At 50.4% G+C, this 70269-nt stretch overlaps 1 protein-coding gene and 1 long non-coding RNA gene across 3 annotated transcripts; one reads left to right on the top strand and one right to left on the bottom strand.

Annotated features, from left to right (window-relative positions):
• Positions 1–13381: 13381 nt before the first annotated feature.
• On the bottom strand, positions 13382–35145 carry LOC104972567 (uncharacterized). Its single transcript, XR_003034852.2, has 2 exons — positions 15699–35145; positions 13382–14900 (listed from the first exon to the last, which is right to left on the bottom strand). It is a non-coding gene; the product is annotated as an uncharacterized lncRNA (long non-coding RNA).
• Positions 35146–39631: 4486 nt separating this feature from the next.
• Positions 39632–62806, top strand: CCND2 (cyclin D2). Of its 2 annotated transcripts, none has more exons than XM_024992177.2 (5): positions 39632–40121; positions 41847–42062; positions 44641–44800; positions 52981–53129; positions 53461–59029. In XM_024992177.2, the coding sequence occupies exons 1-5, from the start codon at positions 39927–39929 to the stop codon at positions 53584–53586; spliced, it is 846 nt and encodes a 281-aa protein (XP_024847945.1). In that variant the 5' UTR covers positions 39632–39926; the 3' UTR covers positions 53587–59029. The 2 variants fall into 2 exon arrangements, with proteins under 2 accessions (XP_024847945.1, NP_001069840.1); NM_001076372.1 differs by lacking the exon at positions 53461–59029 and adding an exon at positions 62546–62806 and having other exon boundaries at positions 39920–40121.
• The last annotated feature ends 7463 nt before the right edge of the window (positions 62807–70269 follow it).

Here is a 70269-nt window from a genome sequence, read left to right as displayed (position 1 = left end):
CCATGAATCAAGGCAAATTGGAAGTGGTCAAACAAGAGATGGCAAGAGTGAATGTTGACATTCTAGGAATCAGCGAACTGAAATGGACTAGAATGGGTGAATTTAACTCAGATGACCATTATATCTACTACTGCGGGCAGGAATCCCTTAGAAGAAATGGAGTGGCCATCATGGTCAACGAAAGAGTCCGAAATGCAGTACTTGGATGCAATTTCAAAAGCGACAGAATGATCTCTGTTCGTTTCCAAGGCAAACCATGCAATATCACAGTAATCCAAGTCTATGCCCCAACCAGTAATGCTGAAGAAGCTGAAGTTGAACAGTTCTATGAAGACCTACAAGACCTTTTAGAACTAACACCCAAAAAAGATGTCCTTTTCATTATAGGGGACTGGAATGCAAAAGTAGGAAGTCAAGAAACACCTGGAGTAACAGGCAAATTTGGCCTTGGAATATGGAATGAAGCAGGGCAAAGACTAATAGAGTTTTGCCAAGAAAATGCACTGGTCATAACAAACACCTTCTTCCAACAACACAAGAGAAGACTCTATACATGGACATCACCAGATGGTCAACACCGAAATCAGATTGATTATATTCTTTGCAGCCAAAGATGGAGAGCTCTATACAGTCAGCAAAAACAAGACCAGGAGCTGACTGTGGCTCAGACCATGAGCTCCTTATTGCCAAATTCAGACTTAAATTGAAGAAAGTAGGGAAAACCACTAGACCATTCAGGTATGACCTAAATCAAATCCCTTATGATTATACAGTGGAAGTGAGAAATAGATTTAAGGGCCTAGATCTGATAGATAGAGTGCCTGATGAACTATGGAATGAGGTTCGTGACATTGTACAGGAGACAGGGATCAAGACCATTCCCATAGAAAAGAAATGCAAAAAAGCAAAATGGCTGTCTGGGGAGGCCTTACAAATAGCTGTGAAAAGAAGAGAAGCGAAAAGCAAAGGAGAAAAGGAAAGATATAAACATCTGAATGCAGAGTTCCAAAGAATAGCAAGAAGAGATATGAAAGCCTTCTTCAGCGATCAGTGCAAAGAAATAGAGGAAAACAACAGAATGGGAAAGACTAGGGATCTCTTCAAGAAAATCAGAGATACCAAAGGAACATTTCATGCAAAGATGAGCTCGATAAAGGACAGAAATGGTATGGACCTAACAGAAGCAGAAGATATTAAGAAGAGATGGCAAGAATACACAGAAGAACTGTACAAAAAAGATCTTCATGACCCAGATAATCACAACGGTGTGATCACTGACCTAGGGCCAGACATCCTGGAGTGTGAAGTCAAGTGGACCTTAGAAAGCATCACTACGAACAAAGCTAGTGGAGGTGATGGAATTCCAGTTGAGCTATTCCAAATCCTGAAAGATGATGCTGTGAAAGTGCTGCACTCAATATGCCAGCAAATTTGGAAACCTCAGCAGTGGCCACAGGACTGGAAAAGGTCAGTTTTCATTCCAATCCCAAAGAAGGGCAATGCCAAAGAATGCTCAAACTACCGCACAATTGCACTCATCTCACACGCTAGTAAAGTAATGCTCAAAATTCTCCAAGCCAGGCTTCAGCAATATGTGAACCATGAACTTCCTGATGTTCAAGCTGGTTTTAGAAAAGGCAGAGGAACCAGAGATCAAATTGCCAACATCCGCTGGATCATAGAAAAAGCAAGAGAGTTCCAGAAAAACATCTATTTCTGCTTTATTGACTATGCCAAAACCTTTGACTGTGTGGATCACAATAAACTGTGGAAAATTCTTCAAGAGATGGGAATACCAGACCACCTGATCTGCCTCTTGAGAAATTTGTATGCAGGTCAGGAAGCAACAGTTAGAACTGGACATGGAACAACAGACTGGTTCCAAATAGGAAAAGGAGTTCGTCAAGGCTGTATATTGTCACCCTGCTTATTTAACTTCTATGCAGAGTACATCATGAGAAACGCTGGACTGGAAGAAACACAAGCTGGAATCAAGGTTGCCGGGAGAAATATCAATAACCTCAGATATGCAGATGACACCACCCTTATGGCAGAAAGTGAAGAGGAACTCAAAAACCTCTTGATGAAAGTGAAAGCGGAGAGTGAAAAAGTTGGCTTAAAGCTCAACATTCAGAAAACGAAGATCATGGCATCCGGTCCCACCACTTCATGGGAAATAGATGGGGAAACAGTGGAAACAGTGTCAGACTTTATTTTTCTGGGCTCCAAAATCACTACAGGTGGTGACTGCAGCCATGAAATTAAAAGATGCTTACTCCTTGGAAGGAAAGTTATGACCAACCTAGATAGCATATTCAAAAGCAGAGACATTACTTTGCCAACAAAGGTTCGTCTAGTCAAGGCTATGGTTTTTCCTGTGGTCATGTATGGATGTGAGAGTTGGACTGTGAAGAAGGCTGAGCGCCGAAGAATTGATGCTTTTGAACTGTGGTGTTGGAGAAGACTCTTGAGAGTCCCTTGGACTGCAAGGAGATCCAACCAGTCCATTCTGAAGGAGATCAGTCCTGGGATTTCTTTGGAAGGAATGATGCTAAAGCTGAAATTCCAGTACTTTGGCCACCTCATGCGAAGAGTTGACTCATTGGAAAAGACTCTGATGCTGGGAGGGATTGGGGGCAGGAGGAGAAGGGGACGACAGAGGATGAGATGGCTGGATGGCATCGCTGACTCGATGGACGTGAGTGTGAGTGAACTCCGGGAGTTGGTGATGGACAGGGAGGCCTGGCGTGCTGCGATTCATGGGGTCGCAAAGAGTCGGACACAACTGAGCGACTGATCTGATCTGAGCGATTAAACAACAACATTTCCCTTGTTATGAATATCTTCCATAGTAGTGGAGTTCATAAACTAATACTGATTTCGTTATGATTATTTTAAAGCCCCTGCTTTATTGTGTTTGTTTTGTTGGGTTTTTTTGGTCACATCATGTGTGGCATACAGCAACTTAGTTCCCTGACCAGGAATTGAACTCACACCCCATGCAGTGGAAGTTCAGAGTCCTAACCACTGGACTGCCACAGACCACAATGATATTTTTTGAAATAAATAGAAGTTTATTATTTTTCTTCCTAACCCCCTGCCTCTGGCATACCCCCGTGTCTGGTAGCCCCCGTGGTGACTATTGGTTTAGGAGGTCCCCTTGCTTATCAGATAGCTCAGAAATGAGGCCCAGAGGGGACATCAGGTGAAGGGAGGTCAAGAGTGTGAATGCTGAGCAGGTATGCGGAGATGGAGTGCCTGGCAGCACCAAGGATCACTTGGAAAGGATCAGTCCAGAAAGCATCTTGGAAGCTGGGTTTAGCTGGGGAGGTCAGAGCCTGCTAGAGAGAAGGGTGTGGCATTTCCAGGGTGGAGAGCAGCCCCGGTGCAGACACCAGGGGAGGCAGGAGCAGAGGCCGAGCGGGTGGCAGTGAGGTAGAATCTGGTTCGCATGAGGAGCGCGGCCTGGCAAGTGACACAGAGCTGGTCTGAGTCAGGGCAGTGGGTGGTGGACTCCAGGCCTGGGTCTTGGGTACTTTCCTTCTCTAAGAGCCTGTCTGCACATTTCTGAGCCCAAGGTTCTGTCTCTTCTGCTGAACTCTGTGTGTCCCGTGCTGTGTTGTGCTGTGCTTAGTCGCTTCAGTTATGTCTAACTCTTTGTGACCCCACGGGCTCTAGCCACCCCCCTACCCCAGGCTCCTCTGTTCCTGGGATTTCCCAGGCAAGTTGTTATGGAGTGGGTTGCCATTTCCTCCTCTGGGGATCTTCCCAACCCAGGGATCGAACCAGCATCTCTTGCATTGGCAGGCAGTTCTTTACCACTGCACCATGTGGGAAGCCCCTGTGTATACTGGTTTCCAGTTAAAACAGTGGGGTTTTCCTTGACCCTTGGGAGTCCATGTATTGGGTTGGCCAAAATGTTCTCGTTTCCTATCACAGCTTACAGAAGAACTTGAACAAATGTTTTGACTAGCCCAATATCTGGAGGACAGCCACGATCTTGGAGAAGAAAATTGCAGCACGACCCCCTACTCCTCTCTTCAGTCCATGAGATAAGAGCTGTCTGGGGAAATCAAGTCCTTTCTGGCACGTATACACAGAATGCACCCACGATGTACGGTACTCACCCCCTCACTGCTGGCTTCTCTCCACATTCTGATTCCCAGGCTTTCCGTGACTTTAGATTGGGGGAGGTCCGGAAGCAGAGCTCTTGGGGTCCCCTCCATCTGGACAAACACGAGCCCATGGACTTGTGCCCAGTGGCCCAGCGCCCTGGCCATCACATAGGCCTGGGGTGTAGAAATGGGTACAAACCAAGATCACAGATAGGTAGGAACGTAAGGATGACCGATGTGGTGCCGAAACAACTTCATCATCTGTGCGCATCCCTGGAGGTGGGACTGGCTCCCTTCCCTCTGCATTTCCATGTCCAGCTCAGGGCCTGGTGTGCAGTCCGTGTGTCAGATAATTGGTCCATCCACACGTGCTTACCTCATTCACTATAGAACCAGGAAAGGCCTGGGGACCCTGAGCCTTGGGTCCTGCTATTCCTTTCATGGTACCAAGCTACCAAATTGCTTCTGGACCTTGATGTGGCTGAATTTTGGTTCTGCCAGCCACCTTGCTCCTCCACCCCAAGTACACCCACACCCGTTCCTCTGCTGCTTCACCCAGGCTAAAGAGCAGATGTGGCTCACAGAGACAGCTGTGGCCACAGGGCCATTGAACACCCAGGCTGGTTAGCTGCAGCCAGGCTCAGCCCTGGCTCTCTTGGAGAAGGGAAGGTGCACGTGGGGACAGACAGTGGTGCTCAAACCCTTAACACTCAGCAGGGCCACAGTGCCTGGAGGATAAAGATCCAAAGTCCTTAGGGTCAAGTTAGTCCTCCATCATTTTTCTGGAGCCTTCTGTCTCTCCGTTACCAACTTCTGCACTCTCACTCAAATCCTGACTCTACTCACCCAGCTCCCCAGACATCCATGGCTCAGTCACATTTAATATCTGCCATTCCTTATAGGGGGCTTCCCTGGTTGGCTCAGATAGTAAAGAATCTGGCTGTAATGCAGGAGACGCAGGTTCGATCCCTGGGTCAGGAAGATCCCCTGGAGAAAGAAATGGACACCCACTCCAGTATTCTTGCCTGGAGAATTCCAAACGGACAGAAGGGCCTGGCAGGCTACAGTACGGGGTTGCAAAGAGTCGGGCATGACTGAGTGACTAACACTTTCATTCCTTATAGGTATCGTTTGTCCACCGGCACAGAGGATATGTCCAATGAATGTTTAAAACTGCTTCTTCTGTGGAAGGGTCTCCCTGCAGCAGGCCAGGAGGATTCTGGTTTTGAGAGCTGTTCTGTCAGACAGGGCTTGGGGCACCACCTCCCCACTGTCTACCTCATCCCTCCTCAGAATTTCTCCAGAGAAGCACCCAGTGGACCCCAGAAAGTCACGGAGCCCAGAGGCTCAGCACAGCTGGTCCCCAGCAGCAACCTTTCCCAGTATCTATCCTTCATACCACCCCTCCCCCATTTCTTCTCTGCCTCCGCCAACCACACACGCCGCTGGGATCCTCAGATGGAAGGTCCTCGGCAGCTCCAAGGGCTCCCCAGGCTGCTGCCCCTCCTCTGGACTCCTGAGTGTTGGCGACCTTCCGCCCAGTGCAGCCATGACCCTTGGGCTTGGAACCAGAATCATCCAATTCATCTTCCTCTTATCCTTCAAAGGTCAGTGGGACACGTGGGCTTCTGGGACCCCCCCGACTCCCAGCATCCCCTGCGACACTCAGCCAAGAGCAAGGAAGTAGCGTGGGATTAAGTGCTCCCTGCTGTCCTGAGAAGGGCCAGGCTCATGCCCGTGGACCACACAGCTTTCCGCCCATCACCCCTCATCAAAGTCCTGCAGCATCTCCACCGTCCTAAGGAAGAATGGCTCCAGTGACATAAAATCATGAAGGATCTCAAGCTTCTCCAAGGCTCAGTGGGAAAGAATCCACTTGCCAAGCAGGAAACGTGGGTTTGATCCCTGAGTTGGGAAGACTCCCTGGAGAAGGAAGTGGCAACCCACTCCAGTATACTTGCCTGGGAAATCCCATGAACACATGAGCCTGGGGCAGGGCTACGGTCCATGGGGTTGCAGAGTTGGACACGACTGAGCACAGCACACACATGAGGGACCTCAGACCCATTCTGTCTGGTTTGGGAGCACTGGTGGTTCTTTTCCTGCAGCTGACTTTCCCGAATCTATTGAATATTAAAATCCATGCACCGCCTGGACAGGGCTGGAGGGAAACTGGCTCCTCATGGAAAGCTGGCCACGAGCAAGTCTGAGCGGTTGTTCTCCAAGAAAGAAATCTTAAAAGATTTATTAAAAGAAATCTTTTAAAAATCACAGGAATTGCCGGAGAGTCTGAGTGCTGTGTGTGTGCATTATCTTCTCCGCTTTGAAAACCAACCCAGAGTCATAAATTAGCAACACTGGGAGGGGTCTTGAGACCACTGCGTGAGTCCCCGCTCTGTGTGAGGAAGCCGGAACCCACAGGGAGGCAGGGCCCGCCTAGCGGGACAGCCCGTCTCCTCCTCCTTCTCTTTAAAACTTTGACTCATACGCCCTTTTACCCAGAAACCAACCCACTTGCCCAGCTCCCCCAACAGCAGCTTTGCTCCACACTCTGATTTCTGCTCAGCTGCTGTTTTTATGCACCTGCTGGGTGTGGCCTTTGTGTATGCATCATTATGTACATTTTAATGACTTATTTCTCCTATTAACCTACAAGCTAGAAACCTACTGATTCATTTGGGTTTCTTCTTGTAAACTACATGCTAACACCTCATTACCTAGTGACACCCGACTAACGGCCCCCAGCACCCATCTTGAGGGTCTCTGGCTCCCACCAGATCCTGACTCTGCTACTTTCCAGCCGCAGGACTCAGTCCGTCTAGAGGTGGCACCAAGGGAAGGCTTTAGTCCTCACAATTGTCGTGGCTGTTTGTGTGCTCAGTCGCTAAGTCATGTCCGATTATTTTGCAACCCCGTGGACTGTAGCTCGCCAGGCTCCTCCGTCCATGGGATTTCCCAGGCAGGAGTACTGGAGTGGCTTGCCTTTTTCTCCTCCAGGGAATCTTCCCCACCCAGGAATCGAACCTGCATCTCTTATGTGTCCTGCGTTGTCAGGCAGATTCTTTATCACACACCCAAACACACGAGGTATAAAGTGAAAACAACGCATTTTGAAACCCAGCTTCAGACTAGTCTCCCAGTACCCCTGCATCCATAAATTAAAATGATTAAACTTCAGCAGCTACTGCAGCTCCCTCATTCTCAATTTCCATCATCTGTAAAAGGGAGGAAACGATATCCACTAAGGTCATTGGGTAAGTTCAGTAAGATAATCCATGTAAAGCACTCAGCACTTGGGAAACTTTAGTACATGTGCGCGCACGTACTCACTGGGATTAGGGGTCCAATGACCCGCAAAACCTGGTCCCCATCCTCAAATGCTCACAGAGGCAGAGAGGAGGCAGACAGGAGATTCAGTGATGACTGTGTGGGACTTCCCTGGGGGTCCAGTGGTTAGGACTCCTCGCTTCCAATGTAGAGCTCGTGGTTCGGCCCCTGGTCAAGGAACTAAGATCTCACATGCCACGTGGGGCAGCCAAAAATTTTAAAATGATGACTGTGTGATGAAATGGATGGAATAACAGAGGGGTGAAAGGAACAGTGTTAATCGCGGGCAAGGGGATAATACCTCCAACTGTGGAAGGTGGTCTGGAGAGATTTCGCAAAGGAGAAGAGAAAATGCCTGAGCAAGAACGTGGCACATGAATAGGAGTTTCCTGGGAAGACAGGCGTCTCGCTGGCCCCAAGGAACATCTTGTAAGAAACCAGAGGCTATAAATATCACAGCGCCCCCAAGGTGCATGAGTGACCAACTGGGGGCAGGGAGGGGCAGTGAGCAAGACGTCGGCAAGACGTGCCTTCCGCCCACGTCTCCATCCGTGACCAGCTGCACAAGCAAGAGCCTTCACCTTTCTGAGCCTTAGTTTCCTCATCTGTAGAAAGGCAGGAGAACAGGACAACCACCCCCAATAATTATCACCCATCGTTTGGCAGTGGCACCTACTCAGTAGCCTGGGCACAGGGCAGCTGCAGAGTTTTGGGCTGTATGTCCTTTGTATCACACAAAGGAGGAGAAAAGGGCCTCAGAAAGAAGTATGTGGGTGAAGGTCCCCACGGTGGAGATGAGAATCCTCCAGGAAAACACCAGAAGGGCTGAACCGCTAATGGCAGGGGTTGCTGCTGTTCAGTCGCTCAGTCGTGTCCGACTCTTTGCTCTCCCATGGACTGCAGCATGCCAGGCTTCCCTGTCCTCCGCTGTCTCCTGGAGTTTGTTCCAACTCATGTCCATTGAGTCGGTGATGCCATCCAACCATCTCATCCTCTGTGGGTGAGGCAGGGGGCAGGGATGCCAATGAAAGGCGCAAGTCAACAGATGAGAGGGGCTTGGAGGAGAAATGGACAGTTTGTGAAACTTAAGATGAGTGATGGGCAAGAGGCATTTAAGATGAAGACTTTACCGACAAGAATTGTATGTGTGAGTATGTATGTGTGTATTAAAGGGAAGAAATGCAGGGTACATAGCAAGCACAATGGACCTAGCATCATTATTCCTCTTGTCATGGAAAACCAGCCCATTTCCCTCTTTTCCAGATGAATAACCTGAGGCCCAGAGAAGCAAAGCCATCCTCCCCGCCATGACCCTGAGTGGGGCTGGGGTGGGAATGCCCAGTGGAGGGATTGAAACAAGTACTGGGGACTCCTTGGGCCCGTGAAGACAATGACCTTGGTTCAGTGGCTCCAAGTAGATGCTACCATCTATCTGGGTTTTTAAAACTGTCTTGTTTTCTGAAAATAGTTGCTCAGTCCTGTCTGATTCTTTGTGACCCCATGGACTGTAGCCCACCAGGTCCTCTGTCCATGGGATTCTCCAGGCAAGAATACTGGAGTGGGTTGCCATTCCTTTCTCCAGGGGATCTTCCCTACCCAGGGATCAAACCCGATTCTGCACCATTTGAGCCACCAGGAAGCCCTAAAAACCATGGTATGTGTCATTTAAATTATGAGAGGCCAGTTGATGTCAGGAGCCAGGATCTAAACGCTGCTCCCCAGTGTCTAGGAGGATAAAGTTGTGTCTGGACGGCTGCCATGGAAGCCCAGAGTCCTGAGTTGCGGTGGTCACACCTCGGGCAGACATTTCTGTGGCCTCCACGTCACTGCCCTGCCCTGTGACATGTGTCATTGGGACACAGGGAGGTTCCTGCTTGGCTGGGGGGTCAGGCAGGGGTGTGGAGGGGAGAGAGAGAGAGAGATCATGCTTGTGTCCATGGGGCAAACTGGAAAGTCCTCTCCACTGTGTGACCCCCAGACAGTAGAGCCGTGGGGGAATGTGCACAGGGAAGGCAGGAGTGGGAGTGTGGGGGGATGTGTCTGGAGGTGGGGGCGTCTTTAGACACTAGGAGCAGCAGGCGAGTCCACGGTCTTTCTTGGGATTCTAGCCAAGCGAGAAGCATCTTCCACTGGAGGAAGAAGTCACCAGGACAGGCAGGCTGGACTCCCCGCTCTTTTGGTCTCTGCAGGCAGTGCACACCTGGGAAGTCCCCATATCGCTCTGACATCCCCTACTCAGGCTCCCAGAGCCCCACCCTGCCCCCACCTGGGGTCCCTCTACCCACGTGGGTTGTGCTGAGAGCAGGCGGCAGTGCCCAGGCCTGGTAGGGCTGGCAGGGGAAGGGCTCCAGCCCGCCCCCACGCCCCCACACAGCTCTCTACCCTCCAGCTGTCGCTCCCCCTCCAAGCCCACCATTTGGCAGAGCGCAGCCCCACCCCCAGCCCAGTCTGGTCCAGCAGGCACGGCTTAAGTTGCCACAGAAACTCTGACTTTCCTGGGGTTTGGAGCAGCCCAGGCAAGGAGGGAGGTGGGCGGTGTCTGCGGCCGCGGTTCCAAAGGCTGCTGGCTTCGGGACCCCTTTCCTCCCACGACTTCTGGCGGGCACGGTCACTGCCTGGACCAAGGCCTGGCAGATCCTGGCCCGAGGGGTGCGTGGCCTACTGCTGGTTCCTATTCCTCCCCCCACCCTGAAATCCCGAATAGCAAACATCACTCTTAAAGGGTCCACTTCCACATTTCAAAGAACTTTCTAAAATTTTATTCCACATGGTCCCCATTGGTTCCCAGAATAATTAAGACTAATCCTGTTTGGTCAGAGGAGAAACTGAGGCCAAAGAGGGTGAAATGACTTGTCCAAGGTCCCACGTTAGGGTCGCTGGCAGGGAACCCCCGAGTCCTCCGCAAGCCATGTCCTTAGCCCCATACCCTCTCTGGGTGATACAGCGTACTCCCAGAAGTCACAGCAAAAATGTCTTTGCACTTTTCACAGCTTCCCTTTTTCAGAAAAGACCCTGGAGGTGCCCCATGTAGGGAGCTGGTGGGGCAGCGGGGAGACAGTAATTCACTTCCTCTTGGGCAACCTCACCACGTCTGGGCACCAAGATCCACCCTTGCCTCCCCACTTGCTGGAAACATGTGCTCTGTGTCCTGGGCAAATCTCTTGATTGATGTGATAAACCCCCAAAGAAAGATGCTTTGTCTGTGTTTTTCCATAGAAGGAATGGGAAGCTTCAGAGGGTAAAGAAAATTAAGAGAACTGGGGGAGGAAGAGGGCAGAAGAGGAAGACATGTGCCCTTGTGGGCCTGGAGACAACAGTTGCAGGGACTTGCTCCTGCGACGTGTCCACCTCTTGGCAGTTTCTCGCATGTACTTGTTAACTTGACCCCAACTGGCTTGAGAAGAGACCCCTCCAAGGCAGCAGGCTCATTCCTGAATCCACAGAACCGAAGTCACCAGGTCCAACACAGTCCTAAATTCTGCCAGTGGTGAATCTACACCCTGGTCTTACACGTTTCCAGAGAAGGGAGTGCCTTGATCAATTCTCGGGTCTCAGGTTCTACTTAGAGTCTAGCCTAAATCCTTCCTGCTGCACTTTTAAAAGACCTTTGAATCTCAGTGGAAGAGAGAGCAGGCGGGATGCCAACAGGTAGGAAATGAAATCAGGAGGCTGATGGTTTCCCTCTTTTCTTTCTTCTCCCCTCTCCTCCTCCTAGTCCATCACCTCGCTGGCCCCCACCCGTGGGGCCACTTATCAGATGCCCCCACTGTGATGAGCAGCACCTATGTGGACGGTGCCCTTACGAGTTACAGATTTTTGCTGTGAGCCTTCAGGCTTCTCCTTGCAGCCCGGACAAGGGAAATCCCATAATGAAGGATTTCATGGGGCTCAGAGGCTGGGAGCGGCTTTTCTTTCCATCTGTCATTTTACTTCATGCCTTGACCTTTCTGTTCCCACGTGGGGTGGTACCAGGAAGAAGCCTGGGCTGGGGAGTGAATGTCTGGGGTGGGCCATGGACTAGGGGACAAATTAACCTAGACAAGTAGACTGGGGTCAGATAACCTTGAAAGGGTGCATTAAGGACCAGAATACATCCTTCAGGGCTGTGGATGGAGGCAGGTGGGGTGAAGAGAAAGGTTTAAAGAGAGGAGAGGGGCTTCCCTGATGGTCCAGCGGTTAAGAATCCGCCTGCTACTGCAGGGGACGTGGGTTCGATCCCTGGGCCAGAAGATCCCATGTGCCACAGGAGCCTGTGCACCACAACTGCTGAAGCCCATGTACCCTGAGCCCTGCTCTGCAACAGGAGAAGCCACTTCAATGAGAAGCCTGCAATGAGGAAAGGCACTTGCTTGCCACAACTAGAGAAAAACCTGTGCAAAGCAGCAAGGACTCAGTACAGCCAAAAATTTCCTTGACAAATTAAATTTAAAAGAAAGAAAGGAGAGGATCCAGTGAGAAGGAGTCCTCTGTGGAAGTGGGACCACAGAACAGCGTAGGAACCCCTCCCTGTCTAGCCGCCCTGGCCAGACACCCAGCGATGCCACTTTTATCAAAGAAGCCAAGGCTCTTTTGTTGCTGTTCAGTCCCTAGGTCATGTCTGATTTTTTGCGATCCCATGGACTGCACACGCTAGGCTTCCCTGTCCTTCCTGGGATCCCCCAACTGTATGTTTAAAAGCTGTCTTGACCCCTTGCTTGCTAGGACCTTGGGTCAATCCCTTAACTTCCCCAAGCTTCACTTTCCACGTTGGAAAGCCAAGGGCGGGGACTCAGATGTCACCAGCTGCTCTACTGATGGAACAGGCCACCGCCCAGGGCTCAGCCTGGTACCTACAGGTGGGCAGCGGGTAACCAACGATGCTGGGTGCACTTCGGGGCAGGAAAAGACCCCAACACCCCCACCTGGCAGATCTCAGAAACCAGAAAGCCCAGCCGTGGCCTTGGTGCTCACAGAATACCTGGAACCTGCCCCGCTCCACACCCAGTAGGGCCTCAGCCCCGGACAAGCGGCGGTGAGAAAGCAGCCAGGGGCTTTGATGCCAGTGAAAAGGCCACCTTCTGAGCAACTTTCCCATGTCGGGTCCAGACGGGGCTGAAAAAAACTCCCAGTCTCCAAGGCTCCACCACCAAATGCCCGGCTGGCCCTCAGCTTTGCAGAGGCCAGAGCCTCCGAGATGCACAAGGATTGTAATTGTTCGCAACGCTGGTAACATTTCATCTTCCCAAGGACCTTGTTCATTTATCAGGGTTCTTAAAACCCTTTTGTTCCTAGGCGCGCGGTGAGCACAGAAAACATTCTATCTAATATCAGAGCACAGCTGTTCCCTGACAGACAGACTTGGGGAGAAAGCCCTTAAAAAAGGGGGAAGGGGAGGAGGGGTCTATCCTACCAGGGACAGAAACACGGGAGAAGCAGTCAGGGCAGCTGCCTGATCAGAATAAGCTGTGTGGGGGCCCTGGGAGAAAGTCACCCCAGCAACAGTGGGCCCCCAGGCGCTGAGTCCCGAGACAGAGGCTAGGCCCCAAGTCGGGGCTCCACCCCCTGTAGGGTTCCTGGCAGTCGCACCCGAAGCCCCAGCCAAGGCCCCTAAAAATGTTTGAAGTAGGTGTGGAGTCTTGAGTAACATCTTCTTAAGGGCCAGTGTGGCTGGAAAAAAAAAAAAAGGCCTAGTGGAAAACTCTGTCCATCCAAGGCCACAGACGACCAGGAAATATTTTCTAAAAAGGGCTTTGATTGCTCCTGAAGGCCCAGGACAGAGTAATCGGGGCCTGGCCATGGCGGGAACTCTGTGACGTTACCCATGGCTGCAGAAGGTGGGGGCAGACAGGTCCCCAGTCTAGGATTTATTTTCAGCTCTTGATGATTGAGTCAGGAGTCGTGTAAAACTTGGATAAAGGAAAAATCACATCTGCGTTGATGAAATGTCCGAACAGTCGACATCACTTTAAACGGCACTTTATTTCATAAATCAAAGCCACATTCTAATGGGGAAAAAGGGATTTTCCTGGTGGTCCAGTGGTTAAGACTCCGCCTCACAATGCAGAGGACACGGGTTCAATCCCTGGACTGGGAACTAAGACCCCACGTGCCGTGGGGCAACTGGGCCTGCAGGCTACAACTACTGGGCCTACGTGCCACAAAGAAAGATCTTCAAGATGCAACGCAGATCTCAACACAGCCAATCAATATTTTTTTATTTTTTAAAAAATAAAAGGGAAAAATGATAAAGTTCATTGAATCGCCTTTTCAACACTGAAAATTACAGTTGCCTTGTAATCAACTGAAAATAAAGTGTTAGTCGCTCAGTTGTGTCTGACTCTTTGTGACTCCATGGACTGTCCATGCAATTCTCTAGGCAAGAATACTGGAGTGAGTAGTGATTCCTTCCTCCAGGAGATCTTCCCGATTCAGGGATCATATCTGAGTCTCCTGCAGTTGCAGGCAGATTCTTTACCATCTGAGCCACCAGGGAAGCTCATACTAATGACAGAGGTAGGTTTAAGTGGTGGTGCTGTGTGACCTTGAGGAAATGTCTCAACCTCTCTGTGCCTGGGATGCTCCAGCAGAGTAAGAATGAAGGCCCTTACATCACAGGGTTGCTGTGAAGGTTTCAGGAGCTTCTCCATAAAATGTGTTTCAAAGAGGGTGAGAATCTCTTGAGCCTCCCCCTTTAAAAGTAGAGGCTCAAATTTTAATGAGATGGAGGTGATCACAAGGCTTTGTTGTCATCAGGAAACAGGTAGTCTAAGCTTGATCACTAATTGGATCCTGAAGCATCTCCAGGCCTTGGTTATCTCTGCAGGAGGCAAATGACACCCATCTATTCCATCTGACCCGAAGGTCAGGGGTCTTCTGCTTAGGAAATGTAAAGGCGTAGCTAACTGTGATCTATCATTATGACAAAGTATCTTTATTAAGGGCTTCCCAGGTGGTGATAGTGGTAAAGAACCCGCCTGCCAATGAAGGAGATGTAAGAGAAGTGGGTTTGATCCCTAGGATGGGGAGATCCCCTGCAGGAGGGCATAGCAACCCACTCAGTATTCTTGCCTGGAGAATCCCACAAACAGAGGAACCTGGAGGGCTACAGTCTACAGGGTCGCACAGAGTCAGACATGACTAAAGCGATTTAGGACACAGTGCACATCTTTATCATGTAATTTATTTCCTCTCGTTCAACAAACAACCTCATGCAAGAACTTTGAATGAGTACTGGGGCCCAAATTTCCACTGCATCCTTATTCTAACAGATCAATCGCTAAAGAGCGACAGGCAAACAGTGGGGAAAATTGGATATTGAGTTACTGTTCATTTTATTAGTTATAATCATTGTACTGCAGATATGTAGGTATGTACCCATGAGAGATTTCTTCCATGGGTGCACGTGGAGTGTTTACAGATGATATCACTTGATGTTTGGATTTGCTTTCAAAATCTTCATTGCAGGAGTGGAATCCGGAGCTGGGTATAGATAAAAGAAGGTTGACCATATGTTAATAATTGTAGAAGCTGGGTGAAGGCACATGGGAGTTATTTATATTGTATTCTCTACCTTTATGTCTGAAAACTTTCCATAAAAACAATACCAAAAGAAAAAATCCAGAAGGGGATCAACGATTAAGCATCCATGAGGGCATCTGAGGACCATGTAGAGAGTCCTCACGGAACAGTCAGGTAGCTGGGATGCAAAGAAGGTGCCCAGTTTCGGGGGGATGCCGGAAACTGGACGGCCTGCAGAGGACAAAGCTTTGTGCAGCCACCATCACTTCATATCTCGGGTTGCTGTGTCATTTCTCCTGTAAAGGAGGGGCAGGAAGCTGAAATGCTCCTTTCAGCTTGAACATGCTATGATCTTCGAGGATTTCAAAATCAATTACACTTCACCAGGTTCTCTGAATGGAACACACAAATCTCACTTTCAAGTGAACGAAGCCGTTTACAATGTATCCGCAATGCTCTCAATTTAAAGAATCACCACGGGAAAGTGTCTGGGTCAGTATAACAAATGTTTTGGTGAAGGGTGTGCCTTCTGCCTCAATTTCTTCCTGGCTTTTCGATCTCTTTGTTAAGCTCCACTGACCAACACCTACAGAGTCTGGAGAAGTTCTTCCAAACTTCATTTCTAAGAGCTTAAGGATAATCTGAAAAAAAAAAAATCCTTTAGGTTTCAAATCTCATTACAAAAAAAAAAAAAAAAAAACCACTCAAAGCCAGGTGTCTGCTTTCCTAGCTTAACCACCACGCAGGAACAAATACTACCTTCTTGGTGAGCTTGGCGAGAGGTTTCTTCTGATTTCAGGTCACCGCCGAGCATCAGGTCTGACTGCCCCGGACTGGAAATGTAGGCAGAGTAGGTAGAGATCAAGTCCAGTCTGCTGGGCATCTTCTGGAAGGTAAATGAAGTTCAACATCAATCCTCATGGGAGCCAGTTTCATCATATATCCTCCTACAAGTGGAGGACAGGAGAGCAGTTAACACAATGTTCTGGTTTGGCTGAGTCTATCAATCAACTGACGTGGGCTGTCTTCCCATTTTTCTCTGCCACGATGGACTGTGTTCACTCACTGTACTTGTGACCCCAAGTATGCAGGCTTTATCCCCACGCCAACCAACTTCCCTGAAGCCAAGTGGGGGTCCGAAAAGTCAGTTCAGTTCTGACAGTGACCACAGGGTTTTAGCACAGACCCTGAAGTGAAGAGCTCAGCCAACAAGACTTGCCCGGCTCAGATGGGGTGCCATCTGGACTCCTGACCAACTGGCCATAAATTCAGGGGTTCCCACAGCCTCCTCCTGGGGTTTGATCATTGCTAGAACAGCTCACAGAACTCAGGAGCAATTTACACACTATTACTGGTTTATTAATGAACCATACTAGGCTTCCCAGGTGGCGCTAGTGGTAAAGAACCCAACTGCCAATGCAGGAGACTTAAGAGGTTTGGGTTTGATCCCTGAGTGGGGAAGATCTCCTGCAGGAGGGCATAGCAACCCACTCCAGAATTCCTGGGTGGAGAACCCCATGGACAGAGGAGCCATGGGGTCACAAAGAGTCAGACACCACCGAAGCGACTTAGCACGTACATAAAAGATATGATAAAGGATCCAAACAGACAACCAGATGAAGATGTATAGAGGGTGTGGTCTGGAAGGGTCCCAAGCATGGAACCTTCTGTCCCCATGGAGCTGGGTTGCATTGCCTTCCCAGGCGTGGTTGATTAAGTCATCGGCCATGGGTGATGAACTCAATCCCCAGCCTCCTCCCCCATCAGGAGGAGGGGAGATGGGACCCAAAGTTCCAACCCTCTAACCTTGGTCTCTTTGGTGACTAGCCCCATCCTGAAGTTCTCTAGGGGACCCCCTCCCCCCCGCCCACCGGGAGTGGCCTCATGATAACAAAAGACACACCTATCGCTTGGGAAATTCCAAGGAAGTAAGAAGCTATGGGTTGGGAACTGGGGACAAAGACCAAATACATACATACATATATATACATAAATATACAGTGTGTGTGTGTGTCACAGTTACCCTGAAGACTTGGAATAAAATGCATGGAAGTCTCTCACTTCTCCCAAGGAGTACCTGGCTTTTGTCCAGCAAGGACTCAATACTATTTTGTCCTCTCAAAAGCATCTGAACTCAGGAATTTCCTCGTGGTCCAGTGGTTAGGACTCCAGGCTATATTGCTAAGAGTGAGCACAAACCGCACAGCATGGCCAAAAAAGAAAAAGCACCCAAACTCACAGATCACTGGAAAAGCAGACTAGAAGAGTCTTTGAACAATCAGTAAGCCCATATGTCTTTAGCAACTACTCTGCAGGGACATTTGCTAAGGGCTACAGGAGGTACAAAGGAACAAGAACGTCCTTGACAATGTCTTGTTGAGAACAAGACAGAGACAAATCCCAGACTCTGACACCTACCCGGGGTTTCAATGCTGTGGTCCATCCAGTACCAGTTGGGTCCTTAGCTGCGGAGGACTGGGGCCTCCAGTCCCTACTCTGTAACGTGGCAGTAATGGTAACACGGACTTGAAGGGCTGTTGGGAGGATTAAACCAGCTAATCCCTGGAAACGGTGCCTGGTACATGCCAAGTGTCCCGTAAGCATCTTGTGAACATCTGAGAGGTGCATTAGTGCAAGAAGCTGCTATGGCCAGGAGGCATCGCACCAGCAAGACCTCCAATGCCCAAGGCCAGATGGACACTAGGGAAGGTATGTTTGCCATAAGAATGGGGTTAATGGGGAGACAGGTCCCTGGACTGACTGGGCTGGCTTCCAGAGTGTCTGAGGCTTTTATCACCCGGTCTGAACCTTGACCCTCTGGGGACCCCTGCCCTCAAGGAGTGTGGACTGGCCTGGACCTCAGAGAACCCAGGCTTTGTACCCTCAGAACAGAACTGTGATTCTATGGGTGTGCGGGTACTGGTCAGTCAGGAAGGGCTCCACGGAGGAGGTGGCAATGGAACCAAGACCTTAAAGAATGGATGGGGTTTCAGAAGGTTAGGGGCAGAGACAACAAAGAGGCCAGCTTTGGGGTGGCCCATCTCCTCTATCTAGAGGCCACTTTGCTAGGCGAGGTCCCACAGCCACCCTCTGTCATGGTCAGGCATTGTAAACCATCGGGGATGTCTCTCTTTCTCCCTGAAATCCCACTGCTGCTGCCCAAACACAAACCTACTTTTTCTTGCCTGGCTCTCAGGAGAGCCGCTTCCTACATCCCCTCATCCACAGAACAGCCCTTCTCAGATCTGAAGGCTGAGGTCATGCCAGCCCACCCCCGCCGGCTTTCTCGTCTCCCGAGGACCATGTTCGTCTGGTCCCCTTGAAGCCACACTTGGCGCTCGGCCCAGCTCGGGGGTGCCAACCCACCAGTGGGCTCTGAGGCCTTCCCTGGCCCAACCCCAGGCTTGCGGCTGCTGTCTCATCACCCTCCCCTCCGCCCTCCCCATCTCCGGAGCTGCAGATATGCGGCTGTCCCTGGCATCCCATCCCAGCTCAGCTCAGAGACTATTCTCAGAACCCTGGCATCCTACCCTGGGCCTTCCCTCGCAGGAGATTTCCAGGGAGAAACAAAACCCAAAGGGAGGAACGTCTTCCTATTGCATCACAAGACGTCAGAAGTGAAACACACACCCCACCACTCACCAGCAGGGTGAGCCCCGGCGAGTGACATGTGCATTCCGAGCCTCCGTTTCCCCATCTGTTAAAAGGGGGTAACAGTGCCCCTACACGGGCTGTAGTGAGAGCTGGATGAGTCACTATAAAAGAAGCATGGAATGACGCCTTGTGCAGAGTGAGCGCCCTGTTAGTGTAGGGTCTGGTTGGGATGGTGGTTAACAGGGTGGGAGACTGCATCAGGCATCCTGGAGACATCATTTAACCTCTCTGAGCCCCAGTTTCTTCATCTTCTTACAGTAGGAATATCATAGCACCTACTTCCCTAAAGTGTTGGACGACCATAGGAGATGCTGCCTGCTAATGGGTCTGTGTTAGGTAGCACCGTAATTGACATGTAGTAAGTCACATTAAAGTTTATAGCATTAAAAAAAAAAAGAACCTTTTTCCTTTAGTATTTCTTATATGGACCATTTCTAAAGTCTTTGTTGAATGTGTTACAATATTGCTTCTGTCTTATGTTTTGGTTTTTTGGCCCCGAGGCACGTGGGATCTTAGCCCCTCGACCAGGGATCAAACTCGCAGCCCTGCATTGGGTAGTGAAGTCTTAACCACTGGACCGCCAGGGAAGTCCCAAGAGAAAGAATCTTGAAAGGAAGAAAAAACGAAAGGCTGATCAAGTCTGGATAGAAGAGTGATGACCAAACTCAAGAGAGATGTAAAATGTCTGTAACTCACCCCTCACCCAAGAAGGGGCCCCCTCCACGGCACCCCTTGCCAGGCTGAGCCAGGGGTCCTGAAATAAACCAGGGTTCAAGCAATAGCATATTTAAGCATGCCTGCTTGAGCCCCCAGGAAACCAGGGGAGGAAAAAAATCCCTTGAAGGACTTTTCTCACCCGATAAATACACAGACCTCCTCCATCGGGGAGGGTGGCTGTCATGGGTGCCACAGAATGTGTGGACTTGCCACGTGCCTTTGAGTTCCAGGGTCAGAAGCTTGGGCTTTGCTTTTGAAAGACTGGTTCAAGTCCACAACTCTGCCAGTTACTGGTTATGGAATTTGGGTAGATTTCTTACTCCTTCCTAGCCTCAGTTCCCGCCTTCCTAAAGTAGGAATTATGCAAAGTACCTCACCATAGGCTTTCCTGGTGGCTCAAGATGGTAAGGAATCTGCCTGCAACGCAGGAGACCAGGGTTCGATCCCTGGGTAGGGAAGATCCTGTGGAGAAGGGCATGGCAACGCACTCCAGTATTTTCGCCTGGAGAATCTGATGACCAGAAGAACATGGGAGGCAACAGTCCATGGGGTTGCAAAGAGCTGGACACAGCACACACACACACACACACACACACGCACCTCACCACTGAGTGCATGCTCAGTCGTTCAGTTGTATCAGAGTCTTTGTGACCACATGGACTGTAGCCTGCCAGGCTCCTCTGTCCATGGGATTTTCCAGGCAAGAATACTGGCGTGAGTTGTCATTTTCTCCTCCAGGGGACCTTTCCAACCCAGGGATCGAACCTGTCTCTTGTATCTCCTGCATTGCAGGCAGACTCTACCAACCACAGAGTAAGAAGCAAATGAATTATTTGTTAAATGCCCAACACGCTGTCTGGTAGATGTAAGTGCTGAATGAATTTGGGTCATTGTTATCCATTCTGGATTTCTCAAACTCCTGAAGAGAGAAGGGCATTCTAGGCAGGAAGTATTTTTAGGGCATATCTGCTGTCTTCTTAATTGTTCTGGTTGGGGATCAGAAGGAGGATGGGGCCATGACCTGAGCCCCGGAATGCTTCTGCCTCGTGCCAGCACCACTGACGTGTGTGTCCATCCAGCTTCGGGGTCACAGTCCCCCTCTGGCTGCAATTGTCAATCTCGTCACCATCAACACCGCTCCTTCTGCAGAGATGTGAACACGCTGGCATTGTTTCCTCCAGCCAATGGCTTCTCTCTGGCCTGTGATTGGTACCCCCGAGATTCCACTGCGGTCCAGGCATGTCAGCTATGTCAGCGTGACTCCGGTTGTGTGCGTCTGACATCCACACGGCCCCGTAGAAGGCAGGCTGCAGCAAAAGGTTATTTGGAATGCTGCTGAATGTTTGATGGCTGTCTGGTTATCTTTTTGGGGTTAGGCCATTAAAGTCGCATCTCGTGTTTTTACGTAACAAAAGAGATAAACTACATGTTGAAATTCATGGAGCATGGAGGGAACTTTTAAGGATACAGACCCGCAGCAGCTAAAAGTTGGTGGGTTTTTTTTTCCCCCCTAAAACTTTGTAGTTTGTCTTCCACATGGCGATTTCACTTGAATTCAAAGCAGAGACACAGTGAAGCAGAGAGGCGTCACAGTAACAGACTCAGGAAACCTTGGGGCTCGGGGTTACGTATAAAGAACGTTGACCCATCTGTCTGGCTCCCATGGTCTCATCAGAGAGCTATCTGCTCTGTCCTTACTCTTTCTGCCTGACCTGCAGCATACATATTAAAGAAAAATCATTTTCCAGACAAATCAAAATGCCTCCTGGGTGTCTCTTAGTCAACTCCTCCACCCCGTCCCCCACAACAGCCTTCTATCCCCGTGCTGTTCAGAGGTGGCCTGTGCTTAGTGCTCTGACCACAGCAGCCAGTTCTTGGCCCTCTGAGAGACGGGACACTTCGTCACTTTAGATCCAGGGCTATGTCTCCTTTGCTCAAAGCATCCTCCCCATCCATCTTCACCATTAGTCATCCAACCAAATGGCCTAAAAAAGAATCCAACTAAATGACAGACACATTGCCAGGCCACGATAGGAAGATGGGCAGACCAAGCATCAGAGCCTTCCCATCCTTCGCAACTGTACTCAAGTGCCACCTCCTCCATGCAGCCTTCCTGGCTATCCACTCAACAGAGCCCCTCAGTCTCCTTCTTCCTGTACTCCTGTAACATTGAAGGGGATCCCTATATCCCTTCAGTCAGTCAGTCTGTTCAGTCTCTCAGTTGTGTCCGACTCTTTGCGACCCCATGATTTGCAGCACGCCAGGCTTCCCTGTCCATCACCAACTCCTGGAGTTTACCCAAACTCATGTCCATCAAGTCAGTGATGCCATCCAGCCATCTCATCCTCTGTCGTCCCCTTCTCCTCTTGCCCCCAATCCCTCCCAGCATCAGGGTCTTTTCCAATGAGGGTGGCCAAAGTATTTCCCTTGTGCTTATATTAAAGGGAAAGTCATGTGTGAACACATTTGCTCTCTACAGACCGTGAAGTTGTTGAAGATAGGGACCTCAAGGTGTTCGTTTTCTATCTTAGACCACTTTTGAGGTTGCAGCATTAAGGTCTCAAGACTGTTCTCCTCCCAGGGACACTTAAATGCACAAAGAAACAGAGCACGATGATGGCACATCGTTTATAAAAGCAAAAAAAAAAAAAGCGGTGCGGGAATTCACCCATATGTCCATTAATTGTAGGAAGCGGTTGAATTATGATACATTCTCACTGTGAATGCAGGAGACGCTGGTTTGATCCCTGAGTTGGGAAGATCCCCTGCAGATGGGAATGGCACCCCATTCCAGTACTCTTGCCTGGAAAATCCCATGGACAGAGGAGCCTGGAGGGCTTCAGCCCATGGTGTTGCAAAGAGTTGGACGTGACCAAGCGACTATTAAAAAACCTTCTGCACTTACAATGAATGAAGCAGATCTATACCAACTGTTCACTGAAAAAAAATACAGCAGCGGGAGAGTATGTTGGTGTGATCCTAGTTAGGGTTTTCACAATCCCAATGCTTGGAGAAAGAAAAAAGAAAAATCTCTCTGCTGTGATTGGGAAGGTGTTGGGTTATCTAAAAATGTCAGGGAAATGAGATATCATTTTTAAATGAATTATACATACCTAAACATTTATTTTGGGGAAACAGTGTCAGACTTTTTTTTTTTGGGCTCCAAAATCACTGCAGAAGGTGATTGCAGCCATGAAATTAAAAGACACTTACTCCTTGGAAGGAAAGTTATGACCAACCTAGATAGCATATTCAAAAGCAGAGACATTACTTTGCCAACAAAGGTCCGTCTAGTCAAGGCTATGGTTTTTCCGGTGGTCATGTATGGATGTGAGAGTTGGACTGTAAAGAAAGCTGAGCGCCGAAGAATTGATGCTTTTGAACTGTGGTGTTGGAGAAGACTCTTGAGAGTCCCTTGGACTGCAAGGAGATCCAACCAGTCCATCCTAAAGGAGATCAGTCCTGGGTGTTCATTGGAAGGACTGATGCTAAAGCTGAAACTCCAATACTTTGGCTACCTGATGGGAAGAGTTGAGACTGATGCTGGGAGGGATTGGGGGCAGGAGGAGAAGGGGACGACAGAGGACGAGATGGCTGGATGGCATCACCAACTCGATGCACATGAGTTTGGGTGAACTCCGGGAGCTGGTGATGGACAGGGAAGCCTGGCGTGCTGCAATTCATGGGGTTGCAAAGAGTCGGACACAACTGAGCGACTGAACTGAACTGAAACATTTGTTTGAAGTGGATGTACCTTTATTTATTAATCTTTTTAAAGTTTTTAGTGGTTTTGCTTGTTGTTGCTTTGTTTTGATTTTTACTTTTTGGGTGTGCCATGTGGCATGTGGGATCTTCCGCAACCAGGGAGCAAGCCCACGTATCCACATTGGAAGCATGGAGTCTTAACCACTGGACCACCAGGGAAGTGCCTATTTACTAAACTCTTGATGTCAATCCAACGCCGATTTTTTAGCATGGGTCCCTCATCTTTCCTGGTAAGCCACACCCATAAAGCACTGTCTGTGACTGCTAGTTTCATTTTCTGTGAAGTAGAGGGAGAACTTAGAGACAAGAATGCAGTCATTTGGGTGTGGGTCCCTAAATTATGGTATGTAGAAGCTGCGTGTCCAATACAAGTTGAATAAACTCTGTAAGCCTCTTTTTCTCATCTGTACAAAATAGGGCATGGTAATAGTAACCATCAGTAACCGAGAAAAAAAAAAAGATGATACTCTGTTCAGTGTCTTGTTCTCAATAAGGTTTAGCTGATCTATGAGGTATTTTACTTTCCTGTTATCTTAGCACAATAAGATGATGAAGAACCAGCAGGGGACCATCCTACCTGAGACTCTGGCCATCTTCTCTCTCTGCCTCAAAGATATTCAAAGTCCAGAGGTACCCAGGGGCAGTGAGGACTGTGGCATGAAGCACAGGTGGTGTGTGCCAGGGGGTGCGGCAGCAGAGAGCTGAGCAAGTTAGTCTCTGCTCCAAGGGACATCTCAATTTAATAACAAAACATCGTATACACATGGGAAGGCAATAATAATGAGGATGAGACTGTTAGCATAACTGACTCAGTGGACATGAGTGTCCGGGAGACAGTGGAGGACAGAGGAGCCTGGGGTGGTGCAGTCCGTGGGGTCACAAAGAGTCGGACACGACTTAGCGACTCAACAACAACAAATAAGTATGGATTAGGTATTTTCAGTCGCAGTGGAAAATTCAGGAGGCTGGAGGGACTTCAGGAGATGCTTGATCAGACGTCTAGCTCTCTCTCTTTGGTTTTTCTCACTTCTGCCCTACTCCCTGTGTCCCTTTTGTTCTCAGGCTGGCTTCCTGCTAGTTTAAAAAAAAATCAAAACTGACTCTAGCAATTCTAGACCTCACATCTGAGACCATGTTATCAAACTTCAGTCCCGAAGGTTGTGCTGGCCTAGTCAAGTTCACGTACCCAAGGCCAACTCAATCCCTCCAGCAAGAAGGATGGGATTATGTCAACTGGCTTGGGCCAATCAGGGATTACCCCTAGATCGGGTGATGGAATGGATTCACATTTATCTTCACGACAACCCTAGGAGGTAAGTACCAGTAGCCTCTCTGGTTTGTAGTGGCAGAAACCCAGCCCAGAGAGGTTAAGTAATTTTCTCAAGGTTGCACAGCTCAGAAGCAGTAGTGCCAGGATTCCTACTTTGGCTTTCTGACTCCAGGCCCCACATTCACAACCACTAAGCCCTAGAGTCTCCCAAGACACAAGCCCCAGTGTGGTGCCTGATGGGCACTGCAGACAACACTTGTTGGGTAAACTGAGAGGAATGACTGCTGGCTAGGCTCAGTTGGTAGAGAAGGCAGGGCTTGAGCTAGGTCTTAAGCAAGGGCAGGAAAATCAGATCCAGTGAACTTTCAGAGATAAGAATCCTGTTATACCAGGAATAACAGAGGCAGTTGGGTCAGACAGCTGCCGTCTGCCATCTATATACAAGCTGAGTGAACTTTTTAAAATTATTTGACTCCTCTGAAGATCCCCTGGAGAAGGGAATGACAACCCGCTCCAGTATTCTTGCCTGGAGAATCCCAAGGGCAGAGGAGCCTGGCGGGCTACAGTCCATGAGGTTGCAAAGAGTCGGAGGTGACTGAGCGCCTAACACTTTGCTTTTGACTCTCTGAGCCTACAGGTGAATCAAAGACCCATGGGGAAAAGCTCAAGAGAGAAGAGGGACGTCCTTGCTGGTCCTGTGGTTAAGAATCCGCCTGCCAGTGCAGGGGACACAGTTTGATCCCTGGTTTGGGAAGATTCCACATGCTGTGAGGCAACTAAGCCAGTGGTTCACAGCTACTGAAGCCCAAGTGCTCTAGAGACCTCTCTGCAACAAGAGAAACCACCGCAGAAGCAGCCCAAGCCCCGCAACTAGAGTAGCCCCTGCTCAGCACAACTAGAGAAAGCCCACACACAGCAACGAAGACCCAGCACAGCCAAAAATAAATACATAAATAAAATTTAAAAAAAAGAAGAGAGTCAAGAATACAGTCCCGGAAACCCTGAAAGGAACCAGTAAGAGTCCAGCCAAATCGTAAAGTGGAAAGTCTCTTGGGAGGGCAAAGTACAATGTCACAACTCATGGGCCTGCTGTAGAGACAAGTCTAAAGCAATTATTCTATAGCAACCCCACCACTGCCAGCTAGGAAATAGGAAAGTGAAAGTGTCAGGCGCTCAGTTTTGTCCAAGTCTTTCAGATCCCATGGACTGTAGCCCATCAGGCTCCTTTCTCCACGGCATTTCCCAGGCAAGAATACTGAAGTGGGTAGCCATTCCCTTCTCCAGGGGATCGTCCCAACCCAGGCTTTGAAGTGAGGTCTTCTCACATTGCAGGCAGATTCTTTACAGTCTGAGCCATCAGGGAAGCAGGAAATAGGAAGGAAGGGAATCAAGATGAACCCTCAGGAGCTATAAGAATATCCTAATAGATAGCTCCTTACAGTCACACAATTCTGGACCTTGATGAGACAACGGACAACATTTGGTACAATCCGATTGTCTTATAGATAAGAAAGAAACACATCTGAACACATATCGAGGCTTGTAGGCAAAGTGCCTAGCACAGTGCCTGGTAAACAGCAGGTGTTCAATAGATATTAATAGTATTTCTCATTATTTTTTGAAGTGACTTATCCGAGGGATCAGAAATCGGTTAGTGACCAAAAAAGATGAGAATCCATATCCCTTAATGCCCAGTGCAGTGCCTTCCATTATTCTTAGCTTTTTTCTTCTACGGCAAATTCAAGATGAAGGATGCCAGGTATCGCTAAAAGTGAGGGGTTAGTCTCTTTCACCCAAAGCCAGCAACCCTCCTTAGTACCCAAAGTGGGGGGGAGCTATCATAGAAAGAAAATGTAGGAACAAGCACCAGACAAGGAGTTTGGAAACCAAGATTATGGATGTTGATTTGCCATTAACTAGCTCAGTGATCTAGCCAGTTGAGCCCCAGTTGACTCATCTATCAAATTGGAGATTTGGGGGGAAAAATAAACTCCATTTCCTTTCAACTCTGAAATGTTATGGAAGTAGGTTCTGTTCTTCACGTTGCAATGGATTTCTTTATACGAGACCATGACTGAGTTCTAGGGGAAAATTGTATAAGGCAAAGGTAACACAAAAATTGAAAGTAAGAAAAGACATGAGAGTTGGCTTCAGATATTTGGAGAACTCTCTAGTCACATAGGGGTTAGACTGACTTTGTGAGGCTCCAGAGGCAGAAATAAGCACGCAGAGTAAAAGCCACAGGGACTGATTCTTGCTCAATACAAAACAAGATTATGTTCATATATCTGCGGGCTCATTTGTTAGGGCCACATAATGTGTATAATTATTAAATCTTTCAGATGAATTAACCTTTTTATCAACTGTTCTTTTTGTCTCTAGTAGCAGCTTTTGTCTTAAAGTCTATTTTGTCTGGTGTTGGTATAGCCACGTTAGCTCTCTTTTGGTTAGTGTTTGCATGATACATATTTTTTCATCTTTTTGCTTTAAATTTATGTCTTTGAATCTAAAGTGTGTCTCTTGCAGATGGCATGTAGTTGGATCATGTTTTCTTTTATTCTGCCAACCACTTCCTTCGACTGAACTGCTTAGTTCATTTACACTTAATGTAATTAAGTTAGAATGGACGTCTGTCATTTTGTTATTTGTCTTCTGTATGTATTATGTCTTTTCTGTTCTTCTATTTTCCATTGATAGATTCTTTTGTCTTGAATAGTACTATTAAGTGTGCCACTTAAATTCTCCTGTTTTATTTCCTTTAAAAAAAATCTTTTTTTCTTGGTAGGTGTCCTGGGGATTACAATTAAAACAATGCATTAATACCAACTTAAGTTCAATAGTTTGCAAAAAAATTTACTCTATTACAACACTATTCCCTCTCACTCCTTTGGGGTATTATTGTCATGCATATTACATCTTTAAGCATTATAAGCCTATCAGCAAATGCCTTGAACCAATGTCCCTTAGCTTTACCAAGAGACCCAGTGTGTGTGTTGGGAGAGTTTGCCTTCAGCAAGGAGGCAGTCTTTAGCTCTTAACTATCACTTTCCATTTGCACAGAGGCTCAAGGTCGGCTGGCGGTGAGTAATCAGGGCTTTCTCAGGTCTTGCCTGTGTACATGAAAAGCCATGCACATGCAGTGCAACTTTCTAGATTCCCCAGAATATGTCAGAACTGTTCAAAGCCCATATGGACAGCACATTTTCCAGCATTTCCTTTTACTTTTCTCAGCCAGCCTCTTGTTAGCTCCAATGGGTAGCACCACCTCAGGTAGCTGAAATGTTAAACAATTACCGTTGATGGTTTCGGGCAAACACCCTGAGGAAAAGCTTGTTCAGAGAGCAAGCTCCTAGTCAGGTCAGATAATGACAAAGCCTGAGAAAGAAGCTGTTCCAGAAAACTGATAGATAAGTCAAATAGTGGCATTTCTCTACCCTTAAAAAAGCAGATAAGTTTGGAAGGGCGACAGGACAAAAGGAAAACCTACTTAGATAGGCAAAAGTAACAGGCAGTAGTGGTCTGGTAAAAAAAAGCAAGGCATCTAGCCCAAAAGTTAAAAGTAGGGAAAATCACTAAAACAGAAATGAACAGTAAGAAGTATCTAAAGCCATTCAGAAACCACAACCCATCTGTGAATCACAATAAAACACTGAGGAAGAAACAAGCAGAATGGGTAAATTGTAACGATATAGTTTAAATGAAAAGATGCCATTCAATGAAAAGTTAATCCAAAGACTTAACTTCTTTAATTTCAGATGTGAGGTGTGCTATTTTAGTCCTAGACTACCACCGACGGGCTGTGAGATTATAGATGTAAGTGAGATGCTGTCCCTCAGTTTTCTAAGGAAGAATTGGAGTGTGTTTCCTAAATTTTAATAATTTGCATATAATTTTCCTGATTTTTAAAAGGTGTATCTATATATCACTGCTTCAACTTAATTTTTTTTTAAATGGATCCTTTTTTAAAACTTAAATACCACTATAGTATTTGTGTAACTATGAGTTCAATATGTTGCATTTTTTTCTGCTACTCATTAAAATAAACCTCGAAGCATTTAAATAGAAAATGCTCCTCCATGTACCAACTACCTCACTTTGGTAAACAGTGGATTTGATATGTAAGGATCTCTCCACTTCTATGATTGTGTAAATGTGTTCTCCTTTGTCCCTTGTACAAGCTGGAAGATTATGAAGGTTGGAGTATTATCTCTGAGTACATGTCTCTCTGAGGATGAAGTAACAGGATGTTTAGAATTGACTTGTTTGAGATTAAACCATGTTGGCAGAAGCCACTGAGGAACTGACCCACAGTGGTGTGAACAGTGGGTAGAGACACCCCACTACATTATGGGGACTAGACCTCACCTCTCATAACCCCAAGTCTAGTGCTTTCTCCATGACACCACACACCATGTTTAAAAAAATTACAGGGGACTTCCCTGGCTGTCCAGTGGTTGAGACTCTGCGATTCCACGGCAGGGGGCATGAGTTTGATCCCTGGTTGGGGAATTAGGATCCTGCATGCTCTGTGGCACAGTTAACCAAAGTAATTAATTAAAAAATAAATCTTAAAATGATACAGAAACGTCCAGAAACTCTCCCAAAGGTAACTGCTTATTGTTCTTGCTCAGTTGCTAAGTCATGTCTGACTCTTTGCAACGCTATGGACTGCAGCACCCAGGCTTCCCTGTCCTTCACTGTCTCCTGGACTTTGTTCATATTCATGTCCATTGAGTCAGTGATGCTTTCTAGCCATCACATCCTTTGCTGCCCTCTTCTCCTTTTGGCTTCAATCTTAGCCAGCATCAGGACCACAAAATTCTTCTTCTCAGCAGCCAGGCTTTTTTTTTTTTTTAAGACTTTTGTTGTTGTGGACCATTTCAGTTAAGACCAAGTCTTAATTGAATTTGTTACAGTATTGTTTCTGTTTTGTGTTTTGGTTTTTTTGGACTCAAGGCACGTGGAATCTTAGCTCTCCAACCAGGGATTGAACCTGCACCCCTGCACTGAAAGACAGTGTCTTAATCACTGGACCGCCAGAGGGAAGTTCCCCAGTACCCACACTTTTAAGAAGGAAATAGTCTAAAAACACATAATTTTATATGGTAAATAATTTACTTAAGTGGATTTTGCTCAATGAATGACATTTCTCACATGTTCAAAGCAATGAAAAGTAGGACAGAGCAGAAAGCTCTCCTTGCTTACTCTTAGCTGTTGGGACGCAAGGAGGAATGTCCAGTCTAAAGACTGCAACGCTGGAAGTCAAAGGAGTCACTTGATGCCCTGGGAGTTCCATCGAGTTCGGAATAAGTTGCTGAAGAGAGTTGCTGAAGAGAGGCCCACAAGGCTCTGAGTGGTCACTTAGTCGGGCTACCTAACGAAGGGTCTGTGAGTGAGGATCCAGTTGAAACTCTATGTCCACACATGCTATGATGGGGCTGTGTCTGGGATGTGGGTGTACGCACTAGGTGAGTTTAAGTTTTGTCCTGGAATTTTCTTAAGCACCAGAACACTCCTATATTCCATATATTTTTACATTCCGTGAAGTTTAAAGGCTACCATCTTCTTCTGCTGACTTGGGACAATGAAAGTAGTCTTTTCATCAGCTGACAACAGATAGCAAATGCTCACCTATGTAACATACTGAATTTGAAAGCTTTCAAGGGACTTCCCTGGAGGTCCAGTGGCTAAGACTCTGCACTCCCAGTGCTAGGGGTCCTGGGTTCAATCCCTGGTCAGGGAACTAGATCCCACATGCAGAAACTAAGGGTTCTCGTGCCAAAACTAAGAGTTCTTGAGCTGCAACGAAGACCCAGAACAGCCCCAATAAATAGAAACAAATATTTCTTTAAGAAATAAAAAGTAAATAAAAGATTTCAACCTATGAGGAGTTAATATCTCCAGATACCTAGGGAGTGAGAATACATCCACCCAAATTCACAATTTAAGATTTTTTAATGTTAAACATAAAATACATAAAAGATGCTGTAAGATATAATTCCCATTTTGATGATGATGATGATAAAGCCACAGGAACTTGAGAAACTTAGGGCTGAAAGGGAACTTCACGATCCTTTACTCCAGCTAGCTAATATTGTAGATGAGAAAGGAACATCAGAAATGGAAGCACTTAAGCTATCCCCAGGTCACGCTGCTAGAACCAGAAAATGAGAATTCTGACTTCTAGGCTGGTGCCATCTCACCAACATGGTGCCAAGGACAGATGTTTCCTTTATGTATTTTAGGAGACATCTGAGCTCATAATAAGAGGTCTATACTCACTCTGCTCTCTCAACATCTGGATGAATCAGGATGAGTATTAATAAATGAGCCACTTTTGACCTCAACTTCCCTAACCAAAGGAGTGAAACGCTAATCAATACTCTGTCTGATTCAGGGAAGGTTCATTCAGATGAGAAACAGATGGTCTGGGAAAAACAGCTACTCCAAGAAACGACTGCTTGCAGACGGATGGACCAAGAAAGGAGTCTGGGTACTTTAAAAGGACTGACCAAACCCCAGACATGTAACCCATATATCCAACCAACAAGTTCCAATAGATTATTATCAAATTAAGAACACAGTTCAAGAATAACTTAAGAAAAATAATTTTAAAACACTATGCAGTCCAAGGAATAACTACTTGTGTAGACTGAATTTTAAAGAAAATATAAATCTCCATGCCCCTGCCTTAAGGTGGGTGGCATAAGGTGGGTAAGACACAGCATCTCACTCTATGCCTTCTGTTCTAGGTTTTATTAACTTTCTTAAAGTTAATTAAGAAAGTTAACACATTAACTTTCTTAAAGCGTTCATGTATGGGATGTTAATTCTTTCCCAGGCTTGATCCCTAGACAATGGGCTTGTTAAGGACAGGGACTATATTATCCAATACTTTTTCCTCCATGCAAACCTTACAAAACGTTCATTTAGTGTCCAGTCTTCATACCCTCCACATCCCTGACTTCTAGCACATTGTTTGACACCTGGTAAGGACTCAGTTTGTATCAAATAAATGAAACAATAAAACAAAAAAAGCCAAAGGCAATTTCCTAAGTATAGAAACCGCTGCATATCTGACTCCTTCATTAAAACCACTTAAATTCTACCTTACAAATCTGAAGCGTGCCCTCCGACATGCTCTGCTGTACTTGTGCACAGACCTGCGATGTTATCAGTTTAACACATATGTGATCGCTCAGCATGAATAACCTTGATGAATACTATATAGAATTTCAACTGCAGACTCCCAGACACAGAAGGCATATTCTATGACTGGCCAAAATGTCATGAGGGTCCATCATCCATTCCCCTGTTTCTAAGCAAGACTACATCTAATCTATAGCAGAGAGCCAGGTTTCTTAAATCTGAAAGAGCTCCACTGAGTGAAACATACAGGCAGCCAAGGTAAAGTCTTAAGTGTCTCAATGGAGGGTCAGACCTCAATTTCTCAAGGTAAAGTATGGTTTTCATCCCAAGTGTAGCAGATTTCACTGGAGTTCGATTACCGACTTAACTTAAATCATTTGCTAGATGACATAAAATTGCTGGTAATCACACTACAAAGAGTAATTATCTGAACTCTTCTTGTATAAAGGCAAGTAAATTGAAGCCCTAGTCTATATTCTGCTAGGGAAATTTATAATTAGGTCTGCTATTTTATTTAAAAGAGAGAGAAACATCACAAGAATATATGTTCAGAAGTAGGGGGTAAAATGAAAAAGGCTATTCACCAGTTTATTGAAATTATACAAAAGGGAATTCATGGGCTGCTATGTGAAACAACTAAATTTCTTGAGTTTAATAGATTTTAGGAAGACCTCACACACAAAATGGCCTGCCCACATGTGATGCGTGATCTAGACTCCCCTCTCTCTCAAAATATTTCTTTAAAATAATATTTCATCATCCTGAAATAATTGGTGCCCATGAGATGCCAGATGTAAGACATTTCATCCGAAACCTGCTGTAAACCATACCATTCACTTTAGAACATCTTCCTTGACACCAGGAAAGACTTTAGGTCCTGAGTTTGCATTTACCTAACGGACTGCCTGGCTGCTCTCAAAAATGGAAACATATGTGGGCACGATGAAGGAAAGGATTTGTAAATTAAGCAAAGGATTTTTCCTGTTCATTTTTAATCCTGTGCCTTTCCCCCTACCTCTTAAGCAACATGACTACTAAATCTTGGTGACTTTTTATTTTCAAAAGCACAAAATCGAGTGCTTTTGCTGTTATTTCCCAGGGAAAAAACCTAACTTTGAGATGCATTTCTTTACAACATGCTCACAATTTTTAAAGAAAAATAAAGTGCAGGCTCACACATATTCACTGGAAGAGAAGGAGATAGGTGGATTATTATTATTTATTATTATCATCATCATTATTAAATAGGGCTTGAAAGAGCATACCTCTGTATGTCACAAAGAAAAAATTATTTGGTTTACAGCTGATGGAATCACAATGAAAGTGTGATTGGAGAGGCTAACAGCAGAAATAAATTAGGACTTTCTGTTCTAATTTCACCTTCCATATGAACCCCTGTCCTCTGAATTTGTGCTTTTCAAAGTTGTTTATATAATGCATAGGCACAGACTTTGTTTTGAGTTCATATGAGAACAAATGCCCTTACTTAAGTAGGAGTGTAAATCCATCCTAGCTGGGATTGTCCAGCATACTTCTGCAAACTGCTTGCTTTCAAGTCAATCCCAAAATAGAAAGAACATCTCTCTCCAGAGGTGCACATTTTGAAGATTATAAAACTTAAAACATGCTCTATTCCACATTTCAAATTAAAAATGCCAACAAAAGACCACCAAGAAAATAATTTTTGAAAAATTTTCAATCTGCCTCCTGAATTTTGCTACCAGGGAAAAAAAAAACCCAAACAAGAACAACAATAAAACCTAAAACCTCAACGAGAAAACTATGTCTCCGGTTTATATTAATTAGTTGTTTGTTTTTTTTTTTAAGTTTGCAGAATGTGAATTCAGGGTGTTTGTACAGCTATGCTATAAAGTAGACTAACAAATGTTTACAATCCTTGTGTTTAAAAATTGAAAAATAAAATATGAAATCAGGACCACTTGTTAGAAATATTTTATATTGCTTCAATTTGGTTGTAGCTAATACATAGCCAAATAAAGCCACAAAATCGAAAGAATATTCAATCATACTAGAAAAGTGGACACTTTCAAGGCAAATGAACGTTTGAACTTGGGCAAAATTGAAGTGTTTATAAAACAAATAAAAATGACCATTGCTCCAAGAAAATTTCTGGTAGGGGTAGTTTTGATATTTCACTAAGGATTTAAATGTACAAAATGCTTACTCTGACCTCCCAGAACTTAAATGTCTAAAGTGAAGCAGGAGTAAAAGTTAAAAGACATTTGTCTCTTTTGGTTTCTTAAACACTTCTTTGGCTCCTTCCCTTTTTTTTTCTTCAATAATTTATTCTATTTTTCTATCTTTGTACATACAAACCAAGTGCCCATCAAATCAGGCACCAAAAAGCAGGAACTCAAATACAGTTCACTCAGACTGACCTTCAACAGCAAGTATTGACATTTTTTATTAATTTTAACTCTGTTTTTCCCCCAGAAGAAACAAAACAAAGTCTCTTGGGTCACAGCAGCAACCATTAAACGAAAAAGAAAGAAATAATGAGTTAAAAATAGAGGGAATGTGTTCAAACGAAGGAAGAAGGTTCATAACCAAAGTCTGACATCTTCAAAAAGAAACAGTTCCACACTTCATATCTGATTCAAACAGAAAGGTTCTCCTTTACATTTGAAACAAATAATTCCACCTCCAATCCACATTTTCTAAGAAGCCCCTAGCTTTCTACATCTGATCCCTGCAACAGTCTCTATACCTCACTGAGGTTAAAAGCTAGTTCACATTTGACTATTTTTCTCCCAAACATTCCCACAAACTCCTTGTAAATTTCAGCAGAAACGCAGCATTGTCACCGTGGGTTTCAGGAATGGCACAGTTCAGACATCACCCCCCCCCCCAAACGGAAAGATTAAAAAGACTTTGCCCAAATGTAGGGGAAAGGAAGGTACTTGGGCTCACTCTGCAGCTGCTGTGTTTAGCTCTGGGAGTCTAGGAGGTTCTCCCGGAGCTCGGACACCATGGGGGTACCCAGCGGGTGGGAGGGGAGTCGCCCTATACGTTTGCCCATCGATTTGTGAACTCTTTTGAAAAGTATATAGTTGTAGATGGATTTGCTCCTAACACATTAAAATTCGTCCCAAGCTGCTTCTATGCAGATGTCACATGTCATTTTCAGCGCATCAGCCAGACGGTATTGAAGTAGTGGATGGGGCGGGTGAGGGGGGTGGGGTGGCAGGGAGGAAAAGTCACGCGTGAAAAACTCCTGGTGTGAACATATATGCCGAACTCCCTGCCGGGGAACAGAAAGCACACCCACGTCTCCACCACTGGAGAGGCGGAGGACAGCCGGGTGGCGGCGCGTCGCGACCAGCAATCGCGATATTCAATCTGATGTCGCCAACGAGCGCAACTGGACCGCAACCCAAAGAAATTAGCTTTCCCCGGAGCTAGGAGCAGCTCGCGGCTTCCAAAGGCTGAAAATCAGCTCCCCGGGGTGGAAGATGCGGGGGCGGGGGGGGTGGGGGAGGGCTTGGGAGCTGGTCGCAGCTCGGCTCCGGGCGGGCGCGCACGGCGGGTCCCAGCGAGCGCGGCGGCCGGGGGCGCGCGGCAGGAGCGCCCCTCGCGAGGTGCCGGCCACGCCGCCGCCGCCGCCCGCCCCCTCCCCCGCCGCTTCCTCTCGCTCTCCCAGCCCCTTCCTCCACGTGTGGGTGACGTCAAAATTCCGCGAAAAAGCCGCGTGGTGGCTCCTCCAGCGGAGGCGCGATTCCGCCGCCCAGCGGGCCCCTCCCGGGCGCCTGGGTGGGGGAGGGCGAAGCAGTGAGCCGGCCGGTTCCCTTTCCTCCCGGAGGCCGGGCCCGCCGACGCCGCGGGCCAGACGCCCCCCGCCCCAAATCTTAGTGGAAAAGTCACTTTTTTTTTTTATAAAGCGAATACATTTCCAGGGCTATTTTCGGCCGCGTGAGGCGTGTCCAGCAGCTGAATCAGACAGGAAGAGGGGGAAAGTTCGGGTCTTTTTACTTTTTATTTTGTTTCCAAGGGAGAGGAGGAAGATGTGAGGTGGGCGAACTGACGGCAGGCGTTCCAGACCCATGTCTGTCACATCTGCCGCCCCAGGCACGCAGCCCGGGTTCGAGTTCGGACCTCTGCAGGGCGGCTGGAGAGCGCAAGCCCCCGCCCGGCTCTGTCCCCGCAGGGTCCAGGCGCCCCGGGGCCGCCGCGGGTAGGGGGCAGCCGTGCCAAGTCCCGGAAGCGCCCGCACACCTGGTGTCCCTGGGCCTGGCCTGGGGTGGTGGTGGGGGGATGCCTCCCGACGGCTCATCCCCACCCACTCAGCCTCTGTCCCCGTGCGCTCCAGTTCCTGACCTGTCCCTCTCCTTGTGCACATTTTTCTAACTTGCTGCTACCTCCCCCCCCCACTCTCCCACTCGAGCCGCTCCTTCTGCACCCCGTCCGGTTCCTCCCTGGTACCCCAGGCGCCCGGAGCCGGGGCTCGGACCCTCGGCCATCTACTTTCAAGCCACCATCGGGTTTTCGGTTTTGACTGCCTGTGCATCCCTAAATGGGAAAACCCCGACACAGCTCTGCTCTAGGGGGGCAGTAAGGGGTGGGGGGAGGGCCTGAGCCCGAGCTCCCCTCCCCTCCCCCCACCTCGCCTGAGCGCCCCTCTGAGGACGCAGCTTCCCGTCGACCGCAGGATCACCTGGCTGGGCGGCGTCCGCCAGGTGAGCTGGGGCGTAAGTGTGCTCAGCGTTGCAGGTTCCTGCAGAAATGTGCCTATAAACACCCTACACCTACAGGGTTTTGTACACTTTCCAACCGAAACTCCACAACGCGAGAGGTGGTGAGCCGGCCCGAGAGGGAATAAAAGTCCAATAAAACTGACGTTCGCTAAAGGTTATCACTGATCCTTCGAAGGGTAGGAATTTTTTTTCCCCTTGAGGGATGGAAAAGGAATAAGGAAGAGCCAACGTTCTCCTTCCCCCCGCCCCCAACAGTGACCAGTTTTGACTTAAAAGCTAGAGCACAAGTTTGGTTTTTGTTTTTTTTCTTTCTCCTCTAAACCTACGTCTACACTCAAAGAAAATGCGCAGGTTTGCCCAGAAGGCAACGTCCCTTTTCCCGCGTGCGAGACGGTGTGCTTTTTAACAAGCAAAATTAAGGTTTTAACACATGGTCGGAGTGGCGACCAAAAGGGAAAACTCAGTTTCCAGTCCAAGCCTCCCGGAGACATTCCTGCCAACCTCCGCACCCTCGCACGCCCCACCCCGAGCCTCGGAGCCCGAACCACTGGGGGATGGATTCGCCGCGAGGTTGCAGTTCGGATAGAGTCCGTGATCAGAAGAGGAAGTCAACGGGGAACTGGAAGGAGCGAGCCTGCCGCGCGGGGAGCACCCTCACTGGCGGATCGGGGTGGACGGCGAGGGCGGCGGGGAGAGGGGCACCCGCCTGCGCCCCTCCCCTTCACGACCGCCTCCCCTCTGCCCCCGGCCCCGCTCCCCGCCGGAATTTCTCAGTAAAGCCAGACGGGTTTGGGGTTGGGGGGAGGGAAGGGGCGAGGGGGCCCCTCGGCTCGCTCCGGAGACTTGAGGCCCTGCCACCCAGGCTTTCTCCCCAGGGTGGGCGAGGCCCTGAGGACGACCACCCGCCTCTTCCCCCCCCCCCCCACCCCCAGCCTCCCGCTGCCCCTCTTCAGGGGACCCGGAGCACAGGATGCTTTCTCTGCAGGGAGGTGGAGAAAAGACCGTGCTGCGTTAGTTATCAAGTGATGTCAAGAGGCTGGGGGCCCTGGCCGGCTTCTGTCCTTGCCTGTCGGGGCAGATTTATACTTTAAAAATACCTCTCTCGCCCCCACTGCCTCCAGCCCACACCACCCCCCACTCCTGCAGGCTTTCTTTGATCCGCTCAAAGGTGGTTGAACTTAAGTTTGAGTAGGTCTTTTATGGGGTCTTAAAATGTAAGTTAACGTATTTATCCGGAGTGACTCAAGGCCTGAGTCGGGAAGTCCACGTTGACTGAAATCAATAGGTGATTGTTAGGGACCCGATCTTTTCCGAGGAACACGCTTCTGGGCCCCGGGTGTCACCCGCCGCGCGGGGCTGTTTCATTTTGAGTTTGCAACTTGGGTTTTTCAGCGAGCTTTTTTTTCTTCCCGAAAGCTAATGGCTTCCACCGCAATTAGACATTCTCCTCGCCCGCCCCCTTCCCTCCCCTTTCTTTACGTACAGTCGATGGGATCCTAATTCCTGCGCTATTGATAAGGTCGCGGGCGCCCCGGCCTCTCACCAGCCCCCGCCCGCCCCATCCCCGCTCTCCCTCCGCCCTCCCTTCCTTGGCTTCCTTTTGATGTAGCGGGGAACGCGTCCTACTAAAAAAAAAAAAAAAAGTAATCTGCCCGGTAACAATCAGCGCGCAGTAGCAGGAGACCCAGAGCTATTGGCTATGCAAATAGAGGGAGGGGAGACGGCGCCCCAAACTCTTACTCACCCTTTTAAAGCGATAGCCCCCTCCACCCACCCACCCACCCACCCACCCCTTCCGCCCCACCCTCGTGGAAAGGGGCTGGCCCCGGGGGCCGGAGTTAATCGCTCGCACCTCTGGTTTTCTGCGCGCTCCCCGCGCTCCCTTCCACCTCCCCCTCCTTTCAGGGAACCGCTCGCCCGGTTCACCCATCCCGCTCCCCCCCCCCTCCACGCTCGCCCTCCGTGCCCCGGTTCTGAGACCCTCCTTGCTCCGCGAGGGAGGTGCTGGGCTGACCTCGGGGTGTCGCGAGAGCCCCGACCCACACGGCGCTCGCCGCACGTGCCAGCTCGGCCAGCACCCGGGACGCAGGGCCCGCTCCTTTCCCCCTCGGAGTAAAATAGCACAGAGGGCCGGGTGGTGGGGGGTGGGGGGGTGGTGGGGGGTGGGGGGGTGGTGGCGGGAGGAAGGAGGTGAGGAAACGCCCCCGGATCCCCTCCCAAAGCGGCTTTGACCCGAGGATGCGTCGGAGCACGTGTCGGAGCCGACCGCGTCTCTACCGCAGTCTAGTTCTCGGGGAGAAAGCCCTGGCTGCGATGGAGGCGTGAACCCGGAGGGTCCGCGAGGGACCCGGGGTGGGAGATCTTGGGCCTCGGAGGAAACGAAGGGTGGTGTCGTTTGCGCTGTGGGAGAGACAGGGAGCCCAATCTACCCCCTCTCTCGCCCCCCTCCCCGCCCCCCCCCCTCCCGGGCTATTTCCTAGAAAGCTGTATCAGGGTGGCCACGCTCGGCGCAGACACCTCGGGCGGCTTGTCAGCAGATGCAGGGCGAGGAAGCGGGTTTTTCCTGCGTGGCCGCTGGCCGCGGCGGAACCGCTGGGAGCCCTGCCCCCGGCCTGCGGCGGCTCGGGGCGCCTCCCCGCGTCTCCCAGTGGCGCCTGCGGCGCCCCAAGAACGGGAGGGTTTCTGCTCCTAGGTCACATTCTCCCACGTCGAAGAAGCGCCCCCTCCCTCCGGACACCCACCCCTCCGCCTTCTTCCTCTCCCCACACATCTGCGGGGGGTGGGGGGTGAGCAGTGGCATGGGGCGGGGGGGGGGGATGTATTCTGGTCCTTATAATCGGGTTTTGGAAACAGGCTGAAAATGATCAAGAACGTACATTTCAGGGCCATATACATACCCTTTCCCTCTGGGTATGCAAAGTTAACTGTTTCCCAAAATCACCCTCCTTCCGGCTCTTATAAGGGATCTTATTTCTCAATCGTCTGAGCCCACCTCATCTTCAGCTCACCCACCCGTCATTCCTGGATCTTAAATTTGTGGGCTGGAGTGTGGCGATCATGTTTGAGGAAGCCAGAGTCGGAGGGTCGTATTTTTGGCGGGATGCACCTACAGAATGTGCTGCAATTACAGGGAATAAGTAGGGATCGGTGGGGTTTTGTGGTTTTTTTGGTGGGTTCCCCTATCCAGGGCCCCTGGCTTGGAGGAGAGGGCCTCGGAAAGCTAAGGGAGAGGGTGGGGGGCGGCGCGGGGGACCGCGTTTGAAGTTTGGTCGGGCCAGCTGCTGTTCTCCTTAATAACAAGAGGGGAAAGGAGGGAGAGACTGAAAGGAGGAGGGGAGGGCCGGGAGGGGAGGGAAGGGGAGGAGGAACCGGAGAGGGGGGTGAGGCGAGAGGGAGGAGAAGTAACTGCCCAGCCAGTGTGCGTCACTGCCTCGGCGAGCAGAGAGCCGAGCGAGCTGGGGAGAGCAGACAAGTTTGAAGGGGAGGGCAGAGAGAGTCAGCCGCCCCAGGGGCGCTCCTCTCCCACCGCCCATCCTATCCCTTTCCACTCTTCTTCCCCGGCTTCTCTCTCTCTGCCCTTAACTCCCCCCCCCAAAAAAAACCCTTATTTAGCCAAAGGAAGGAGGTACGGGGAATCCTCTCCCCTCCCCCCTCCCAAAAAAACCCCCCAACTTTTCCAGTCCGGAGATCGCAGGGGCACGAGCGAGTAGCCAGCTGGCCATGGAGCTGCTGTGCGGCGAGGTAGAGCCGGTCCGCAGGGCCGTGCCGGACGCCAACCTGCTCCACGACGACCGCGTGTTGCAGAACTTGCTGACCATCGAGGAGCGCTACCTGCCCCAGTGCTCCTACTTCAAGTGCGTGCAGAAGGACATTCAGCCCTACATGCGCAGGATGGTGGCCACCTGGATGCTGGAGGTAGGGCTGCAGGCAAGCGCTCCGTCGGCCCCCGCGCCGGGTCCCGGAACCTGGGCGAGGGCAGCCTCGGGAGCCCGCCTCCCCACTCCTGCGCCAGAGCTTACCCCCGCGCCCTCGACGAGACGCGTGGCTTCCTCTCGGTTCCTTGCGGGGGGTGCAAGATTCCCGGGGGGAGAGGGAGAGCAGCGAGGTTGTCCCAGGGCGGAGGGTGGGGGAGCATCCCGAGCGCGTGTGCCTGCATGCGGCTGCCACCTCTTCCCACCGGCACCCACCCCCGCCGCGACCTTTTGCTAAGCCGAGGCTGCTTGCGGTGCCTTGAAGAAGAGAATGGGAGCGTGAACCCCGAAGTTAAAAAGTCAGCTGCGCCCCCCCCTCCCCGCAAAGGCCAGAGCAAATGGGTCCCAGCCTCGGGTCCCCGCATGTGGTCGGGACTCCGCGTTGGCACTTAAGGGGGGAGGGGGAGGGCGGAGGGAGAAGAGAAACGGGGAATTCAGGAGCCCCGGAAGTCACACTGAAGAAACGTGTGTTTTCGGGGAACCCAGAAGAAGCACTTCTTTCCCCTTGCTCCGAACCCTTGCCGTGTGCCCACGTCTGCACGGCTCCGGACCTGCCGTGGTTTCGCCATGTTGCTTTGTAAACTCGGGGGTGGAGCGGCTGGACGCGTCGCCTGCTCTCCCTCGCACCCCACGACCCCGGTCCCCCCACTTCTGATGGCGCCCTCGCTCCCCCATCACCCACCCCGCCCCCTCGTGAAGGTTACTTACGGTTCGGCCTTCAGTTTCCTGGGTGCGGAGATCTGGGTGGGGTGGGAGGGGGAGGAGGTGTGTGCAGGGGGGATAGCGGGGCCCCCCCGAAGGAGAGGCCGGAGCCCCCCGCGCCTCTCTCCGGCGGCTCCCCGTCCTCGAGCGTCCCCCAGCTCTTCGCCACCGTCCCCGGCCTCTGCCCTTGTGGGCCGCGGCCGGACACTCCAGCCGCCGCGCTCTCCCCTGCAAGTTTCCCCTCGGGATCCGAAGCCCCAGGGGTCGCGCTCCAGACCTTCCCGGCGTCCCAAACCTCCGCTGCGGGAAGCCTGGGTCCTCTGCGGGGTTTTCACGGCGAAAGGGCTTTTCTGGGATATTTCCTCGATTTTTAATTATTTTTTGAACCCGTCTCCCCTGCTCCGACTCCGGCCGCCCAGGCTGCGCGGCGCTCGCTCCCTCCGCCCTCCCCCCGCTTCCCCACCTCTTCCCACCCACCCCCCCAAATGCGGCGCCTGGGCCGCGGGGACCCCTCCCGACAATTTTTTCAATTGTCGGGAATGATAGAGCAGGGTCTGGGGATCCGAATGAGACCAAGAACGAGACCCCCGGAGCCTCCAGAATATTTTTATTGATTTTTTGAAAAGATGACGAAATCCAAAAAAGAGAGTGAGTGAGTGCAAGCGCCCGGAGTAGTGAGCGGCCCACGGGGGCGGCGGGGCCGGCGCTGCTGCGCCCTCGGCTTCGGGGTCCTTAAGCCCCTTCACCTTTGAGATTTTAAGTTCCCGGGAAGGACCCCCGCGCGGATGACCATGTAGATTGCCCCCAATTTCCTCGTCTTCATTCTTATCGCTTATTCTACTCCCCTCCCCTCCCCCCAAATCCAATATTTTTGTCATTTCCCGAGATTGTGCGATTTCCCTTTCTTCCTCCTTTCCTGATATTATGGTCTTCCCCCCACCCCGACCCCTTCCCACTCATGTCGTAGGTCTGTGAGGAGCAGAAGTGCGAAGAGGAGGTCTTTCCTCTCGCCATCAATTACCTGGACCGCTTCTTGGCCGGAGTCCCAACTCCGAAGACCCATCTGCAGCTGCTGGGGGCCGTGTGCATGTTCCTGGCGTCCAAGCTCAAAGAGACCATCCCGCTGACCGCTGAGAAGTTATGCATTTACACCGACAACTCCATCAAGCCTCAGGAGCTGCTGGTAATGACTGCCTCCTTCCTGCCTGCTTGCCTTTCTGCTCTGCCCTGGCCTAATCCGCCTTGACCCATCGCTCCCAGAACAAACTCTTAGGACCCCAAATTACCCATCTGTGAAATGTCCACCCTTCGGGAAGCTCTGACCTTTCCTATAGAGACTTTTTGTGTTCCTACTGTGTGCTAGACTGTATATACAAAGTACTCAGGCTCCGCCCATGCATAAGAGCCTCCTTCACAGAGGTTTGGGTTGGTGACACTCATTTGCAAAATGTGTGTGTGTGTGTGTGTGTGTGTGTGTGTGTGTGTAGTGGAGGTATACAACACTGTTAATGTTTTAATTAAATTCCCAATTTTCAATCACTGACTTCCGAGACAGTCATCAACCTCACCGTGATCCAGACGTGTTGTGACGTGTCTCCCAAGAACTAGGAGTTCAAAGGTACACTCTAGGGAATCTCTCAGTCTCTCCAGCATACCAGCACATAGTAGCTGTTCACTAAACACCAACTCACTGGCTTTTGAGCAGAGTCAAGTTTGGCCCTTTGTGGGAGGATTCGGAGGCGTGGAGTCCCATCTTCGGTGAGGCTGTAACCTCTGTACAGACATGGGGATCTTGTCTGGGCTCTGGTTTTCTGCCAGCAAACCTTTTTCCCACCCAGTAGGACCCTTTGCCTCTGCAGCTTCACCCTTAAGACGTCCATGTAGCCGCAGTGTGGCATTGATTGAGTGGCCCCAGAGGCCCACCCTCAGTGATCTGCACACCCATCTCCCAACTCTTTGGAAGAGGGCCCCCTCTGTTCCTCTCCACCCTCCCTCCCTGCTGGCCAGGCCTGCAGCGAAGTCCACAGGGCCGGGACTGGCTGCCTGAACTGAGTTCTTTGTGAGAGGCCTTCCTCCCTGAGGCTGTGCTGCCACCTAGCGGCAGACATGTGCAAGGACGGGGAGGAATCTCCGAGAATGCAGAGGGGCATGAATGACCTCACCTTTGAACAGCTGCCAGATTTCAGCTGCTTCTGGTTTGGTCGGAGAGGCCCAGAAAGGTGCTTTCTTCTGGGAGATCTGCTTCCTTTAATAATGGTACAGGTCGAGTGGTTTATACTCACATTCTCCCGTGAGAAGGAGAGCTGGAATTTCAAGCCGTCTTGGAAGACCCTGATTGTTTAGAAGGCTGTCTGTGTTTTTACCCCCAACCTCCGGAAAAAAGCGAAGGCCGACATTAAAGCCAGTAAAGACAAACAAATGGGTAGAAATAAGATCCAGTTATTTTTTCCCCAAGGGAGACCAGGAAAAATAATCCTTTTGCATCACTGTTTCATCATGATGGGGGGCTCAGATCTTTTTAGAGCACCCCAATTTTTTTTGAGGGTCTGCCAAGCTAATTTGTATTTCTGCAGACACATCTGCCCTTTCCTAGTCTCTTTATCCCAGAAGTGGAGATGTAGAGGGGTCCTCCTATTTTACCAATGAGGAAGCTAAGACCAGGGAGGGGAGGGCAATGGCGGAGACCACACAGCCGGTGGGTGCCCTGGGCAGAATGGGGCTCCGGTGGCTGGGGGGAAGAGAGTCAGTTTCCTGGGGTGAATGTGGGAGCGAGCTGCACAGACAGGCTGGTCTCAGCATCTCATTCTTCTGATGATGATCGATCAATAGACCTGTTTTCCGTCTGACAGCACGTTTTTTTAAGGCATTCTTTTTGACTTGTTTCCCTTGAGCATAATTCTCCCGGAAGTATCTCCAAGAGGGAAAGAAACAAAACATTTTTCAGTAGGTGGGCTGCTGGTGAGAGGCCCACAGACACCGGGTTAGCCCTGCGCCAGCATTTGGGCTGCATTCTTCCCTATGACTTCGAACAAGCACTTTAATCCTCTCCTGAATCCCCTCCAGCCGCAAAACGGGGTGGCCAGTGACCCTCTGGTCCTTTAGTTACGGTAACAAAAACCTGCGCAGACCCGTATGTGGAAGGGTGCGCGGTGTCTGGGTGTCGTTTCCTGGGGTCTTCTGCATTGTGTGTCCAGGGAAAGTCTTAGCAGCAGAGAGGAAAATGGTACTGTTGGCACCGACGCAGGCGAGCTAATTGGTTGCCGAGGATTTGGGCCAAGAAACCTACATTTGAGCTTCATTCTGTGTACATCATTTTTCCAGGAGGATGAAAAAAGTTACTCATTAATCCAGTCACTGATATATACAATAAGTTCCTACCAAAGGGTCACCACAACCTTGGCGGTATTTTACTGTGAATTCAGCCTTCTGGGTGGGCAGGCAAGAGCATCTTCTGGAAGTCAGGGTTGGATGGGGAGGTAGGGTGTGCAGCTGGAGAGGCTGAAGAAATAGCAGAAAGGACCATCGAGGCAGTGGCCACCTGGGCGCTCATTGGTTTCCGGGGAGCTTGACATTTGAAGCCTTCAGAGCCATCACCCACTTCAAAGCTTTAGGACCACTCTGATAAATGGTCCGGCCTTCCAATCTAGCCTTGTCCTAATGAACATCCTCAAAAGACTGGTCTAGATCCCAAGCCTCCCATCCGGGACACTGGGTCAGCCTGTGTGGGTTTTATACTTTTCTCTGCCTCCCTCCCTCCCCAGGAGTGGGAGCTGGTGGTGCTGGGCAAGTTGAAATGGAACCTGGCGGCTGTCACCCCCCACGACTTCATCGAACACATCCTTCGCAAGCTGCCTCAGCCCAGCGAGAAGCTGTCGCTGATTCGCAAGCACGCCCAGACCTTCATCGCTCTGTGCGCCACTGGTAGGAACGGCTGGAGCCCTGGGGGTGGGGGGTGGCTGGGTGCCGAGAAGGGCTTTGGGGGGCTGCAAGGGGAGGCAGACCACAGCCCTAACTTCCGAGTGTTTACGGGAGGGGTCCCAAGTAATCTCTATAGAGTCCAAGGTTTCCTTCCTGGGCAGTTTTTTCCTTCCTTTATCTCAGCTGGTATATTTTCTCTCTGCCAAACTCATAAATGGTTTACGAGGACAGGTGTGGTAAGGGGAAGAAAAAAAAAATAGCGCCTGTTAAAATATTCTTTATGGTGTCTAAAGTGCTCTTTTGAAGATTATATATACTGCTCTCTGGTCGTGTTTAAATCTTTCATCTTTGGAGGGAAAAGGATGGCTTGGAGATAAGCCCAAGAGGAAATTTGGGGGGTGGAGGCAAATACAGGTTAAGGAACCCTGTCAAGATAAATACCGCCTGCCCTGATACTGGGAAGGGAAGAGGCCCCAGGATTTCTCCTGGCTGCAGGGCATTGACTGCCTCCTGGCTGCTCCCTCTGGCAGGGTGGGGGTGGACCTGTGGGCTTTTGCAGCGGGGAGTCAATTCCTAAGCCTGGGCTCTGCTCCCACCCACCCCCCCCAACACCCACCCCACCCCGCCTACGTGTTGAGGTTTTGATTGCAACCTGTAAGTTGCAACTGCCTTTTCATGTTAAAAAGCCCTACACCCACCCTGTTGATGCCACAATTGGTACATAATCTTGTTGGCCCCTGTGCCATTAACTAATACGCCAAAGGCAGTGGTTTGATACAGTCTCACCACACTGAACCTTGGCCAGTTTCTACATTGCCCCCACTTCCCGCCCCCCAAAGGTAGTGGCTGTGGGAGAAGCTCCGGACCCGCAATCATAATAGGGTGGAGCGTCAGGAGTTCATATTTTCACAAGCAGAAGTGTCAGGGAAAGAACTTGTTTGGGCAGATCTTCTCCGAGCCCCCCTCCCCTCCCCGGCCCGCCCCGGGGGCAGGCGGGGGAGGGGGGAAGAGGGCGTGGTTCAAGGTTGCCCGGAGTCTGCACTTGCATTGCAAAGGTGGGCCTGGGGGTTGACTTCTTTCAGTATCTTGTTACATATTATATTGGAGCCCAAGGAGATGAACACATTGTTTGCAATAGCGTCCATGCCCTGTTCGCAGTCAAAAGGTCAGGCTTTGTTACTTATCTCTGGGTGACCTCCGGGCACTTAAGTTTTGTCTGAACCTTAGCTTCTTCATCTGCAAAACACTGACCCACAACATTCCTGCAACCCTTTCAGGGTGGTTAGGAAAGCAGACAGCAGAAGAGAGATGAAGGGCGAGGAAGCCCTTTGTCAACCAGGCAAGGTACAGGCGATGGGCCCTGGTACTGTGAACGTGACTCCGATGCTGACTCTTCCAGCTAAGGCGGATACAGTGACTTGCACGCTGACCCTGCTGCGCTGTCTGAGTCCAGCAGGACGCCACGCTTGGCCTTTGCTGGCTCAGATGCAGGGTCCAGCCACCCCCCACCACCACCCGGTGGATCCCAGGGCAAGCTTCCCCTCCCCAGGCTTCCCAGATGCAGTCTGTGCCCTTCCTGTGGCCCCGAGGGCCACTCTTAGCCATTGATCCCTGCTGCCTTGCAGGCCGTGGCCATTCTTAGCTGCTTCCCTTTCTGCTGTCTGGCCTAGGCCCTCGAGGTCAGCCCCTCATTGACTTGTCACTTTGTCTCCCAGGCCCCGCCTGTCCCTTCTCCGTGGTCGCGATTCACTGGAGGAGGGGGTCAGCCAGCCCTTTTCTCTCTCGGACAGCTGACCCCTGACCCTGCGCTCCCTCATTGCCCAGCTGTTGACGGCCAGAGCTCTGCTTTGACCTTGTCTCTTAACTGATGTACCTTTGGGGGTCCGTCTGCCCGCTCCTTGATGATCTCCGACTCGGATAGGAGGGTGGGTGGAGTCACCCAGGCCTAGAGCAGGTCCCCACATTCTCTAAAGGCCCATTCTCTAAAACTGGGGATCCCATCCCCCACTCCTGGCCTTCTTGGCCAGATCCTTGGGGCAGCTGCCAAGTTTGGGGCCAGAGTAGGGAGCCTGGGATTCAGGGACTGAGGACAGAGGTCTGAGGGGAGGCGGAGGAAGTTGAGAAGACTGCCTTGCTAGTGTGGGGCAGGGAGTGGGGGAGGATAGGAGAAAAGAGACTTCTGGCCAGGTACCCAGTAAGCCGGGTGTGGTCTGCTCAGAGCACAGGGAGGGTCTCCTGTGTCTCCTGAAGGAAGGAGCCTATCTCCTGAGGATTTTCTTTGCCCCATCTGCCCTTGAATGTGTCTGCAAGGCTGTGTCACATGGCATCTCACTGGCTGGGGCTTTGAGGCCGTGATGGATCAAGAGCCCTGGGGCTGCTTTTCTTGGAGGAAACATCTTCCTGTTAGATGAGATTCCACACCCTGGGGCCGGGTGTGTGTCTGGGACGGGTAGCAGGTGGGAAGTCCCAGGAGCTCAGGTCCTGTTTCCCCACCCCCACCCCACGTGGATCCCGCTGGTTCTGTCTCTGAGCTCTGGCAGCCAGGGGCTCAGAGGCCCAGGTCTGGAGGCGGCAGTAGCAACCCTGGGGCGTTGTGGGCAGTTGAGGGGGAAAGCTGCTTGTGAAAGAGCTGGCCTTGGTCCCTCTGTCCACAGAGAGTGCCTGTGTGTGAAAGGGGAAGAGGCGGGAGGCGGGACGGGTAGGGGGTGTCGGTCTTCTTCCTGGGGCTCGAGGCATAATATGGTGAGACGGAGAGGTGCCCCCTTTCCTCCCCTGCTCAATCTCGAACAGCCTCTGGGGCGGAGACTACCCCGGGCTGGTCCTGGTCCTGGTCGGCGGAGGCCATGGGGCTAGGGGAGCCCTTATAACCACTGGCTCCTGTGAGGCTTTAGTAGCCAGGCAGCAGGCGGGTCCTGATGGCAGAGCCCCCCAGGTCCGCCAAGGGGGAAGGAGACCACTGGGATGACTCAAGATTGCACGCCGGCGTGGGGAGATTCTTGAAGCATGATATCATGCTCAACAGATGATTCCAGTTATGTCTAGAAGAGCCAATGGCATTGAGGTTGAACTTGGCGCAAGCGGTGGGAAGAGGAGGTGTTTAGCCTCCCTACCCATGGTGCCCGGCCTCTCCTCTCTTTGCCTAGGTGCCCCGCACCCCAAGGTGCTGCCCTCAGCTCTCCTGCACATGAGTATCCCCCCCAGACATCCGGGCCTGGGCCCGGGTGATGGTGTCACCCCCCGTGCTTCCAACTGTCTTCTTGGCTTTGCCTCCAGGTGTTCCTGTGACAGTTCATCCCCAGGTTATAGCCAGCTAGTGATGGCCCAGGTGGCTCCCTTGGTAAAGAATCTGCCTGCCAGTGCAGGCTGAGGCAAGAGATGTGGGTTCGATCCCTTGGTGGGGAAGATCCCCCAGAGAAGGAAGTGGTGGCAACCCACTCCAGTATTCCTTTTCCCTTCTTTTTGAATTGAAGGATAATTGCTTTACAGCATTGGGTTGGTTTCTACCCGTGGACAGAGGAGCCTGGCGGACTGCGGTCCGGAATCGGACGGATGCACGCGCGCACACACACACACACACACACACACACACACACAGTGATGGCCCAGAGAGGATCTACCACTTGGCGCCTGAGCCAGGAAGGCAGGTTTGCCTGGGTGGTTGGAAAGTGGAAGGAAGAACGGAAACCGCTTTCTGTCCTCCAAGAGCCGAGGTCGCGGGGCCCAGGGGGTGTGGCCCGTTGACCCGGAGTCTCCCTTCTTCCCTGCGTGGTTTCAGGCAGCCTGGCAAGGCCGGCTCACTTCCCATCTTGCTGTGAGGAGCGGGCTGAGGGCCCTCCTGCCACCTGCTCCCAGCCAGGCTGCTGGAGTTAAATTGGCATCGAGGCCCCCACAAGGACGTGGTGGGAGCCGGCTCTGGGGGCGGCCGATGACGTCATTCGGTGGCCAGCGAGCACCCCCATCCTGGCCTTTTAAACCCCCCACCGGACTGACGCCAGGTTGCGGGAGAGATGGAGGAACGCGTCTCTGGTTGACACCTCAGAGAGAGTCTCTCTCGCCCCCTAGTGGTGAACAGAAGAAGCACAGCAGTCACACTTAGCCGGTCAAGGCTTCCGCCGTCGTAGTCAAAACAACGGGGATAACGCGACCAGCCAGGGCCCTGTAATCTGTGGTTGCAAACCTGCTTAGCTCAGAACTCTTCCTCCAGTGACATATTCCTGAGTTGATAAACGTGGAGCACTTCTCTTGCCCTTGCCTGGGTTAAGCGGTCCCCCCGGAGGTCCTTGAGAGACGTGGTGAGGATCTCTGCGGAGTCCCAGAGCAAGAGCAGGGTTGGTTGGGGGTGGGGGGGCGGCTGAGGATGGAACGGGTTCCTGTCTCTTGGACGTCAAAGCTGAGGCTCCCTCCTCTGGGCATTTCTCCCGCTTCTGATGGGAGAGACGACCCTGTGTTCTTGGTGGGGCTGGAGCGGGGGGGGGGAGGGGGGAGGTCCCTTTGAGGCTCTCTTCACCTTCCGAGGAGTCCTCCAGCGCACTGGGTGCCAAGTCCAGGCGCCTGCAAACCCAGCAGCAGATGCTAAACAAAGCCGCTTAACCTCTGGAGATTTCACCGATTCACCCGTAAAAGCCAGTGTCCTGAAACAGGTGAATTTTACCTTGTTTTTTGCTAATAGTTGGCCAAGTCAGCAAACTGTAGGAACAGCATCAGGGCTGGTCGGTGGAGACGCGCCCTTTGCCCCGCCTCACTGGGAGGGCGGAGGTCAGGTCGGGGCTGCAGGTGTGTGGGCCTGTTCCTTGGCTCTGGGTGCCCCTCTTGCAGGAATGAATACGGTCCATCCAGCTTCCCTTTCATTGCTTGTATACTTGTGTCGTCTTTCTGTCCCCCTCATCCCCACGTCCCCACGGGATCTCAGCTTCTGCCCCTGACAGAGCAGCAGGAGGTGGTGGGGGCTCCATGAGGCCGTGTTCCTGTCACACACACACACACATACACACACACACACGATCGGAAAAGAGCCTCCAGACCCAGAGCAGATCCCTTGTTCTTTCTGGGCTCCCCATGCACCTTTCCCTGAATCACTGCAGATGCTGAACAGAATCTCTTGACAGTCAGAACTGCCCACCCCAGGGGCTTCCCTGGCGGTCCAGTGGTTAAGATTAAGTGTTTCTACAACGCAAGGGGTTACAGGTTTGAGCCCTGGTAGGGGGAACTAAGATTCCACAAACCATGCAGTGTGGCCAAAAAGTGTACTGCCCGCCCCAATCCCACAGCACGTCCCACTGTTAGGAATAGTGGGGTGATGGTGGTGGCGGTTGATGTGGACTGTTGACTATGAGCAGGGCGCTGCTCTCTTGGTTGAAGCCTCAGAAGTAGCCTAGGAGGTGGGTATATCCTCATTTGTAGGTGAGAAAACGGAGGCTCAGAGAGGTCGGGTGACTGGCCTTGGAGACCTTCAAGCAGCTGGTGAGCAGTGGGTTACCAGCCTCCATGGCCTCCGCCTTCCAGTGCTTGGAGCTGCATGGCCCAAACCTTCCCCACCTTCTAGGGCAGGCCTGCGTGGCTCCACGTGAACACTCCTATCCACGTGGGGACATCTCCCTTCTTAGAGATGTATCTTTAGAAGAACCACCCTGTGTTGTATTTTTATGTCCTATATTTTGGGGGCAGGGGGCCATCCGTGGTGCCTGGAGCATGGGGAAGCATGATCTGAATGGGTCCCTGCTCAGCCAACTACTTCTCACTCTGTTGAGGCTCGGGTTGCTCAGGAAGTGACACACACCTTACCTTTCCAGGTAGGGAGCTGAGGGTGGAGGGAGACGCTTATCCCAATCGTGCCTTCAGCACCAGAATACAACTTGGCAGCATTTCTGAGCAAGAGGCTTAGATTCAGGGGAGATTGTTTCATGATATTTAATTTTTGCTAAAAGAAGTTTTCCCCACCCAGTGGTGGGGAAGTTTGCATACATCTTTGTATCTTCTAGTTCCCCTATATGCATGCAGGTTTATGCCTTTCTATTTATATATTTATGGGTGGTTGTAATCTTGTTCATAGCACACACTCATATAGTTTTTTTTTTTTTGCCCCCCTTCTCACCCAGGTAGGTATTGTGAATATTTCTCCATCCAGTTCCATAGCTGAAAGTTTAAGGTTTCCAGAAATGGCTGAATGGATTGGGTGGAACTTTCCAGGGTTGAGTGTGGAGGTTAGCGAACAGGAGCTAGGACAAAGACGAGACCAGGTGTTTCATTAGGTATTTTCCTCTCTGCGTTTCCCCTATCAGCAGAGAGGGGAGTGTCTCTGGGTGTAGTCTTGGGGCAGCCCCTGAGGCCATGCAGAACTGCCCGATGGAGACATATGTCTTGTGACTTCGCTGCCTGGTGGAAGCCAGGGTGTCTGCTCTGTGGTGACCTAGAGGAGTAGGATGGGAGTGGGTGGGTGGAGGCTCTCCATATGTACATGGAGAGGGGATCCATGTATATATAGAGCTGATTTGCTACATTGTACAGCAGAAAGTTAACATTGTAAAGCAGTTACATTCTAATTTTTTGTAAATAAAAGTCAGTTAGACCTGGAGGGGCCCCTGGGAGATGAGCCAGCCTGCTGCTTTTCAACTTTTGACCTACCATAAAGGAAGAAGTACATTTTATAACACCGCGTGGGATGCCTCATCAGTGTACCTCAAATCGATACAAGAGTTTCTGCAGACAGTGTTGACTCCCCACCACTTGCCCTCCTTCCTGATACTTTTATTTTGTTCAGAACAACAGCAACAACAGCACATGCAGGTCGCGACCCACAAGTGAACTTGGTGACTGGTACTGAGTTGCAAGGGAAGTTAGAAAAACTTGAGGGTGGGAGGGAGGGCATGACTGGTCTAGGACCCCCAGGGGCTGAGCCTGGCTTGGCAGCACTCAAGTCACGTCCACTGGATTAACCCAGAGGAGAGTGAGCAGCTGCTCAGAGTCCTGCAGCTCAGCAGAGCCTGCTTGGCTTCCCTTGCTTCATAGGTGCAGCCATCGGGGGTCAGGGGATGGTGGGGCAGGGCAGGGGGACGTGTCTCTCAGCATTCCCCCCCACCCAGACAAAGGGAGGTACAGCCCTCTGGGCACCCCCTGGACCATCCACCTGCACCCCCTGGCTTCCAGAAGTTGGTTAATTTGCTAGAAGTAGGGGTTGGGTATGCAGGTAGCGGGATGCAGAGATAGGCAGTGTGTGGACTGTGGTTCTGGGCTGAGGCCTGGGCACTGGGGGGTGGGAGGAAGGAGGCGGGGTCTCGTCCTGCCCCACCTTTCCCTGCCAGCTGCTCCCACCCCAAGCCCCTGTGGGCCCAGGGCCACGAGCTGGCTGGCTCCTGTGCATTGTGAATGTCTGGTGGGGTGGGGGGAGCTAACGAGGTTTTTGGGCAGAGAAACACTGCTGTGACCCCATGTGAAGAGACCTACAGCAGAGAGGAGGGAGAGGCTGGCTTCGTCACCATCCAGGGGACAGAAGAGGCTCTGCACAAGTCAGTGCACAGCAGGCTCTGGGTGGAATGTTGTAATATACACCCTTCAAGAGGTGGAGATGGTGCACAGGCTAAGAAAAGAAGGCCAAGGAGAAAGACAGACAGCCAGGCCTGCTGTGCTCGTGGCATTCAGCCAGGAGGGGTGGGGAGTGTGTGCCTCGTTGAGCCACCCAGCATGGTTTCTAAGCATGCCCGTGACTCGATGTAGACCTTGGAGTCAGCGATAAAAGGGCCTCCGTGGACAATGTTGATATGCTAGCAAGAGGGAGAAGCCATAGGTTAAGCTGTTTCTGCGGGTTCAGCCCAATGCTCAGGTTGGTTTTTTTTTTTTTTTTTAATATTTATCTAGCTGCACTTGGTGTTCATCGTGGCACATGAACTCTTAGTTGCAGTAAGGTGCAGTCTAGTTTCCTGACCAGGGATCGAACCCATGCCCCCAGGATTGGGAGTGCAGAGTCTTAGCCTTTGGACCACCAGGAAAGTCCCCTGTGCTGGGATTTGAATTGGGACGCAGGTCTTCCTTCCCCAGCAGCCCCCACCCCAGCCTTCCACTTTTTGGGTGGTGAATCACACGGGTTCTGATGCCTCTTAGGGACCAGGCGGCATTTGTGCTATCGTCTACCAAGCGGGGAAGCGCCCGTCTCCACCCTGTCCTGACCTCCCCACCTCTCGTCCCCACAGACTTCAAGTTTGCCATGTACCCGCCGTCGATGATTGCAACTGGAAGCGTGGGGGCCGCCATCTGTGGGCTTCAGCAGGATGAGGATGTGAGCTCGCTCACTGGAGACGCCCTGGTGGATCTCCTGGCAAAGATCACCAACACCGATGTGGTAGGTGGCCCCCGTCCCTCCTCCTGGCGGAGACCAGGCATCTTGTCTGTCCGCTCGGGGAAAGAGACAGTTGGTGGGATGATGATGTGTCAGAGGTTCTTTGTGGCAGCTGGCTTCTCTTTGCTGAGACCATGGCCTCTGACATCATACAGAATTCAGCAGGTGAGCCTGCCTCTTCAGGTTTCAGCAGCCCGTGTGCCCTCAAGATAGAGAGGAGAACTTAGCAGGCAGATCTGAGGCGGGAGGGAGGCCGCTGACTGCTTTCCTGTATGGCCTGGGCTTCCCCGCGGGTCTGATTTGTTGCTTGTTTCCATTTATGTACAATCCCCAGCCTGCTTCTCCTCCAACATGGAGCCTTCTCGCCTGCTCACACACGCTGAGGCTGGCAGGCAGGGCCGGAGCGGGGGGCCCCCCTGCACCACAGGGCGTGGGAGAGGAGGGCCCCCCGCTCCTGTGAGGAGGTGTCCGCCTCCACTGACCTCTCAAGCCCTTGCGCCTGTCTCTCATTTCCCTTTAGTTCATTGTGATGATGGATTAAAAACCACTTTAAAAAGAGTTAAGTGCCATGCAAACGCAAGGAACTATTATTAGCTATAGATTTTTCCATTCTGGGTGCCCCGTGGACAGTTCAGAGGCTGTAACTCTGGTTGCCAGAATTTGAAGCTCCTTAGAAGAAAGAGAGGTTTGGAGGAGAAGCCAGGGTCCAGGGAGGCTCTTATTCAGCTGGTTGGAAATGACGGTCCTTAGAAGGTCCAGGCCAGGGTGATTCTACAAGGTTAGGGAGGTGGAGAGGTCGGGGTCACTGGCCTGGGACCGGAACCCAGAGGATCTGACGCCCAGGCCTGGGAACCCTGCATTCCTGCCTGGCTGCAGCTCCTGGGATCTTTTTGTTTGAAAAAGGCCTTTGGCTTAAAGCAACCCGGGAGAGGGGTGTCAGCTCCGAGGCCTTCTCGAGTTACCATGGAGAAGCTTAAGAATGCAAGGGACTTCGTGATGACCCCCTCTGGATGGTCAGGGGGATTCTGAGCGCCCTGCTGGGGGAATATATTGAGTTACAAGGGAGAATGTGGTTTACCAGCCCGAGGCCGGTGCCTCCTCTGGCAGTGCTGGGCAGAAGGGGTAAATGTCAGCTCAGCAAAGGCTGAAGTTCTCTTGGCTTCCCCCCTCCCCCAGCCCCTCCTTAGATTTTTCCCCGACCTTTATTACCATCTCACGGAAACGGCACAGAAAGGGGTTCTCCTGGACTTGATTTTCAGATGCTCCAAACAGGCTTTTTTTTTTTTAACTTTTAATTTTATGTTTTAATTGAAGGATAGTTGCTTTACAAAATTGTGGTTTCTGCCAAAGTGGGTAAAAGAATCCACCTGCAATGCAGGAGATGTGGGTTCGATCCCTGGGTCAGGAAAATCCCCTGGAGGAAGACATGGCAAACAGGCTTTTGAAGCATGGTTTCTGAGGTGTAGATCGAAAAGACCCTCCCAGGCAGAATGCTTTTCGAATCCTCTAGAGGCAAATCTTAGAATTTATTAGGATTTATAGAAGTGATACACTTCCTTCCTTTTCTGAACGTCTCCTATTAAGGCTGCCTTGCCGAAAGGACTCCCAGCCAGCGTCAGACCAGCCCCTCCTCGACCCCCAGAGACAAAACATATCAGTGACAAGAGTTTTGACCCCTCTTCAGGCATTGTAACCTCTTGCAGATATTTATAGATACATCCTCACGGTCTGATGGCCCCACGGGGTCTCTAGCCTTTTCCCCCATCTCTCTGTCACCCCCTTAGTGGCTTCAGATGGACAGAGGTTGTTCCCAGGGTGTCACTGGAGCTCGTGGGCTGTGCCCGCGACCCAGTCTCGCACTTCATACTGGAGACGCTGCCAGCCTCTTTCAGACAGTATTTAGCCAGGCCATTCAGACTAGGTCAACTGAATGCAGCCCCAGCTTAAAGGTTCCTTCTAAAAAGGGCAGCTGTTGATGGAGATGGCGCACACATGTGCTTCAGTCTCACCAGTGGGTCTGGGGGTGTAACATTTTGGTGTGAAATCCCGAGCATGCGTGGACCAGGCTTTCAGAGAGCTGATGGAGACCCCAGGAATCCCCCGGCCTCACCTGGGATCCCCGGGGCCTGGCTCCCGCTCTCCTGGGGCGTGTCTGTCCCCGTGCCTCGGCTGTTGTGTGTGTTTGTCCTTGGGCACTGAGTCCTCTCTCCCATCAGTCTGGATTCTCTGGAGGGCTCTTGTTTAAAACAATATTTAATAGAGGATATTTGACTTAATTTCAGTATCAAGTGTTCAAATATTAGTTGCTCAGTTGCGTTTGACTCTTTGCAACCCCGTGGACTGTAGCCCACTAGGGTCCTCTGTCCACAGAATTCTCCAGGCAAGAATACTGGGGTGGGTTGCCATTTCCCTCTCTAGGGAATTTTAATGTACAGTCGTTAAAAGAAATAGAAACAGTAGGGAGAAGTAACAGCAAATGCATCCGCTACTTGGGCTGATACCGGCATCCAGACTTGAACAGCACTGGCAAGTCCTGAATGACTGCAGTCTGGAGTCCCAGTTGGGAAAGGGTCCCAGGCGGTGCCCACACCCTGTGGGTGAGACTTCAGATTCCTGCTTTCCGGGCTCCCGCTCATGATCCCAGGTTGCAGATTGAGATCATTAGCTCTGGGTTTTCTTTAGCTTTTTTTTTTTTTACAATGCTGTTTGTTTGACCGTGTGAGTCATAATCTGGAGAGTCCTTGGTGCAGGCTGTCACCTTGTGAGCAAGGCACAGACCCGAGACAAGCGTGGGAGAAGTCCGGGGGTGGGTGACACGTGGAAAATAAAAGATGAGCTTCCTGTCTTCAAGGAACTCAGCGAGTGTGTGCAGAATCAACAGTAAAGCACCTAAACTCCCAGCAGATGAAGAGCAAATGAATGGACGCTAAGCAGGCGTGAGGAACTAGAGGCATAGTAGGAAATCAGCCCGCAGGCAGGACTCTCTGGGCCTGGGCCTAACGTGAAACTCAGGGAAAAGCATCAAGTTTCATCACTTGATGATAGGAAATGTCCTTGGGACGGAGAAAGAAAATATGGTCTGTACATGCCGTGGTCTAGTGTTCACCCTTAAAAAGAAATGAAATTCCGACGTACGCTACAACATGGATGTGCCTTGGGCATGTAAAGTGAAATAAGCCAGATACCAAAAAGACCAAATATGATTCCACTTACCTAGAGTAATCGAATCCATAAGGACAGAAAGTGGGATAGAGGTTCCCAGGGACCAGAGGGTGGGGGACGGGGGAGAGTGGTTGTTGATGTAAAGATCTGGAGAGGGTGATGGTCACACACACAGCGAAGGAACTTAAAGCTAACACACTGCATTTAGAAGAGTTGAAGATGCTCAGTGTTAGGTGGCGTATACTGGGTTGGCCAAGGAAGGTCATTCAAGGCTTTCTGTAAGAGTGTATGGACAAACCCGAGTGAAATTTTTGGCCAACCCAATGTTTTGCCTTCACAAAAAGTTGTAGCTGTAGAGGTAGACCCTCGGACCACGCTGAAGGGCCCAGGGGTTTGCCCTGAGTCCTCCCACGGGGAAGCCAGGTGCTCCGACCACCTCGTGCCCCACTGGCCCTGATGCTCAGACAGCTAGGAAATTGGGGTGCACTAGCCTCTGACTCCAGAGTCCCCGAAGCTGTGTGTCAGCCCTGTGCACCTGGAGATCCCGGACCAGCTGATGGTAACCTCTCCCCATGGATTGTCAAGGATCAGGCTGCGGAAAGAGGGTCCCCTCGACTCCCCTACCCCAGGACGGCCAGACCCCCCTCTCCAGCTCCTTGGCTGGCGGCAGTGAGCTTTGATAGGAGGGACGCACGCGGCCGTAGAAAGCCGTGTTCTGTTGCTCGCTCTGGTTGCCAAAATAAACCGGAACGCCTCATGCCAAAGAGAAAGCTGAGTGAGAAGGCTGACGGTTTTACAGGGAATAAAAGTCTCAGAGGGTGGTGTATTTTAAGTAGTCTTTCCTTCCACTCATGAGGGTTGCTAAAAACAGACACCAGCCAGAGAGGCCGAGCTGGCTTTAGGGGACTGTCCACCGGGGCTTCCGTTGCCAGGGGTCTGCTTGCGAAGGGAGAACCGACTGGGCCACTTCCCTGGCAGAATCGGGGTTCCTCTTCCGTCCCCTCGGCATCCTGCTCTGCTTGGCGCCCGCCTTTATCTCCTTGTTCACTTGTCTATAGACTCTTGAACGAGACCCAACTTTGACTCAGTCCTTTCTCTCTGTATCCCCTGGCAGAGTCATCGGGGAATGATGCTGGGGTGGTGGGAGGAAGGGAAAGGGGACAAAGGGCTGGCAGGTGGATGTCAAGTGTGTTTCCCCTGCTCTGGTCTCCCCAGGTCTCTTGGAAAGTGAGAGAGGACTTAGCATGTCAGGGTCCCTCGAGTTTTACCTGGCTTTCTCTTAGAGCGAGTCACTTCGCTGTCACATGACACCAGTTCCCTAAATCCCTAATGAGCAAGTAGAATGGGGCTCACAGGCCTTGAAGATGTGAAGTTATCGGAAGATAGTTAACAGAACAGGTATAGACTCAAGTCATTTTGTCATTGTATATACCCTATTATACCTAGATTATACCAAAAGTCTGTTGCATTCTTTTGTTAAGATTTTCTTTTTTAATGTGGACCAGTTTTAAAGTCTTTATTGAGTTTGTTACAACATTGCTTCTGTTTTCTGTTTCGGTTTTTTGGCTGTGAGGCATGTGGGATCTTAGTTCCTGGACTAGGGATCGAACCCAGGTCCCCTGAATTGGAAGACTCTGTCTCAGTCTTAAATAGCTCCCAGAGAAGTTCCAGGACATCACTCTCCTAGGGTCGTCCTGGCATATTAGAATCCTGTTGTCAGTGGGTTATTACAAAACCGCACCTTCAGTGCCAGAGGCGATGCGATTAAGACTGGGCTTCCCAGGTGGCTCCATGTTAAAGAATCCCACTGCCAGTGCAGCCGACGCAGGAGATGGGGGTTCGATCCCTGGGTCGGGAAGATTGTCCTGGAGGAGGAAATGGCTACCCACTCCAGTATTCTTGCCTGGAAAATTCCACAGACAGAGGGGCCTGGCAGACTACAGTCTGTGGGGTCACACAGAGTTGGACGCAACTTACGTCATCTTGGTCCCCGGAGCCCTCGTGAGCACACCTTCTCCCAGAGACCCCTCTGTTCCCCAGACTTGTCTTTCGTGGACGGGACTGGGTCTGTGTGGTCAGGGGCCTCCTGAAGAGTGGCTGGAGGAAGGGAAAGCGGGGGCAGGGCGGCAGAGGAAGCAGAGTTGGAGCTGAGGCTTCCCTGCGCGCCTGCCTGATTTTCACTGCGGGCCTCATTTGGTATTCAAGGAAATAAGCCCAACAGGCTGCGAAGAAAGGAAGAATGAGATAGTTTCCTAAGTTGTCTGTGCCTGATTTGGCCGCGGGTCTGGGGCTCATTCAGCCCTTTGTCCCCCTGTTGAGTGCAGTGCGTGTGTGGTGACAATGCCCTGATGCAGCGACGCTGGGGGCCGATGGTAACAGTTCCGCAGCCCATTCACCGAGGCCGAAGAGGGTGCAGGGCGCGGGGCTGGAGCCAGCAAGCGGAGGAAGTCGGGGCCCGGGGGGACGGAGCCCGGCATCACAAACGCGGCTGTCAGGGCTCCGGGGCCGCGTCAGGCGGGGGGAGGGGGCCCAGCCTCGTGGGGCTGGAGGCCTGCCCGACCCCCAGCGCTGGGGAGTGCCACCTGTCCAGGCTGACAGACGAGCATTATGGCTCTCCTTCTAATCAGCTTAATTTGGGGCATCTCGACACAATGGCTGGTGCTTTTGGAGGCTGCCGAGGAGCAGAGGGCCCTGGGGCATCTTTTTATCCGAGGCACTGTTGCGGTGGGGTGGGGCGGGGTTGGGGGCGGGTGCTGGTTTCCAGGCCACTCTTGGGCTGTGTCTGCCTTTCCTGGAGATTCTCCGGTCTGTCTTTCCTTAGAGCCTGGAAGGAGCAGAGAGTTGCACAGGGAAGAGGGTTCTGGAATAGGAAGCTTGCCCTCTGAAGGCCAGGGTTAACTTCTGACTACATGTGACTGGGGGACGAGCCAGCTCCAGTTCGGTTCCCTAAGCTGGAAAGTGAGGGCCGCTGGCTGTTACAGCTCCCCCTGCCCCAGAGCCCCTGTTCTCAGATTCTGTAAGGATCTGCCTGTGTCACTCTAAGAACTCCGCCCGAAGACACACTGACATCACTCTTCAGCTTTGCCTCTTGTTCCCTTCAGACTCTGCAGCTTGTTCCCCCATCTATTTGTCTGTTGCCATCTATAGTCTTGGCCTCCTCCCTCTAGGCCACACCCTCCACCCTGGTCCCTGCTGGGGAGATTGAGAGCCCTTTGGGCAGGACTGGGTGGGGGTGCTGGTCTGCTGCAGGTAGGGGCACCAGCCCATCCTCCCTCCAGCTTCACTTTCCAGCAGCTCACAGGAAATTCACAGCCTTAGGAAGTCCACAAAGGGGAAGGGCTCCTGCGATGCTGAAGGAAGGTGTTAAAATGCAGGGAGTGGGGAATTCCCTGGATGTCCAGTGTGGAGAGCTCAGGTTCTATTCTTTCTGGTAACTTAAGATCCCACATGCTGCATGGCCAAAAAAAAAATTTTAGGAAAGAAATGTAGGGCATGAGCTCTGTGCTCCAGGAAGAGGGAGGCCGATTTCTTACCTTTGTGCCTCCATCATAGGAGAACTTCAGCATCCTTTATGCAAAATGAGCTCTTGCCCTCAGATAGATTTTCATCTCGCGGAGAGCGACAGATCCCACAGTTGAAACTCAGATGCTGTCAGCAGTGGAACCAGAGGAGGGTTAGATGTAGACCTCAGAGTGCTTCCCAGGAAGGGGGACAAAATTGACCCCTGAGAGCCTTCGCTTCCTGCTCCATCCTCATTTTTGCGGCAACTGCTACCGTCCTTCCTTTTCTCTCGAAGTAAGAAGTATCAAAGAGGAAGAGCTGGCCACTGTCAAAAGTGATTTACATTGACTGAAGGAAGGAGAGTCTGGGTTTTGTGTGATATATTTCTTGATTTTATTCAGGAAATCGTGAAAGTTTGGGGCTGCAAGTTAGGTAAATATGATGTTCGATGCCTGTGTTATCTTGAAGTCCTGTAGAAGTGACTGCCCGGTGTACCAGCCTGCCCCGAAGGACTTTCTCAGAACTGTTCCTTTAGGGTCTCAGGCTGCTGGGAGGGAAGCCTGAATACCAGGAAGAGCAGGCACCTGGGTGACCCCCAGGGAGACTGTCCATGGCCCCCTATCAAGCTGCTTAGCTCTCTGGAGCCGCATCCCTATGTTCAGAGGACCACCCATCTCAGCTCCTGGTGTGGCTAATGCAGAAATGATCACGGCATCCTGGGTTCATCATATTGTTGGGTGGCAGTTGCATTGACGCAGAAACAGAGTCTCGGAGGGAAGAAAGTCGACAGGGTTGGTGGAGAGCTGGTCCCTAGGGGACCATCCAGAGCAGTTTGGACTGTCCTCAGTTTTTGCCTTGTTAACCTGATGCAGAGAGTGAACTCATTGGAAAAGACCCTGATGCTGGGAAAGACTGAGGGCAGGAGGAGGAGGGGGCGACAGAGGATGAGATGGTTGGATGGCATCACCGACTCAATGGACATGACTTTGAGCAAACTCCAGGAGGTAGCAAAGGACGGGGAAGCCTGGCGTGCTGCAGTCCATGGGTTCGCAAAGAGTCTGCATCCCTGCTGAACGCTCCATCCCCGGTGCCCGTTCCGCTGTGCCCCTCACCTGTCTTGAGCAAATTCTCACTCGTACCTCATTTCAGAGAAACCTCAGGAATTTGTTCAGATTTCCAAGACTTCCACTTTGTAATGAATGATTAGGGCTTCATCTGGACATTGCAACTGATCCTCCCTCTGTGAGCGTCTCCTGAGCCTTACTTTACAAATGGGGAAACCAAAGACAGAGAAGGAGAATAACTCAGTGGTGCCCACAAGTCTGGTTGTGGGGACAGCAGATGCCACCTCCCTCTGTCCCTCTTCACTCATTCTGAGTGGTATTTCATATCTGCTCTCAGCGCTTGGGCTGGTCTCACTCCAGATGTTAATTTTCCTAAAAAGTTGTGGTTTAACAGCGTACGGTGGCTGAGAGATACAAAAGGAAAATGTCGGGGCATGGAAACTTTCCTGGGAGCTCCAACTTTATTTTAGATCTTTGGAAAATAGAGATAATGCTTGTGTGCTTGGCAGACTGCAACCTCTGGGCAGTGAAAATTGCATGGTGGAGCAAACACGGCGGGAACATACATGAAACTGTGAAAAGACCCAGGCAGAGTGGAGTTCACATATTTTCCATACGTTTACGAGAGTGCCAGGAAACCAGTCTTGATGAGTAGAGAGGTCGGGAGATGCTGAGTTGGCCAAAAAGTCCATTCAGATTTTTCCATAACATTTTACAGGAAAAGCCGAAGGAACCTTTTGGCCTACCCAGTATCTGCTATGAGCAGTGACTTCAGCTCACAGCCCGGTTGCTAGTGCCAACCACCGTCCCACCCTGATGACACCCATGAATTCCTGCTGTGTCAATGTCACCCAATTTAGAGGAGCTTCTGCATGGGGCTGACACACCCTGAATCTTCCCTACCAAATATAGACTAATCTCAAAGCAGTGCCGCAGCTTTTTCTTTTTGCTTTCTCCCCAATTAGACGGCTCAAGCGTCCAGAACTTTGCAAACATGCTGTTGTATTTTTTATGAGAGTTAAGGAAACGGTAAATAAGTGGAGAGACAAACTGGCTTGTTTCTGAGCCAGTGGCTCTGAGGCTCAGTGTAGTTGAGTCCATTCGCTTGTATCTGCCCCTCAGGTGGTCTAGTTCCGTCACACTATCTGGAGGGCTCACCTTCCCCTTTTCCTCCTTACCACGCAGTGGCCCCAAGCAGGAAGCATCCCGCCGGTCCTTGAGTTACCAGGTCCTGCATGGCCGCAAATGGCCCCTCGCCTTGGCCAGCGCTGCCTGGGCTTCTGCTGAAGTGCAGATTCTGAGATGTAGTTGGTTCAGAGAGGGCTGAGAATCGCATTTCTAACTAGCTTCCAGGTGCTGCAGATGCTGCCGGCCTGTGGACCCCACTGGGAGTGGTTCCCCCGCCACCAGGAGGACGCACCTCCTTACATGTTGACTTTCTTTCTACTGGAAGCGGAGAAGGACATGGCAGCCCACTCCAGGATTCTTGCCTGGGAGATCCCATGGCAGAGGGGCCTGGCGGGCTGGAGTCCAGGGGGTCGCAAGAGGCGGAAACGACCTCGTGACTTAAACCACCACCACCTGCTGGAGTGTGGAGTTAGGCGGGCTCAAATCGTGTATGTTCTCTTTGTTGATTGCTCTGTGCCCTGTTGCCCTTGCTAACGGCTCTGGTCTCGATGCTTCTCCTTCTAGGATTGCCTCAAAGCCTGCCAGGAGCAGATTGAGGTGGTGCTGCTGAATAGCCTGCAGCAGTACCGTCAGGACCAGGGCGATGGATCCAAGTCGGAGGATGAGCTGGACCAAGCCAGCACCCCTACAGATGTTCGGGATATCGACCTGTGAGGATGTGGGGCGGGCCAAATGGGAGGGGTGCGTCCAATCCGCTCTCTCCTTCTCTCTGGTTGTATTTGGTTCTCTTACATTTTAGGATGAAACTTAAAAAAAAAAAAAAAATTCTGCCCCCACCTAGATCCTATTGAAAGATCTTTTAGAAGTGAGAGATAAAGGTCCTATAAAAACGAAATCATTACAAGCATTTGGTGCCTATTTGAAGTACAACAGAAGGGAATCCCTTATATATGCCAACAGTTACTGTTTGATGATGTTAAAAGTCATAGTAACATGCTTACAGGAAAACCTGCAGAGTAGCTAGAGAAAAATGTACGCCTGCACTATGGGAACAAGTTAGAGACTTTTTTTTTCATGTTATGAACTAGCACATATACACCCGTGGGGAATTTGGAAGAACTGCGGATGCCACGTATGGCAGGATTGGATTGCGAAGCAATGAACTTGAGAAGGAATTAGAAATAAAGGAGGGACAGGATGGGGAGGGAGTGACAAATAATCTCAGCGCGATCGAACCATTTTGGATGGAGAAGCGCCCGACTCCCAACCACCTGTTTGTTGCTAAGCGATGCTGGGTCTCTAGTGACAAGTCTTGCTGTCTGCAGTAGCTGCTACCTGAAAGAGATGTTCTGTTCTGCCCGTTGGACACAGGTGATTGGATCCTGGGTTTCATGTTTTTCAATACCTTGCTTCTTCTTCCAAACTTGGTTCGTTGCGGACACCACCCCATTTTTATCTTAAAGGGGCAATCTAGCTATGGGCCATCCCCCAAACTCCGTGAAATGGAGGCAGACAGAGCCCCAGGGTGGGATCTAGAACTTTTTTTTTTCCTCCTGAGGTGTTCAAGAGAGTAATGCGACCTTGGCATCCCTCATTAGGAAAAAAAAAAAAAACCTAATTTTTTTTTGGTGCTGATTGGCATGTCCGGTCCACAGGTGAGCATTGGTATAAACCATTCCATTCGAAAAGCACTTTGAAAAATTGTTCCCGAGGGGGTAGATGGATTGGTTTATGCAAATCATACAGAGCAGAGGCCTCCTTCCTCCTCCTGTGTCCCCTCCCCTCCTGCCCCCTGCCCCCCCCCCCGAGTCAGGTTGCTGTCCTGTATCCGACACTCTCTGGGTTCCCCTCCGGGGACTCAAAAGACACATCCCCTTCCGCGAAAATCCCTATGACAACATTCCTAAAAGCAGAGATCTGTAACCATTTTGATGGCACACAAGGATCTTAATTCCCACCTCTGTACTTCCCCTTTGGACATGGAAAGAAACATGATTGCTGGTGCAAAGACAGACAGCGGGGCATCCGTGTGACATTTTGTTCCCGTTTCCGTTGAGTTTCTTTTGTTGTTGATTTCATTGCAAAGTTGCATTCAGCGTACTTGAACTTTTTTTTTCCTCTCCACGTCTTAGAGGCATTCAGTTAGCAGAGAGGTTGAAGCACCAACTTTTTTTTTTTTTTTTTGCACAATTATAATTGACAGGTAATGAAGCTATTAAAATATTTGCCTTTTTAAGTAAAAAAAAAAATAAGATCAGAACAGGGCTACTCTGAAGAATTATTTTATACGCAGATTCTGCCTTGTTTCATAGTATTGAGGGTTTAAGATGGAGAAAAATCTAAGGGGTCTCTTATTTTTCATTTTATTATGTTCAGTTTTTTATTATTTTTTTTTTTTTGCGCTGCTAAGAAGCTAAGATCATTCATCGTTATCCACATTAACAGTACCTAGCTGTAATGTTTCACCGAGTGTGCTGCTATTATATAAACATTTTTATAATATATTATTTTACTGCTTAAATTTCCAAGTCCTGAAGTAGTTGGTTGAGATAGGAGTTCTTCGTACTGGAAAAGCCCTCTTCCATACATAGTGTGTTTTCTTCTGGTTGCGTATTCATGGTTTTTTTTTTTTTTTTTTCCCTCTCTGATCACATCCTTCAAAGACAGAGTATTCTTTACCTCAGGTTTACTGGACAAAATCAATAGCTACGAAAGAAAATGGTTCACATTTTTGTTCTCATTAATACCTCACAACCGTACAGTTTCTGCTTGGGAGCCCATCAGTTAGGGAAGGCGGAGGGGGGAAGGGGCCACAGCCTCTCCCTGATGGAAGGTGGGGGGCTTGACCCCAGGGTCTCATGCCCAGGGACCTCTTCAGTGCTGAAGGTCATCAGGCTTCCATTCTGACTCCGGTATCCTCATCATGATGGAAAAAATGCAATTGGACCAAGGGATTTCCCCTCCCCCGCAAGGCCGACACACAGCGCTGAGTGATGCGGTGTGCTGGGCACGCAGCATCTGCACTTGGGTTCCAGCCATTTGAACAGGCTGTTTGTTCAGAGAGCCTTATCAGGCGGGCCTTTCTAAAGCACACCTGCTTCCAGTTCTCCTTTCACCTGGGAAGTTTCCCTTCCTTCAGCATGTTTCTCTCTCTGGCAAGTTTCTCTTTTCCTGGACGCTGGCAGCCCCTTGGGCCCCCCCCTTCAGGACGATTTCAGAGGGTTTCCTAGGTCTGAACCTGCGGCAGGCAGGGTTGCCATGGGAACTGCTCCCACCTGTCTGGCCTGTGACAGGCAAAATGCTGGGGCAAGGGCATGGTCCTCGCTGAGTGGCACTGAATGGTTTTCAGGTTTTAAATAGTGCGCTGAATTGGCATGATCGGGAAAACGGGTCGGGGTGAGTATCGGATCGGTGGTTGAAGGGAGGTGGGCAGGCTGCTTCTGCCCAGAGATGGAATCCCAGGTGAGTCAGGCTCCGTTGACGTGGGTTAGAAGGGTTCAGGACTCGGTGAGTTATGTGATCCTGAGATGCTCAGGATTCCTGGTGGGCCAGTGGGCAGTGAATTCTGAGGTTTGGGGGAGAAAGGCTGAGCGGCCTGTGTTTTATCAAGAGGCCATCCCGCGTAGGCCGTTCTTCTGGGCCCCAAGGTCGGGGGGAGTCTGCGTGGTGGAGAAAAGCATGAGCCCTAGAGTTCTTGAGAGTCTTGGAACCTAAAGAGAAAGGGAGGTACAGATCCCTCTAACAGTGACCAGCTGCTCAGCTCAAACAGAAGCAGCGAGTGAGAGAAATAAGGAAGGATACAGGCCAACAGACTCCCCCCCCCGCAGTCTCTCACTCTCCACTTTCCCTGGAGCCCTAGGGGTCCCCGGGACCTTCTAGCTTTTTCTCCTTTTCCTCCTCGTGCCTAGTGTTGCAGCTAGGAAGGGTGCTACGTAGTTTCTGCTTTCCTGCCTGCTTCTTCCTTAAACAGAAGACGGGCCCAGGCATTGTTGAACTGTCTCGTGCCCTCTCCTTGGATCTTGGATCTTGGTTTCCTCGGTAGGAGTTTCTGTCCCAGAGGCATTCAGGTGCATTTTTTTTTTCTCCTCCCGTGAAGGAGGTTCCAAACCTATTCTGGTTTTTTTCCTACCTTGTTGTCATTGTATCTCTCCTTTCCTTTGTTCTCTTTTATGTTTTTTTTTTCTTTTCTTTTTTTGGTTGTTTGTTTTTCTCCATCAGTGGGGACTGATTGTTCCCCTTGCCGGCCAAATTTTGTTCCTTCCCCTGTTTTGGCCAAATCCTAGGGGGTGAAAATCCTCGTATGCCAAAAATATATGCTGAGCATAAGTCAGTTCCACGTGGGTTGTCCATCGCAGCCGAGAAGCCTGCAGGTGGGGGCAGGGGATGGGTGCCTCAGCAGACTGCACCCCCCCTTCCAGCCGAGAGAAGGGGCTTCTGTCCACGGAGGCTGTCCTCTGGAACTGTCCCGACCCCACTGAGCAGCCAGTGTTCCCCAGCCAGGTCCCCCTTGGTCTGTGGGTTGTTTGGAGGCCCTGCTCTGCCTCCTGTCCTCACCTGAGTCGGGCACGTGTGACTCGGGAGGGGCGGCCCTTGGCTGTAGGCATCGGGGTCTTCCCTTCCGAGGAGGCTGCTGCCCACCCCCAAGGGCCCCAGGAGCCCTGGGACTGCCCGCTGAGGAGGACGGCAGGACTGGATGACTTTTTCTCAAAGAGGGCAGCAGACTGTTCTCCCCACAGGCCATGGGGGGACAGGGCTGGGAGAAGAAATAGACGTGCACCTTATATCATGTAAATATACTGATTTTTCTAGTTCAAGAAAGAATTATTGGTAGAGTGGGAACGGGAGATAAGAATGAGCAGGAAATCTTGAGTAAGCCAGCTGGCTTTTAAGCCAAAAGGGTTCCTCCGTGTTTATCTTTGAGACAGTCCAACCCCAAGAATAGCTTTAAAAGGGAAATCAGTGCTGAGACGGTGAAGTCCCTTACCCAACACGCGCCCTGTAGCTTTAGAATGAACGCAGGCTCCTCAGCTGTGGGCTCGGCATGGTTCCCGTCACCCGTTGGTGTGAAACAAGGCGGGAAATTCATTAGGATGTTTATGGCTTCTTCATCCCACCCAGCTTTTCCTGGTTCTGGATTCTAAACAACCCAGAACCATCTCTTTCCTCCGGTGTCTCTGCTTCTAGACTTGCGTGGGCCCTCAGACCCGTTTCTTGGCTTGGGTTTCCGGAAGCCTTCGGCAGACTTATACACGCATGCTCTTGCTGTCACATTTATTCCTTTGCCTGCAGCCTTCTTTGGGGGGAAAAAAGTGCCTTACTGACTGTAGCCATTACAGTAGCCAGTGTATTTTCACAGATGCCTATCCTTTTTTTTTTTAAACAGTTCTCTCTCTCTTTTTTTTTTTTCTTCTTAGTTCTATTTCTTACTGCTCACCACCTCTGAAATCCCCAGCGTGTCACGGGGCCATTGGATTTTTTCCATTATGTTCATTACCCTTGTACCATGTACCTCAGATCTCTCTCTCTCAGTTACAGTTTCTCGTCTTGGACTTTCTTTTATTATTATTATAATTTTTTTTTTTTTTTGCTTTAAACGAGTGTGATGCCATATCGAGTCAATGTTAATCTCTCACCATGTACTCTATAAGAGGTGTGGGTGTTTATTTGGTCGGCGTGCAAGCAAGTGCTAACGCAGCATGATCAGTATACACGGAAGGTTTTTAGGAAGTATGGGAAAAAAAATGTTGTATTGGCTATGATGGTGGCATGGTATAGTCAAGCTGCCTTTTCTGAGGTCCTATCTTTCAGTGTTAAGTGATTTTTAAAAATAATAACCTGTTTTTCTGACTAGCTTAAAGATGGATTTGAAAATGGTTTTGGATGCAATTAGATTATGCTATTTGGACAATAAACTCACCTTGACCTAAAGTCTCTGGCTCTTTGACTTATTTTTTAGACCAGCAGTCCTCAGTGTGGAGCACAACCTTCTCGGGTCAGAACTCTTGGCCATAGTTGGTGTTGGGGTAAAATGTGGATCCTAACCTGAAGGCTCATTTAGGTCTGTCACTTGGGTGCAAGCCATTGATGGCCTTTTAAAAACAACAACAACAGCAACACTTAAGGATCACCCAGGCACCCCTCTTGTAAAAAACTGGAGCCTCAGACCGCTTTCAAGAGGTGCGTCAGTCACTGCTTTCGTGACTGACCTCAGATGCTGTCCCCTGATTATTGCCAGCTCTTCACTCCTGGGTCTGAGTGAGCATCTTCTGGCTTCTGAGGTGCCATCTCAAGATTGTGTGTGTGTGTGCTCAGTCGTGTCCAACTCTTAGTGACCCATGGAATGTAGTCTGCCAGGCTCTTCCATATATGGGATTCTCCAGGAAGAATACTGGAGTGAGGAGCCATTCCTGTCTCCAGGGGATCGTCCCAACCTAGGGATGGAACCTAGGTCTCCGGCATTGCAGGCGGATTCTTTACCGACTGAGCCACCAGGGAAGCCCCATCTCTAGATTGGGTGGGGTGTGTCCATGGAGAACTGACCACTGCAGCTTTCCTGGTTGCTTCCCACTCTTCATGGCTCCTACCTGATTCTTGATTCTCTCTCTCTATCCCTCCCTTGAGGACTGGACTACCACTATCTTGGAGGAAAGGGTGGGGAGGCAGAGCCTGGGAAAGGGGTGGGAATGGCCACCCTTAAACGAATTGCCAGTTGCTCCATGACCTCAGAAACTCAGACTAGCCTCTTTCCCAAGAGTGATGGGTCACGCCCGTTGCTGTTGCTGAGAAAATTCATTTTCTCTGTAGTTCCCTGTCTCTTTCAAAGTCAGTCGATAAAGAAGATGTGGTGCATATATACAATGGAATCTTACTCACCTGTGAAAAAGAAGGAAACTGCCATCTGCAGCGACATGGTTGGACCTAGAGATGATCATACTAAGTGAAGTAAACCAGACAGAAAGACAAATACCATATTGTATCACTTACATGTGGGTTCTTTAAAAAAGGAACTTGTGCACAGAACAGAGACAGACTCAGATTTAGAAAACAAAGTTATGGTTACTAAAGGGGAGAGATGGTAGGTAGGGATAAAGTAGGAGGTTGGACTTAAGGTACAGATACATGTCTGTATGTTATAAAACAATTAACAAGGGCCTATGTATGGCACAGGGAGCTCTATTCAATACGCTATATGGGAAGAGAATCTGAAAAAGATAAAGGTATAACTGAGTCACTTTGCTATATACCTGAAACTAACAGCATTGTAAATCAGTTACACTCCAACATAAAAATTTCTAATATGAAAATTTAAAAATGTGAATTTCTATGGGGGTTAAACAATAAAATGTTAAAGGAAATAGAGCTGTAGAGACAGAAAATAATAACCTAGTCTCTAAGGGGGGAAAAAGTCACTTTAGGCTATTTTCCAGTTTAATTCTGACCCCAGTTGCGAGCAGGAAGGGTAACAGTGGTCATGGAGGAACAGTCCGGATGAAGACATTTCGTTGTTATCCCCTAGTAACTCCACTCCACAGGATGCTTCATCTTAGAAGCACTCTAGAAGTTCCCCTTGTCTCTGTCTGCCGTGGACTACCAGTGTTCTTGGAGGAAAGCAGGCATAACTTTTTCTTGGGTTTCTGCCTAGTGGCGTCCGCTGGGCCTCTCGGGAGTTTCCAAGACCTCTTTGGTTGGTTGTTGCTCTTAACCATCCTTGGAATCCTCTTCTGCACGACAGTGCAGCCAGGTCCCTCCCTCCCTTCCCCTCCCCCATCTGTGCCCCGCAGTGCTTGTGCCCTGTCTGTTAGTAACACTCCGGCACCTCTCCTCCCAAATACCGTCCAGTTGCTGCCGGCTTCTCCCTTTCGGGGCTCTGGGTATTGAAGGTGGGAAGGAAGCCGAAGCCTCACCCTGCACAGCTGGCTTGGGATCCATCCACTGGCCCCGTCACACACATTTTCAGACCCACTTCATCTTACACTTGGAAAATCTCAGACTTTAAACATCGTGAACACCGATGTTGCTGCTGCTGCTAAGTCACTTCAGTTGTGTCCGACTCTGCGACCCCAGAGATGGCAGCCCACCAGGCTCCTCCATCCCTGGGATTCTCCAGGCAAGAACACTGGAGTGGGTTGCCATTTCCTTCTCCAATGCATGAAAGTGAGAAGTGAAAGTGAGGTCGCTCAGTCATGGACTGCAGCCTACTAGGCTCCTCCGTCCATGGGATTTTCCAGGCAAGAGTACTGGAGTGGGGTGCCATTGCCATCTCTGGAACACCGATGTTACCCTCATGA

The sequence above is a fragment of the Bos taurus genome, chromosome 5 (assembly GCF_002263795.3).
Source record: "Bos taurus isolate L1 Dominette 01449 registration number 42190680 breed Hereford chromosome 5, ARS-UCD2.0, whole genome shotgun sequence".
Lineage (NCBI taxonomy): Eukaryota > Metazoa > Chordata > Mammalia > Artiodactyla > Bovidae > Bos > Bos taurus.
This window is presented reverse-complemented; position numbering and strand designations above follow the sequence as displayed.

Excerpts from the sequence above, each read along its gene's own strand:
- CCND2 (NM_001076372.1), top strand. The coding sequence starts at position 39,927 with ATGGAGCTGCTGTGCGGCGAGGTAGAGCCGGTCCGCAGGGCCGTGCCG. Across the intron at positions 44,801-52,980 it reads CATCGCTCTGTGCGCCACTG|ACTTCAAGTTTGCCATGTAC; the intron begins GTAGGAACGGCT and ends TCGTCCCCACAG. Across the intron at positions 53,130-62,545 it reads AGATCACCAACACCGATGTG|GATTGCCTCAAAGCCTGCCA; the intron begins GTAGGTGGCCCC and ends TTCTCCTTCTAG.